The sequence below is a fragment of the Coffea arabica genome, chromosome 11e (genome assembly GCF_036785885.1).
Source record: "Coffea arabica cultivar ET-39 chromosome 11e, Coffea Arabica ET-39 HiFi, whole genome shotgun sequence".
Classification (NCBI taxonomy): domain Eukaryota; kingdom Viridiplantae; phylum Streptophyta; class Magnoliopsida; order Gentianales; family Rubiaceae; genus Coffea; species Coffea arabica.
In genome coordinates this window covers 20,015,048-20,087,136 of record NC_092331.1, presented here as the reverse complement: position 1 = coordinate 20,087,136, position 72,089 = coordinate 20,015,048, and the positions used below count along the sequence as shown (strand labels likewise).

At 36.1% G+C, this 72,089-nt stretch overlaps 4 protein-coding genes across 4 annotated transcripts; all 4 read right to left on the bottom strand.

Moving 5' to 3' along the window:
• Positions 1 to 58,034: 58,034 nt before the first annotated feature.
• Positions 58,035 to 61,871, bottom strand: LOC140021209 (uncharacterized). Its single transcript, XM_072071974.1, has one exon. The coding sequence runs from the start codon at positions 61,869 to 61,871 to the stop codon at positions 58,035 to 58,037; it is 3,837 nt and encodes a 1,278-aa protein (XP_071928075.1).
• Positions 61,872 to 63,132: 1,261 nt separating this feature from the next.
• LOC140021208 (uncharacterized) lies at positions 63,133 to 63,915 on the bottom strand. Its single transcript, XM_072071973.1, has one exon. It carries the CDS (start codon positions 63,913 to 63,915, stop codon positions 63,133 to 63,135), a length of 783 nt encoding a protein of 260 aa, XP_071928074.1.
• Positions 63,916 to 67,205: 3,290 nt separating this feature from the next.
• On the bottom strand, positions 67,206 to 68,915 carry LOC113691107 (uncharacterized). Its single transcript, XM_027209314.1, has 2 exons — positions 68,678 to 68,915; positions 67,206 to 68,437 (listed from the first exon to the last, which is right to left on the bottom strand). Exons 1-2 carry the CDS (start codon positions 68,913 to 68,915, stop codon positions 67,206 to 67,208), a joined length of 1,470 nt encoding a protein of 489 aa, XP_027065115.1.
• On the bottom strand, positions 68,912 to 69,829 carry LOC140021207 (uncharacterized). Its single transcript, XM_072071972.1, has one exon. The coding sequence runs from the start codon at positions 69,827 to 69,829 to the stop codon at positions 68,912 to 68,914; it is 918 nt and encodes a 305-aa protein (XP_071928073.1).
• Between the last annotated feature and the right edge of the window lie 2,260 nt (positions 69,830 to 72,089).

Here is a 72,089-nt window from a genome sequence, read left to right as displayed (position 1 = left end):
ACCTCCCTTGACCAGTGCCCTAAGGAAACAGAATTTACTTATTTACCCTCCAAAAAATAAAGAAAAGGTCAAGGCATCGGTTTAATTAACAAATAATCATGAAATTGAATCAATTAAATCATGTAAACAACCTACATTTAAGAAATTAAAACAAGCAAGGACTCAATTGCAAATTCGTTTCCAGATTCTTAGTGGATCAAGCCATTGGGCCGTTTTATTCCTTTGTTTGGGCTGAAAACCTCCCGCAGCTCGACCGAAAATCCTAAGGACACAAATAGGCGAGCCTATCTCTTTTTCATTAGGTAAACCCAACAAAAGTGCATGGGCTTTAACCCCAAGCCCAAATTACAAACCCGGGAAATAAACAAACAAAACCCAATCAAAACAGGCAAACCCAACATCAAGACCCAATTAAATTAAACCTAATCCAATTCTCAACTAATATTTATTAGACCCATCAAAATAATAAGATAACTAAAAAAAAAATATTAGAACCTAATCACTCCATAAATCTTAGAATTAATCTACCCAACAACTCACTGAAGATATAAAAGGAGGATTAAGACTTAAAAGGGCCAAATTGATTTCATTACAAAAGCTTTTGGGTCATATTAAAATTAGACAAAACCGAAGGTCAAGATACAGTTTCTAAAAGTTCCATGCAAATCAGAAACGCAGCTTTCTTCCCTAAACGGGCTAAAAATCAAACTACCATCTCGGTCTTCATCGCAGGCGACAAACACCAGAAAAATTCAAGATGAAATTCGGATTTATACAAGGGAAAGGATAAGAGACAGAAAGACAGAAAAGGCGCAAGCACAAGCATTTCGAAATCTCTCAAAACTGTTCATTCTGCCCTAAGAAACATTAAACTTGTTGAATATCCATTTTCCTCATACGTTAAAATGCAGATAAATTGTCTTCAATTGGAATTTTCAACTAGGCATTTCATCGAACATCAACTGGGCATTAAAAACATCATCAATTCTCAGCTCAAATGGGGTTATAATCAACCCCAAAATTGTCAACAACCCAAGGAAATTCAGTCCGATCAGCATACAAGCATATGTGTTCAGAAATTTAGGCTAATTAACAGGAGATTTGCACTAAATAATGCCACGGCAGACCCATTGCAGAAGTTTGAGAAGAACTGAAATTTAAAGAGAATAACTTACAGGGCTCTTAATTTCTGATGTCGAATTGAATCTGGAGGGGGGTGGCGCTGGTGGTGGTCGACGGAGGGAGCGAGTAATCGGCCGGCTGTAGCTGCCATGGTGGCCCCTGCCATTTCCCATCTCCGGAGATTTGAGGGCTTTGTCGGGGTCGTGGACATATCTGAGTTGTGATTTGGCTCTGGAAGTGCTGATGGTAGACGGCTTTGTGGAGATGGCAGTAGAAGCCCCTGCTGCTTCGATGGCTGCGGTGGCAGCGACGGCAGTGGAAGTTGAAAGGTGGTGATGGCGGACAGCAACAGTGGCGGATGAGGACTGGTGGTGGCTTGGGCTGACGGCGTGAGGAAGGGAGGAGATCTGGGGTGGGCGGCGGTGTACGAAAGAAACAGGGGCAGTCTCTTCTTCTCGTTGTTTCCCTCTAGCCGAAACCCTCCCCGTTCTCTCCCGTCCGCCACCTTTCTTGTTCTTTTCCTTTCTTTTTTTTTTGTAGCCTCAAAGCCTCTTTGTTTCTTCTTTTTTTCTTTTTCCCCAGTTTTTTCTTTTCCCAGCCGACTACTCTCTTGTTTTTTTTTTCAAAACCCTTCTATCCCGAAAAACATTTCCTCCCTTCCTTTTGCTCTGTTCTTTATTGTCCTCTATTTTTTTTCTAGCATCAGACGAAGCTCCCCTCTTTTTCTTCTTTTTGCCAAAGATTTCTGTTTTTCCTTCTTCTCCTACTCTCTCCGCCGCCCCTTCCTATCTTTTCTATTTTTCTTCTTGCTTTTTCCTTTCCCTTGTTCTAGTCGGGTAGCTCTCAATTTTGCCGAAGCTCTCTTCAATCTCTCCCAAAAGATCTCTCTTTTGCCTCTTGTCCGCCGCCAACTTCCTTACCCTCTGTTTTTGCTCCGCCCCCCAAAACCTCTCCTGTTTTTTTCTTTTTTTTCCCCCCGTTCTACTCTCAGCTCCCTAATTGCCTCGTCCGCCTCCTTTCTCTAGCCGCCCCTTCCTTTCTTTTTCTTTTTGTTTTTCTTTTCCTTCAAATCGTAGGCCTCCAAGTGTCTAACATCTAATCCCTTAAGTGCTTAGTTGTCCAATACATAAAGGGGACACTTGTTGTGACACCCCGAATATTAGGAAGTTGTTTGTGAAGAAGATACTAAAGTGTATTTCTTTGGGTTTGATTTAAAATCTTATTTTGTTTTAAAAGATTAGAAACCCTAATGTTTTAATCAAAAACCCTAGTTTACTTGTGACAAACCGGTTTTCTTAAATCTCTCATATTTTAATTGAAAACCCTAATTTTAATCACTGGAATTGTAAAATCTCTCACGTTTTTCATAAAAATTTCCTTTTATTTGGAAATTATTCATTTATTAAAGCCCTACCACCCAGTCATTCCACAATAAGTGTAAATGAACCTAGAAAGTAGGGTTTCACTTTTCGATCCGCGCGAACCGACTGGTACCGCGCGTTACCGATTGAACGCACCACTTGACCACCACTTTCTTACCACATGAGCTCATTAATACTTGAGCCAAATATCCCCTCAATTCCAGCTAGCTTTGACCGAATTTATGGACCAAAATAGCAAGGAAAAGAAACAAAAAAATGAGTGGTGGTGGTGGAGGACACATGTCGGCATGCTAAGGGCCTTGACCAAGTTATTTGTCCAACCTTCTTATCCTCCATTTTGCACCTTTCTTCACCATATTTCTGCTGGTTGGCCGAGACACAAGAGGGGAAAGAGAGAGCAAAGAAACACCTTTCTTCATCTTGAATTTGAGCTGCCAAGTGAGAAAGAAAGGAAACTAAACTGATTAAAGTCACCCTTGAGTGTTTGTTTAGTGAAGTGTTGGTGAAATTTTGAAAGGGAAAGCTAGGGTTGCTCTTGGTAGACACTTAAGCAAGGTGAGGATGATGATTTCCCCATTTCTTACTCTTGATCTTGTTCAATTAGCTTAGCATCTCAAATTTGTGGTGAATGATGGTTGTTATCATGTTTTGGGTGTTTTTCCTTTTGGTTACATGAATTAGGGTTTGATGGATTGCTGCCTATACTTGATGTATGGTTAATATATGTTGTATCTAAGATTGTATAGGGGGTTTTGGTAGCAAGTGAAGCAAGAAATGAAGAAAGTTATCATTGAAACCAAAAATTCCAGATTTCTGGAAAAATTTCACCCTGTTCTGTCCGGTTCCAGTTCGTGCAGTTATATGCCGAATTAGGCTTGGCATAAAACATGAAAGTTGTAGAGAATGGTATTTTATAGTTTCCTACAGAATTTCAGCTCAATCGGAGCAACGTAGCCTGTGAAAAGACCAATATACCCTCACTACCCTAGGTTAAATTCCAGTGTTCCGTTTAGACAGTTCAGTCAATTTGGCTGTGTTGATTCACTATAATCCGTGTGGTTTTAGCCAATTTACAAAACATAAAAGTTTTATTACTCTGTCTTAGATTTTCAACGCCTCTAAGAACGCCTTAAACGGACCTTGGTAGCCTGAGATATGACCATTCTAGTGCAGTGCGGTTAATTAGCCGTATAGTTGGAAGTTGGCTCTGTAAATTGGGAATTTGACCAGGTTACACTGGAAATTTGACTAAGTGACCTTCATGAAAGTTGTAGGTTTTCATCTTAGCTTAGAAATGGTATAAGTTTCACACTAATCCGATAAGTGTAGCCTCAGATGTGTTCTTTCCGCAAAAACCCGTTAAAACTGTCTTTTGTAAACTTCATTTCCGCACTCGTTATTAGCTTGATTTCTTGTCCTTGTATTGTCTTGAGCCTATTGAACAGCTATTGAAATGAAATTGTGTTATGGATGACTTTGGGTTGGATTGAGTAAAAGAATGAAGCCATAAATGGCTGGAAAAATAGGTAAATACAAAGGGCGTGCTGCCCAAATTTTCGCTCGAGGGCTAAGTTTCTATTTGAACTTGTATACTTTTGTTTGTCCAATACCATGACCGGCTTTCCATTTTAAAACATGATACCTCTTTAGTTTAACACTTCAAATGCTACTTACTCCTTCCCAAAATATAGAGGTATGATTTAGGGTTTTCTCGGCCACAAGTGAACCACTTTTAAGTGAGGTTTTAAGTGTGACATTTAAGGTAGTATTGTCCTCCTTTTCACATGATTTTATCATGACGTTTAGTCTATACTAGCTGCTTGGGTATGAGTTGATTTTGAACTATCTAAACGATTCCGAAAACAATATTTTTTTTTAGCCTATCTCGTTGGAGTCCGAGTTGTCTTTGGTCCAAGTGTTTTCCGCCAGACATTTTATAACCCGCTTGAATTAGTTTTGTGTTTGGGTTATGAAACCCTAGTTATTTTCGTCCTCCGATCCAAATATTCCCTTTTCACTATAAAGGCGTCTTTATATGTTTTACTTATCAATTGCCGGTTTTTCTTTGATTTCACTTACTTGTTTGTGCTAGATAGACTGTAATATTCTTTCTCATTTACTCTTAGGTTTTCTCGGTGACTGAGGTAATATCCGGAAGGATATTTGCACGTTGTTTTATGTAAATAGGTGAGTGTTCCTTATTTGTTATATCTTCCTTAACTTCATGACTTGTTGTTATTGTTTGATAATGTGTTAAATGTTTCCAATGATTTCCAAAACGAATTTTCTAGGCGAGCGTGTACTTTATCGCACTCGACCTAAATGAAACGTGAAATTTTCAATGATTTAATGATTAATACATTAGTTGCGCATGATGTAAGCCTTTTGGCTGAATTGGGCCCTGCCCTTCGTTACCGATCGACTCGAGCCAGAAGCGGACTCGGTCGGGCGATATGGTGACCCTGGGTATGAACGTCGGTATACTCGAGTATTACCTTGTAGGTTGGTAGAGCCTGGCCAACGTCCAGGAGGGGGTGAATGAAACGAAAGAACGAACGAGGGTTTTAATTACAAAATGCATTTTTCAAAAGAATGGAGGAATAAGGGGAAATGTCAGGAGAACGAACAAACGAACGAATTTATGGCTCCTTGTGAGCCCGTATCCTTTTAATGTATGTGTTAATATCGCTTTCCATGGTAAATATTTCTTGAATTATTGATGCTCTATGTTTAATGTATTGGATTGATTATTTAATTATGTGTTCGGAACCTCACTGAGCTTTTAGCTCATCCCTTTAGTTTTGTTTTCCTTAACAGGGGAAGGCACGCAAGGATGAGAGCTTGGTATAGACTAGCTTGGTCTAACTCTTTGTTTTTGTAATGGTTCTCGCCCTAGTGCTTGGCACGGGCTGGTTGTATGGTGAAGTGAGAACCTTTGTACATTTGATGGTTGTACTTCCTTTTGAGATAGCAATGTATATATAAGTTTCACTTAAATTTTGGATTGTTGTATGTTATCCCTTTGGTTGTATTTCGGATTTGATTAAGGAATGACTGAGTCCCGGCGAGAGCTGGGCAGGTGGTCCGCCAAACCCTTTGGTTCGCCTTAGGGAGAGGTGGGGCTGTCGCACTTGTCCTAATGCATGCCCCCCACTTGCCATATTTATTATTTTTTCCTTTTTCTTTTCTCTTTTTTTTTTCCTTTTTTCGTTTTTCTTCCTTTTTCCTTTTTTTTTCTAAAATTTAGTGTAAAATGCTCTTAAATCGATTAAAATAAAATGAGAGACACGAAACATAAACAAAATAAAATAAAAACCTAAAATTGAATCAAATAAGTCTAAAAAATCAAAATTTGGTGTCTACAACTATTCACGTGAAATATCGATTCGTTCTTTTCCTCACAAATGGAGATCTTAAGTCCTTAACATTGCCCTCAACTCTTAAGTATTCGGGGACAAGAATTCGAAATAAGATAATTCACATCTCGAGCTGGCCAGTCCCAAGAGTAAATCACTATATTTGAGATTCCTACCCAACATACATATCTAGTCTTCCCCAAGTATTACGATAAAAGATTTATACCTATCACATTAATGATTCACAGCTTACGCTCTAAAAGAGTACTTAAGTCTTTACTCATTCATATAATAAGGACCATAACACCATTTGGCCCAAACTCACCCCGCGCAGATACCACGCGAAGCGGCTCTGATTTTTTTTTTTTAATCCCTACAAGTGGTCACTTAACTTTCAAACCAGTCCCACAGACCGGCATCCTAGACTTCAAGCCTAGGATACACTACAAAAATCTGAAACCTAAGCTCTGATACTAACTGTGACGCCTCCACTTCTCTCAAGGGCGAACCTAAGGGTATCCGCGGGACGCCTACCCAACTCTCGCCAGGACTCGAGACAAATCCAATTCAAACCTAGCTAATACTAACAATGAAAGTTAGAATAAAGGTACGAAGTCATTTCCATACATAAATATCCAGTCTTACATTAGAATTTCAAATTTACAGTCACTTTCTAAAAAATATACAACATCCAAAAGTGTCTAGTCGATTACAATCAAAACACTAATACAAAAGTGACTCAAGTCGGCATTTTCTTAACTCCTTCCAATTGGGTTCCTGTTAAGGAAAACAAACTAATGGAATGAGCCAATACTCAGTGAGGCCAAGAAACACACATGCAAACACATAATCCAAGTAGTAACAACAATTACATTATAAGTAAAGCTATCAAGTTTGAATAATTCACATTTCGAATAGGAAAAATAAACTGAAACAATTCAAGGATACTGTAGCTCTCAATAGCTAAATTCCACGTAGTCGTGTCCAACTCTTGATCACATCTCATGTTGACACTCTGTCAACCACATAAGTATCAAATCCGTAGATACATCACTTTTTTCAAATCCCGTCACCGTTACACCCCTTTACCGGGCCCGCTCATCAAAGTTTTGATAATAGTCGAGTATATCATGGCAATACTGCACGAGTAATGCCGAGCAAGATCTCTTCAATAGATCATGCTCTACGAATATCTCATGGTTTGCTAAGCTTATCGAACAAACCCATGCTGGCTCGATTCGCAAAGTTAACCAACGAGTTTGGACGTCCCCCGAATACAAATACGAATACGAATATGAATATAAGTCGATGAGCAGTGCTCGAATCGACGATTTCAAATACGAATCACATCCACATTACTATGTACAAGTCGGATATGAATTCACATAACAAAATACGAATATAATTTCGTTCGAAAGAGAACGAGTGCGATAAAGTACACACTCGTCTCAAAATCTCAAATTCACATAACAGATAAGAAACAGTTAACCACTTAGCAACAAATTCATGCACTTGACACTCACCAATCAAAATAAGAGAGTGAGTGCGTAAACAAGCCTTTAGGTGTTCCCCTCGAGATTCTCGTGAAGGTCTCCTTGAGCACCTGAGCAAACAATAGTTATCTATTACACACTATCACTTGAAAATCCTTTCTTATCGAGAGAGGGATTGTACACTTGTACAATCTAGAAAATACCATGGAATGGGGCTTTACTTGCTCAAAATTCAAGGTTCAAAAGCAGTGTTTATTAACACAAGGAAAAACTGATTTACTTCATGAAAACAAGTCCAAAATGATCAATTAGTATCAAAGGATAGGAAAGAGTTTCAAAAACTCAATTCCCGTCAAGTTTGAAAATTTCCGATTTGAGGTTCAATTTTTGGACAATCGTATCTTACTCTTCGTATGTCCAAAATTAGAAAACTTGATACCGTTAGAAACTACTTCCAAAGCACTAAAAGTTTCTAGAAGACACTTTTCCAAGATTTCAAATGGATAACATTCAAAATTCGGCTCAAAATTGCTGTTTTGGACCATTGTGACAGTTTTGGGGTTGGTTTTTGGCCAACTTTGAAAATTCGGTAAAATTCACACAATGCGAACTAGCCTTTGAAATTTGGAAATCAATTAGAGTTACAAGCAAAGTTCAAAACAAAACAAGTGGAACAAGAATTGAAGTTTTGAGCACCAAGATATGGCGGCTCAAAGTTACTGAATTTCCTCTTTGAACGAAGATTTTCCTCTTTAAGTCGGTTAACAAAATCATTAAAGTCCCACAAGTTTGCAAGGCAAATCTGTCTTTGTTTGCAAATTTTCCTTTTCTAAATATTCGGCTAATGAAAACATCTCAAATCTGGTTCATTTAGGTAGACAATGTCTAAGAAGCATCCAAGATGTGTTTGGTAGGTGATTAACACCAAGAATTTCGAAACAACAAGTCCCAATCAAGGTTAAGGCATCAACTAGCCAAAAGAGGGTTTTCAATCCCTGAATCAGTTTCGAACTTCGGTCACAACTCACTCAGTTCAACTTGGAATTGAGCGTGGTTGGTGGCATTGAAAACTAGGTTCATAAAGCTACAATTTCCCAGAAGAAATCATTTTCAAAATCTATCCGTAACTAGCTCACATTTGAGCATCAATTCGCTGCCCAAAACAGAGCTTCCAGTGAATTAGTGAAACAGGACAGTCACGTTTGAACGATTGGTATGGATTACTCAGGTGGATTCAGAATGTGCATTTTATACCGTTGGAAAGCTAGGAATGTCTAATTTCCAGTGCCGCAAACGGTACTCGATTCTGAGATTGAGCAAAAAGTTATAGCCATTTGAAAAACACTGCGAGAGCAATATGGGAAAAATTCCAGTTTTGAATGAACTTTCGAAATCACCACATTTGGCCAACCAAATCACGTAATTGTTTTGTGGAAACCTTCCACACAACCCATACAACATATATACATCATAAACAAGTCAATAGAACTTAAAAAAAATGCTCTAAATGTCACGGCATTCACGGGGGCAGAAATGAAAAAATTCTCCCCTTCACTTCTTTTGAGCTTTCATCCATAATATCACTCATTCTACTAATTTAAGCACTAATCCAACATTATTACCATCAAAGCTCACAAAATCAGTCCATCAAGCCATAGTGGGAGTTCATAGAGCCCACTCACTAATTTTCCAACAATTTAAAGCTACCTATAAGAAATTATGAACTCATAAGTGCTAAACAACTTCCATAAGTCAAGATTTGCAAGGTTGATCGTCACTTACTTTCTTAGATGATTAAGGCAGAAATTTCGGTCCTCCTTGCTCAAGAAAAACCGTGGATTTGAAGCTCTTTTTTTAGCTTGAATTGCTCTCCAAGTAGATTGCAAAGTGTGGTTAAAGTTTGAGGTGATTTGGTGGAAATTTAGTGATGAAATGGTGCAAGAAAATTGAAGAGCTTTGGTTGTTTTCTTCTCCTTGGTGGCCGGATAGAATGAGAGGGAGTGTGTGTGTGTTTGATGCAAATGAAGCTTCCAAGAGAAGCTAAAATGTGTGGCTCAAAATTGTGCAAAAGTCAACTCTCTCCCCGCGCGAGCACGCGCATTTTTCGTGCTTGATTCTTCTCGAGTTTATTTAATTAGTGCACTAAACCTCTAATGCACTTTCATTCATACTATTATTATTCACTCTTAATAGTCCCAAAATAAAGGTCTTAAGCTCTTCAATTAAATCGTACGCGTAAAAACGCGTACTTCTAATTTGTGCGCGATAAAGTGGAACTTCCAAGAAATTCTTATAACGATAGCATCACTAACTAATAATTGAACATTTAAATACAAAAATACCTATTTCAAGACTAATGTACAAGTCTCCAATTTTTCAAGTTTATTGTATCCTCGATTTGATTATTGTCTCTAAACGAACTTTCAAAAATTAAATTTCGAAACGAGTCATTTTAAAAATATAAGTGAGTCATAGTTCCATGTAATTGGGTCTAAAAAGGTTGAAATAAAATATTCGGGGCAAACGGGCAATTAAATATTTAAATAAGCTAGTAATAGGAGTTTAAAATAGATAATTTTACGAGTCCTCACATTTGCCATATGAAATATCTAGTTTTTTTATGCTAGTTTGGCTTGCCTAAAGAAAATTCCAGCTTGTATGTGAAAATTTCATGTTAGGGTTCCAAAATTCAACTTGATTGTAGTTGGTTTTTGAGCTATAAATTGGCTATATTTGGATGGTTTGTAGCCTTAATTAAGTGTATTTGCTAGCTTATGACTTGTGGTTGTGATTGAGGTTAAATTGAGATGAAATTTGATGTTGGGTTTGGATGGAAAAGTAAGGAAAACAAAAGAAAGTGCTGCTGAAATTTTTCTGCAGGGAACCTTGAGTAGTCTTGGGAAATCTGTCATATCTTGATGTAAAAAAGTTAGAATTGAGTTTTGTTTGTCCTGGAACCGTTCTTACTTTCATTTCCAACTTTAAGTTAGAGTTGTTACACCATTTGGAGCTTGGTTTTATGAGTGAAATTGAGATTTAAATGAAAGAAAATGAGTTTCTTCAAATCATTTTAGGTCGGACAATTTCCAACTTTGTATTTTGAACGTCTTTTCTAATTTTCCAAACATTTGACTATAAGTGATACTCTTGTGCTCTAAATGATTTTTGCAACATTGATTAGTAAGCACATGAGGTTTACTTCTCGATTGGAACAAGCAAATATTATATTTTGATAGGTTATTCGGGTATAAAATTTGTAAATTGATGCATGTTCTAAATAAAGTTTTGGAACCTCAATTTCTTCATATATTTTGGGTTTGTATTGCTAGTCTTTTACTATAGTATATGACCACAGGACTCAAGAGAGTTCAAGAGGAAAAATCAGGGTTAAAGTGAAGGGCTGCAATTGATTGGTGAGTGTTCCAACTGCGTATTACATGCTCATTGTTGTTAGAAGTTGCTAGGTATTTGATTTATCATCTCATAGGCAAGTGTGTACTTTATTGCACTTGACCTAGCTCGATTAAACTTTGATATTCTGTTCAAGCATGTGCGACCATTTAATCATGATCGAAATTTGGGCAGAATCCGGCCACGGCCACTTTCTGGCCCGATTGTCGGCCGGATTTGAAGCAGTGAGTATCAAAAATTTTTAAGCTTTCCCCTGTCAATCTGGCCTTGAATCCGGCCAATATCTGGCCGGATTTGTTGAGAAATTTTCTAATTTCTGCAGCTTTCTTCCAGTGTTCTTGTTTGATCAAGGTTCTTCACCACCCGATTTTCAATTGTTTGGATTTGCAATACTTGAAATTCTTGAAACATGATATGCTGAGTTTATTTGTGACTTGAGTCTGTTTAGGTGAGTGTGCTTTTATGTACACTCAATCGGCCTAACTTGACTAAACACTTGATATCTCATTCATGCATGAACAAGTAACTGGATTTGCATGAGACCTGTATGTTGACTTGAAATACTTGGAATGCTTGAGAATGTAAATTGTTGGACATTACTTTTGATTTGATTCTGACTAGGCGAGTGTGTCCTTAATCGCGCTCGACCTCTATGAACTTGAGTTAATTGATCCTGTGTACGGATTTGCATGTTTATATGCATGGTTATAGACCAGCTACATTTCTCTTATAGTGGTTGAACTGTAGATCGGCTACATTTCTCTTGTAGTGGTTGAATTGTAGATCAGCTACATTTTTCTTGTAGTGGTTGAACTGGGTCTTGGACCTTATCCGAGACTTCAGATAAGTGGAATTTAGGGTTACTCATGCGTCTGCGCGAATGTAAGTCGGTAACGACTGAACTGAGCCCTCGTTGGACCTCTTGCTTTAAACAAGCCTCAGAGCGGTCGGGTAAGTTGGGAAATCTTAGGTAAAGGACATAGTTCTTAACCTGTTTACTCCTGACTAGAATTCATCACCTGAACATTGATATTACTGAATACGGAGCGTTAAGTGACAACTAACGTCTCCAATCATTGCTGCGTGATCGTTGGATAACAGCCAATGACTCCATTCCTGATTACTGAATACTTGGGGTTATAAGCCAAATCTTGAATTACTGAATATCTGGGACTTCTTGATCGAGCTAGCAAGAGCTTGGTCGAGCCAGCAAGAGTTTGGTCGAGGAGATCGACGAACCTTGGGTACTTCTTGGGTGTTTGGGCCCAATAAGGGGTATTTTTGATAAACGAAAATTGGTATAAAGTGGAGATCTACAGATGTTATACTTTCGTGGTTGACAGAGAGTCAACAGACTTGAATCAAGCTACAGTGGAACTTGCTCCTGTGAGCAACCTATATCCTTTACGATGAATAAATTCTTTACTGTACACTTTTGCATGATCTATTTGGCTACTTGCTTAATTATATACTGAGTCATGATCTATTTGAGCTTGACTTGTTTTCTTGATATCCGGTGTATGGTATCTAGCCTATTATTTTACCTGCTTGGTTATTTGGAATTTTACTGGACTTTTAACTCATTCTATGCAATTTGTTTTCCTTATAGGGATGAAAATATGAGAAGTTGAATTGAGGAAGGCCTCGATTTCTTCTAAGTTTGTTAGTTGCTCGAGCGAGTACTTTATAGATGTCTAGCCAGCTTGTTTGGTTTGATATTTTTGCAAGTTTCACTCCTTGGTTGTATTGTAGATTGTGTGGACATTGGAGGTCCATGAGTGTATATGCTAAAGGTTGTAATTAATATCGCTTTTATATTTGAGATTTTTATTTGTAAATTTCCATGATACGTGACTGAGTTCTGGCGAGAGTTAGGCAGGCGGTCCGCCAAACCCTTGCGTATGCCCTAGGGGGAGATAGGGCTGTCACATACAATACGACCGTGAGCAAGTTAGGGTGGTTAAGTCGATTATGCTTGACATGTTGGAGGATCAGGCCATTGATTTTGGGTCAGATGATGAAGCTCCACAGCAACTTTTGATGGGTCGCAAACTACATACCTCTAATTCTTTTGCTGTTTTGGAACATGCTGCAGATGTAGAACTTCAGCTGAAGTTGGATGAATGTGCAAAGTCCACACGGTCATCTCCAGTTGCTTTTCCATAGGTAGGAATTGGTAGGTTGTCTACTGCTCCAGTTACTTCATTACAACACTTTTTGGAGTTCAAGGGTTATTTGGATCGAAAATTGCAAAAGGATACGAGACTAATTGATTTTGAATGTTCGAGAACAATTGTTATTGACGCTAAAGATATTCACTTGCTGAACAAATTAGGTAAATCCAAAGCTGGTCGTCCTATTGTCGCGCCCCATTTTTAATAAAAAAAATAACGAGTTTCTAAAAATGAATTTTTGATTTTTTGTTTGAAAAAAATGAGTTTTTGAGTTTTAGAGAATGAAATAAAGAAATGGGTCAAAATGGGACTTAAAAAATGCGACGATTTTGATCCAAAATAATAGTTTAAAAAGATTTTTTAATAAAAAAAGGAGTCGCCACTTGGTATTGAGTTAAAGTATATCAAGTCACCTAAAATGAATTTTAAATGAAAAAGTAGAGAAAACCCTTTTTAAACGACTCCAAGTCTTCGAAATCAGAAAAAAGTGTTCTGGAGTTACATTTGAAGAAAGAGAAGACAAGGATAAAATCCAAGACACCCTTTCAATCTATCAAAAGCTAGTTGCGTGATTTAATCAAAGATTTTCTTATTTTAACCTAAGAATTTATCACATTTGGACGTACTATATGAATGTACATCTTAGACCTAATGTATCGGGGTCAACATGTCTCTTCGAATTTTAGTTGGTGCAAATCGTATTAATTACGATGCCCAAAACTAATTATTTGAAGAGGTCATGAATGTGCAAAATATGAGACTCTAAGAAAAAAAAAGAAAATAATAATTATACAAATATACATGACCTAAAGGAATGCATCATAACGGGTGTGGGGAACTAAGATTCGTGACTAGATTTCCCTTTTTATAGAGGGAATACAAGCGTGCTAAGGTTAGAAAGCCAAACTCGTCCGTATCCCATAGTCGAGGGGTAATTCCCTAATCTAATCAAGCAAATGATCTAATCTAATTCTAATTTTCTTAAATTAAATGCAAGTCTAATGTCATGTTTTTACACACAGGGGTAAGGGATGTACATATAGGGAAAATATGGGATAAGGGATATACATATAAAGGAAATGTCATGCAAAATGATAAAAACCCTAAAAATAGAAAGACATGTATGAAAATGTAGTGATTATCACACAAACATGATCTAACGCTTGGACGGTCCCTAAGGATTTAGCGTTGGACTAACCCATGTCTATACATTCTCACTAGCATTGGACTAATAAGAAAGCGGGAAAGAGGATCACAACTAGCGTTGGACTAGTGTGGAATCGAAGAAAGGAGCGTTGGACTAGCGTGACGACGTCATGCATTTATCATAATCAAATAAATCATATAAAATTTAATAAAGCAAATAAACACATATAGCACATATAACACATAGCACATAAGCATAATATCTAGATGTAAGACCCTAAGAAAGCGAGTAACACGTAACACACAAGCATGCAAAATACAAAAAGCAAATAAAGCAAATAAAGTCCTAACTATTACATTCGGGTGCCCTAACTACAATCTAAAGAGGGAAAGAATTAAATAAAATGAAATAATAACCTCACTATTACAATTTTGGCATATAATTGACTTCCCAAATAATTACAAATTAAATTGAACTAAATATACAAAATTGAAACAAATAAAGTGACTAAATGAAATAAAAATAAAACTTTCAAAAATCATGCAATTGCACACATAGAATCACATAGGAGCACGTAGGGTTAAATAAAATCAAAATGAAGGATAGAGTATACCTCCCTTGAATTGGTAATCAAAATGAAGTGAAGTTTATCTTATTTACCCTCCAAAAACAAAGAAAAAGGTCAAGGCATCACTTTAATTAACAAATAATCACAAGAAAGGAAGATAAACATGAGATTGAATCAATCAAAGCATTCAAATAAAAGTAAACAACCCATATTCAACAAATTAAAACAAACAAGGACCCAATTGAAAGAATTAAAGAAAATTGAGGGGTCAAAACATTATTATTTACAAATGTTAGGGGTCCAAAAATAAATTAAATTAAGGGTTTAAGATGAAGCATACCAAAACTAAATGCTAAATTCACAAAATGAATGAAAAACCCACTTGCTATAATTAAACAATGAAATTACCCAAAATTTTACTAAAATCCAAATTAAAACTATAAACCCATCAAAGATTATTAAACCTTCAATTTTCATTCCAAAACTCATGAATAAACTATCCAAAAATCACATTAGATCAAATCAAAGGAAATCAACATTTTCAAGGGGCAAAATTGATTAATTTTCCAATTTTCTGAGCCATAATAGCATTAGTAGAGAAATCAGGGGTGAAAATGCAATTTTTGAAAGTATTTCATGCAGCTTTCCTTCACAGCTTCCTGAGCTTTGAATGCAAGCTTTTCTTATTCTAACGCTACAAATGTCTTAATCAACGGTAATTTAGACCAAAACAACACAATCACTAAGCATTCTTATCACTTTTCACCATAAAATCCTTATGTTTAAGCATCAGAAAATCAGACAAAAAGATCATGCAAGCATCAAATAACAAAATTCTGCAATTTTTTCAGCTACAATTCTCTACCATTGCTGTGTTCATAAAATGTAATTTTCCATCCAAATATAGCTAAAATTTCAACCAAACATCAAGCTTCGATCTTAAGCAAGAAAAAACAAAATTCAACGTCCAAACATACAAAATTCAATCGCAAAAATGCAATTTTTCCCTCAGAAGCTTTCTTCTTCAGCGGTATTTCTTTCTGCTGCTATAAACGATAACAATAGCAGTTTCTTGACCAACCCAACATCAAAACGTCATTTGGCTTTATATTAAATGAAGAAATGTAACCCTTTTTCACAAAAATCACAACCCAACACAATATTCTGCGTCCCAGGTTCAAGTCTAAGGAGACAGTGAGGTAATGAAAGAAGAATAATGGAAATCTTGACTCCTTGTTGCCAAGCCATTCTCATAATTTTAATCTCTTTTCCGATCATATCAAAGGATCATAAAAAATGCATCAAGGGACTGAAGCAAAACATCGAGTGTATAGCTAAGGTAATCACCAAATCAATGCGATAGAAAGATGAACACAGTTATTGAATGTCGATAACTGTTGATATTAGTCCCTAACTTTTGATGTTTACAAAACAAATGGATGATACTAATATCTCTTCAAGATATACTTTCAGTTATGAAACAAATCAGATTCAAAGATCAAGTGCAATTGAAAGAAACAAAGGCTGCTGAAAATTATCGGACGCTTGTGAAGACAAGATCAGACGTCCGATAATCATTGCGCAATTTTAGAAGCATGAAAAACACCATCACCGGACGTCCGAAGTAAATAAGACATTCCCCCTATCTCACTGACCTCGATCGGACGCAAGCATCGGATGTCCGATAGGATCCTTCAAATTCAACGAAAGCTGTCTGACGCTCACAAAGACAATACCGGACGTTCGATAGAATTGAGATATTCCTTCTAACTCATTGTCTGCTTTCGGACGCAAGCACCGGACGTCCGATAGAATTGAAGAAGATTTTTCAAACTCACTGCCTGCTGTCGAACGCATGCTTCGGATGTACTAGACGTTCGATACTCCCAATGGCTAGTTGAATCTTCAGCTACTTTCTATCCGTTGGAAGTATTAATAAAGTACTTTCTTGGTCTCCTATAAATAGAGTATGGTTAAAAACTTCAAATAACTTTTGCATACTGAATATTCAAAAGATATAGAATAGTTTTAGTGAGAAAACACTCTCCAAGAAAGATTTGTAGTTTTGATGGTATGAAATTCATTGTAAGCTTTTCGTTTGTGAGTGAATATTTCAATAGTGTAGCTCTGTGAAGGTTGTCCTGAGGGATAGTAAAATTTCCTAACTTGATCAAGTGGAGATTGGGGCAAGGAGGAAGTGAGCCTTCTTTTGTACACAAGATTGGTTGTATTTAATCAATTTGAAAAAACTTGTTTGAATTGATCTACAAGTTCAAGAGGAGCTTGGTAGTCAATTGGTTTGCAATTCTTCCTTTCTTATTTATTTATTGTTATCTTGTGATCTTTAAATTGCTTATATCTTCTACTTCTCTCAAGTGATATTGTTCATTCATTGATTGATTCATTGTGTGATCACTTAGAAAAGAGGGTAAATTTCATATTGAGCAAAAAGTGCCCATAACTTGATTAGTTTTGTAATCAACCTAATTCACCCCCTCTTAGGTTGTTTTCGATTCTTACAATTGGTATCAGAGCTTGGTCTCCTAGAAATTAAACTCAATCGATTTAGAAGTAAAAATGATAACCAATAATACCATATTTTTGAAAGATAATCTGTGATTAGACCTCCTATGTTTAATGGGTCAAATTATGTGAGTTGGAAAGAAAGAATGATTATCTTTTTGCAATCGATTGATATTGAATTGTAGTTTATTGTTAGTGAAGGTCCATATGATGCCTCTATTATAGACGAAAATACTCATAGACCTAGACCAAAAATAAGAAATGAACTGACTGTTGAGGATAGAGCTCATCTCGCCTTAAATGCAAAAGTTATGAATGTGTTGTATAGTGCTTTAGACTCAAATGAATCTATTAGAGTCAAGTGTTATAAGTCAGCTAAAGAAATTTGGGATAAATTTAGAGAAATTCATGAGGGCAGTGAGAATATTAAAGAACAGAAAAAATCTATTTTGATTACTAAATATCAGTCGTTTAAGATGGAAACTCATGAAAATATTGATCAAATATATTGTAGATTCAATGGTCTTATTAAAGATTTAGAGATTCTGAAAAAGGAATATATCTTAGGAGAAAAAAATAGAAAAATCTTGAATGCTCTGTCTAAAAATTGGGAAAGTAAAGTGACTGCTATTGAAGGGGCAAGAGATCTGAATTTTATGTCTATTGAATCTCTTGTAAATTCTCTAGTATCTTATGAGTTTAAGCTTAAGACCAAAGTACAGGAAGAATAAGATGCAAAGGTAAAACGGAGCATTGCTCTAAAAGCACCTCAAGATGAAGATGATTTGGATGTTGATGACAATGATCTTGCTCTCATCACACAAAATTTCAAGAGAATCCTCAACAAAAGGAGATTTAGAAGAGGAGGATGTAACAATTCAGATTCTAATCAATTCAACAATGTAAGAAACAAAGAAAAGCATAAGACCAACAAAAAACAAGGTGACAAATCTATGAATGCGGCCAACTTGGACACTACATGAGTGAGTGTCCAATGAAGAAGAGAAAAGGTGAAAGAAAATCAAGATTCAACAACTTCCAATTCACATGGAATGAGTGCAATTCTGATGGTGAAATTGAAGAGGAAGAAGAATCTACTCAATTAGCTTTCATGGCCATTGGACATGATAAGGTAACAACTTATTATAACTCTCATTTTGAAAGTGATGATGAAATTGATGATGATCTTGAATCTTTCATTAAAAAATTACATGATAACTTGAAAGAATCTTATGCTAGAAATAAGAAATTAAAACACAAAATTAGTTTTTTTCTTCAGCATAATACACGTTTTTTTCAAGAAAACAAGAAGCTAAAAACTGAAAATGGTTTCTTGAAAAAGAATGAGATTGATTTACAAAATAAACTTGATAGAAAAACAAGGATTTGTGAAATGTTCAAAGAGGAATAAGGTGATTTGAAAAGAAGAATGAATAATCTAAATGAATTTCTCCAATATAAAAAACAAAACTGCTTTCAACGAAATGGAACAAAGCCTCATCTTGGCACTTATAAGAAAAAGACAAATTCTGGTGCAAATGATTTTGCTATTTATGAGAGAAGACAAGTGAGATTTATTAAACCTATTTATGCAATTAATTCATTGGTTATGTGTAATTTTTGTTGTCAAAAGAGTCACCTGAAAAGTGATTGTTATGCGAGGAAAAACATGAGAAGAGGCATGAAATGCATGTGAATAGTTAGACATGATGCTAACTCTCAAGAACCCAAAAATTAATGTCATGTAAATGACTTTTGAATAGCTCCTTGAGGGTGAAAACCCTAAGTGTTTTGTTTCAACCACTGGTTGGTTGTAATTGGCTAATTGCACATGTATGAACTTATGGGATATTTTGGTATCCTGCTTTGGCTTGTAAATGTTGAATTTCACTGTATTTATGTCTGGTTAATGTTTGGATGGATTTCGGATCAATTCGGCTTTCAAACGGCAAAAGAAAAATTTTTGACTGAAGGGCACTGGATTGAATCCGGCCAGGAATCCGGCCAGAAACTGGCCGGATTGTCGGCCGGATTGCTTGGGAAAAATTTTGAATCCGGAAGTTAGCCACTGGACAGTATCCGGCCAAGAATCCGGCCGCTAATCCGGCCAGATTCCGGCCGGATTCCACTGTTCCAGGCACACTCTTCGTTTTCTTTTTTTTTAATTTTGTTATTTGGTTACCTGTGGCTTGTTTGAGCGCGCTTTTATTTTTCCGAAACGTTTTAGATCGCGTGTTACTGCTCGTTAGTCCTGGCGAGAGCTGGGCAGGCAGTCCGCTAACCCCTTTGGTTCGCCTTAGGGGAAAGTGGGGCTGTTACAGGTACCATATATTAGTTCTTGAATTCTTGAGTAGGTGAATCTGGTGAATTTTATTAAGGAATCAAAGTGGTTCATAAACTGTAAATGTTCAAGATACATGACCGGTGATCCATCACAATTCATCAAACTCAAGTCAAAATCTAGTGGCATAGTGACATTTGGAGATAACGTGTTTCTACCTCAAGACCATTGGAGCTTTCACATCTTGATTCGTTTGGTCCTACACGAATTTCTAGCTTGGGTGGTAAGAGATATTGTTTAGTCGTTATTGATGATTATTCTAGATACACTTGGGTGATTTTTCTTGCTCACAAAGATGATACTTTCAAAAATTTCGTTTCTCTATTTGTAAAAGTTCAAAATCTGTTTGGTTTGAATTTTGTTAAAATTAGAAATGTCAATTGTACGGAATTTAAATGTTGTGACTTTTTGAAATTTTGTGATTACACTTTAAACTCTCTAGGGTCATTTGCATTTTATATTAGGATGCATCTTTTGTATTTTCTATTTTCATGTTTCAAATACTCTGTACTAATGGATCTTGGTTAACATTGATGGTTTCTTGTTGAATTGCTAATATATTTTGATTGATATTTCTCTATTTGGTACTTCTTTTGGTATTAATTCTCTATTTTTGACTGATGATTGATGTTGGTATGTTGGTGATTGCTGAATTCTGATATCATTTTTCTGTTTTTGATTGGTATTTTGGATTCTCTGTTATGGCAACTACATTATGGATTATGATTGCTGGATTTTACTCTCATCTTATGATGACAAAAAGGGGGAGAGAAATGGATGCTATGTGAAAGGGGGAGTTTTTCTGAGATTATAAATTTGGATCTTAAAATTTTTTATGTAAATTTTTGATGCAATGAGTGAGGGGGAGCTTATGCTCATATGCTCAATCTTTTTCGTTCTTCCATCCATTGTTTTGTCATCATCAAAAAGGGGGAGAATGTTGATTTTAGTCCCTAACTTTTGATGTTTACAAAACAAATGGATGATACTAATATCTCTTCAAGATATACTTTCAGTTATGAAACAAATCAGATTCAAAGATCAAGTGCAATTGAAAGAAACAAAGGTTGTTGAAAACTGTCGGACACTTGTGAAGACAGGATCGGACGTCCGTGCAACTTCCGACGCATAAAGAACTTCATCACCGGACGCCCGAAGGAAATAAAACATTCCCCCTAACTCACTGATCTCGATCGGACGCAAGTATCGGACGTCCGATAGGATTCTTCAAATTCGACGAAAGCTGTCGGACGCTCACAAAGACACTACCGGACGTCTGATAGAATTGAGATATTCCTTCTAACTCATTGTCTGCTTTCGGATGCAAGCACCGGACGTCCGATAGAATTGAAGAAGATTTTTCAAATTCACTGCCTGCTGTCAGACGCATGCTTTGAATGTACCGAACGTCCGATACTCCCAACGGCTAGTTGACTTTTCAGTTACTTTCTATCCGTTGCAAATATTAATGAAGCACTTTCTTGGTCTCCTATAAATAGAGCATGGTTAGAAACTTCAAATAACTTTTGCACACTGAAGATACAAAAGACATAGAGTAGTTTTAGTGAGAAAACACTCTCTAAGGAAGATTTGTAGTCCTGGTGGTGTGAAGTTCATTGTAAGCTTTTCATTTGTGAGTGAATACTTCAATAGTGTAGATTTGTGAGGGTTCTCCTGAGGGATAGTAAAACTTCTTAACTTGACCAAGTGGAGATTGGGGCAAGGAGGAAGTAAACTTTCCTTTGTACACAAGATTGGTTGTATTTCATCAATTTGAAAAAGTTTGTTTGAATTGATCTACAAGTTCAAGAGGAGTTTGGTAGTCAATTGGTTTGCAATTCTTCCCTTCTTATTTATTTATTGTTATCTTGTGATTTTTAAATTGTTTATATTTTCTACTTCTCTCAAGTGATATTGTTCAGTCATTGATTGATTCATTGTGTGATCACTTAGAAAGGAGTGTAAATTTCATATTGAGCAAAAAGTGCCCATAACTTGATTAGTTTTATAATCAACCTAATTCACCCCCTCTTAGGTTGTCTTCGATCCTTACAGTAACCAACAAAAACAACTCAACACCTGCATCTAATCAGCTTGAATCTTCACGAAAGTTACACAAAATGAAGAAAAGGAGAAGCAAAAGGTTACCTCGGAATGTGAAATACTCCAGGAGAGTTACATTGATTCTTGGGATGGAATCAAGAAAATCTGTTGTGGCAGCCTCAGCGATGACTAACTCGTTACTTTGAGACTAGATTCAGCTGTCCTAGAGCAGTTTTCTCCTAGTGATTAGTGAATAAAATCCCTTCTAATGTCTCCCCAGAAGGTACAGAAACCAAAAGCTCCTTCAAAAAGCAAAGATCAAGATAGAAATCTGTTCCCGAAGTAGGCTATCTCGTCAGCCTGGATGGGTTTTTGGCAAAAGAAAATTCTGCACTTTTCCTTTTCGTTTCTCGTTTCCTCCTTCCAATCTTTCTCCCTGATTCAATCTCCTCTTTTTTTCAGTTTTCTTGCTTTTCCTCTCAACCTTAGTTGCTTTCCCGTAGCCTCCTCTCAACCCTATCCCAAAAGGTCTCTCCTTTTCTTGTGTTTTCTTTTTCTCCTCACTTTCCCTTCGCAGCCTCTCTCTCTCAGTTTCCTCTTTCTCTTGCTCCCTCTCTCAGTTCTTCTTTTTCCCTTCTTCCCTTTTCTTTTTCACTTTTTTCCCGCAGCTCCTTTCTTGTTCCTCTTGTCGCGTAGCCCTAAACCTTCTTTTTTCCTTCCCCAGTTTCCTCACCAGCTTAGCCCGTAACCTCTCTCAATCCCTCTACTCAATTTTTTCTTCTCAGTTTTTCCTTGCTCAGCCCACTCACTCTCCTCCTTCCTTTCACGAAACCCTTCTTTCTTTAGTTCCTTTGCACGTAGCTACTTGTTTTTCTTTTCCTCTCAGTCTTGCTCAGTTCTTTTCCCGTTTCTTCCACTAGCCGAAGGCACTTTTTCTTCTCCCCAAAGCTCTCTATTTTTAGCCGAAGCCTTCCTTTGTTTTCCTTTTCAGCCTTTTTCTCTCTTTTTTGCTTGGTTTTTTCCTTTCCCCCTATCAACCCTAGCCGCCAAAGCCTTCTCTTTTTTTTATTTTTGTTTTGTTTTTTTCTAATTTTTCTAAACTTCCCAAGTGTCCTAACATCTCACCTTCTAGGTGTTGTGTTGTCAAAGAAATAAAAGGACATTTGTCCCTATTGCATGTGCTCCACTTGGCTACTATCCCCCTAGTACACTTATCTTCTTTTTTTTTCATTATAAAAATAATCTAGGTAGACAAAATAAATAAATAAATAAAAATGTTAATTCTTATTGCACAATTTTTATTTATCTTAAAAAAGAAATTGAATCTAAAAAAATTAAAGACAAATTTTGAACTTTTGTGAGAATTTTTCCTTTTTTCGAAATTAAATGCAAAAAAATAAAAATAATGAACCTAATTTATAAAAATAAACACTAACTATCATTTGATCAATTAAAATAAAATAAAATAAAATAAAACAAGAATAAAGCTAAAATTGAATAAAATAAATGAAAATTTGGTGTCTACACCTATTAACTATAATAAGAAGTTATCTGCTTTTCTTTCTCAAGCTAAATCCTCACTTCATCAACATGATTGATCCCTTTAATGCATTAGTATGGAATATTAGGGGGTTTCAAAGAAAGACTCAACGTTACCTTAAGGACTTATGTCGTAATAATTTAATTTGTCTTCTTATTTTATTGGAGCCATTGTCTGGAGTTGAACAGGTGGAGAATGTTTGACTTTTTTTGTGTTTTGATAAGGCTCAATCCTTCCTTGAGAGGAAGATTTGGATTTTTTCGATGGCTGAGTTCTCAGTGTCTTGTTGAGAGTATGATGAATAGCTAGTACATATCACACTATCCCTTAGTTCTGGTACGGTGCTCAATGTTTCGACTGTCTACGTAAAATGTACAAAGGTTGGACGGAGGAGTCTTTGGAGTGCTATGGAGGGTATTGGTTCGGCTAGTCAGTATTTGTGGTTAGTAGCGGGGGATTTCAATGTTGTGTCTACTATGGAGGAGAGACTTGGGGGAGAGCCAGCCAATGTTGGGAATATGGAAGAATTCAACACAGCCGTTTTCAATCATCTATTGTTGGAAGTACCTTTTGATGGTCTCCTTTTACATGGACAAATGGTCGGATCTTGCAGAGACTTGATAAGGCTTTCACTAATTCAGAGTGGACTTCTGTTTTTTATTCTACCCATGTTTCACACATGGCATGTGGTCGTTCTGATCATGCGCCTTTACTTATTAAGTGTGGGTCTTATTCTCGACGTTGTTGCTCCTTCCGATTTTTGAATGCATGGACTAAGCATCATACTTTCTTACCAGTGGTAAGTCAAAGCTAGCAACAACAAGTATCTTGCGTGGGAATGGAGAAATTCTTCAGGAAGCTCATGTGCGTTAGGAAATGCTTGCGGCGTTGGAATAAGGAAACATTTGGCCACATTTTTTCAAAGATGAAGAAAGCGGAGGAGTATTTGCTGCAATGTGAACAAACATATGATAACTTGAGAGGTGAAGCATCCCGAATTAAATTAGGAGAGGCTAGAGCTATCCATTCGAAACAGTTATCCATTGAAGGGGATTTTTGGCACCAGAAATCTGCAATGAAATGGATTCAATTAGGTGATGCTAATACAACTTTTGTTCATTCGGTGGTGCGGCAGCAAAGAAACTCAAACTTCATCTCCAGAATTAAACATGACTCGGGGGCTATTTTGGAAGAACCTTCGAGCATTGATTCCTCAGCGGTGGAGTTTTTTAGCACCCTCTTTACCTCGGAACGAGAGGGCAGGTTGCTACCGGCATAGCCTTTTGCGATTCCTCAAATTAGTAGTGGTGATAAAGATTCCTTAGCTGCCTTGCCTTCGTTGGAAGAGATTAAATCAGTGGCGTTCTCTATGTCGTCGGAGAGTGCTCTTGGCTCGAATGGTTTTGGCACAGGGTTCTACCATAGTTGTTAGGATATAATTAAAGAGGATTTGCTTGAAGCAATTCACGATTTTTTTAGAGGGATGGAACCTCCACAGGAGTTTTCCAGTATGCTTATTGTCCTCCCACCAAAGGTGGCTGGAACAAACACTTGGCGGGACTTTCGGCCTATAAGCCTATGTAACATCAGTTCAAAAATCATCTCCAAAGTTTTATCGAACCGGTTAAGTATGTTGTTGCCCCAATTGATCTCCCCTTGGCAAACTGGCTTTGTCCCAGGTAGAGGAATTGATGAGAACATTTTATTAACCCAAGAGCTAGTTGGAGATCTTGATAGATGTTTAAAGAATCCTAATGTGATTTTGAAGCTTGATATGGAGAAAGCATACGATCGAGTTGAAAGGAATTTTTTGTTGTTCATGATGCGGAGTTTTGAATTTTAGGAAAGGGTGGTCGATTTGTTTTTTCACACTTTTAGTAACAATTGGTTTTCTGTGCTTGTTAATAGAGAGCCAACGGGATTTTTTTGATCCTCGCGGGGGGTACGACAAGGGGATCCACTATCACCGAGTTTATTTCTCTTGGTCGCTGAATTTCTTGGTCGAGGAATTCATCATCTTTTCCTACAAGACGAAAGAAGATTTTACATGACATCCGGGGATTGTATTCCTTATCTGGCATTTGTAGATGATACTATCATTTTTGCTCGGTGTTTGCATAATTGTTTAGGTGCTATAAGGGATTTTTTTGGAGGTGTATTAGGCATATTCCGGGCAAAAAGTTAATGCTCGTAAAAGTTTCTTTTATTTATCCTCTAGAGCTACAGATACTCAAGCTAACTTGGTGTCTCTTTCACTGAACTTCCAATGACAAGGTTGCCCCTTCATATATTTAAGGGCACCGATTTCACCTAGCAGGGCAACATGTGGTCTTTTTGATGATATTTTGGATAAGATGCACAAGAGGTTGAGTCATTAGACTACGAGGTAGTTATCTCACAGTGGCAAGGTGGTGCTGATTCGACATATCTTATTGCCAATCCCTATGTATCTGCTGCAAGTATTACGCCCACCACAGGCGGTATTGCGATCACTAAAGAGGTTTTGTAATGCTTTTTGTGGGATCACTCTGTGGAGTTGCAGCATATTCACTGGGCATCATGGGATAAGTTGTGTTTGCCTATTGAGGAAGGGGGATTGGGCTTTCGAAGATTTGAAGTTATGGTAGATGCATTTTCTGCCAAGCTTTGGTGGAAGTTGCGGCTCAAAAACTCGATTTGGGTAAAGTTTATGCATTCGAAGTATATCAAGGGACAACATCCTTCTATAGCACAAGTTACTCGTTCTTCGCCAGTTTGGCATCAGTTGGAACATATTCGAGATTTTGCGGAATCGAAGATTCGTTGGTGTTTGGGCAAAGGTTTGGTAGATTTTTGGTATGACAGGTGGGTTCTTGATGACTGATGGTTCCAAATTGTCCGCATTTCCTCGTAGCAAATTTCTATATGAATTATGGTTGGGATGCAAGTTGCTTGAAGGGCTTTTTGCTGATTGATTTGGTAAATACCATATCAAAGCTACATTTAGATCTTGATCAAGAGGATAAAATTGTTTGGCTACCGTCTTCTATGGGAGAGTTTTCCATCACTTCTGCGTGGAGTGCCTTGCGGCCAAGGAAGGATCCAATCGTGATTCATCAAATTGTTTGCTGTCCAATCCTCTTGCTAAAGCTGTCTTTCTTTGCCTAGTGATTGGTTAGTAATTATCTTCCTGTGGAGTTGAATCTATGAAGGTTTAGGGTACGCTTGGTATCTAAATGTCGGTGTTGCAACTTGGAAGTAGAGGGGTGTTCGCATCTTTTATTGTCCTGCCTTATTGGTCGACCGGTATGGGAGCATTTTGGAAAAATGTTCAGCTTGTATGATTTGAGCTTCAACACTGTCTTTGCTATGTTTCGGGCCTGGTTGTTATTCATTCCAGGGTCTAGTAAAGTTCATATTTAGATGGCAATGCCTGTAATTATTTGTTGGTTCTTGTGAAAGGCTAGGAACCACGTGTATTTTCAAAACATTAAAGTGTTTGTTAGGCAGATTATTATGCAAATTGATAGTTATCTGCATCAGTTAGGCATTGCTGGAATTCTTCTCCAGCAATATTTTCATGGGGAGGCAGATTGTAAGTTCAGAGACTACACTCCCCGAAGACAAAAGAGGGTCTGATGTGCATTAATTTGTTGGACAAAGCCTCCTCTCAACTACGTTAAACTTAATACAGATACTAGTGTGCGTAATGGAAAGGCCTTTGGAGGCAGGATTTTAAGGAGTCATGAAGGTACTTTGATAACTGCTTTTTACAAAGAATTTGGCGAGTTTGATGTCTTGGAAGCGGATGGATTGTCTTTGCTTATGGTCTCCAACTCTGTGTTCAGCGAGAGGTTGGCAACCTGCTAGTCGAAGTGGATTCAAAAACATTGGTGACCTTAGTTAATTCATCTGCTATAGGTCAAAAACATTCGTCAGATCCGTTGGCACCTACTCTCGTTGTCAACGTCACTTACTCGTGTTTCGGGAAGCAAATCCAGTGGCAGATGCACTAGCAAGCTTGCAACTCCTTACAGACAGGGTATTTACTACAATTCGGCAACTTCCAGATAGGGTCTGATCCCTAGTATATATGGACTGTATTTCTTTTCCTTTTGTGTGTAGTAGGGTTATCATGAGGTAGCTCCACTATTTTGTTGTTTTAGGCCAGGTATGGGTCCTTAAAGTTTTGTAATTTTTATACTTTAAATAAATTGGGACTGGCATCCCTCCCCTGCGAATGGGGTTCGCCAAAAAAAAAACTATAGGAAAATACCTAAAAGAAATTGATTGTTTAGGGAGGTAATGTAAAAGAAATGAGAATTTCTCATAACATAGGAGGACAATATAAAGGAAAAGGGTATTTTTAAAATAAAAAAAAAATCAGGGAGTGCAATTATAATAGAAACATAAAAATTTGTAAAAATTTCAAGGCTATACTTTCAATTTTAAAAATTTCTCAACATAATATGGCTACACCACTAGCGCTAGTGGTCCAATTTAAACTTGAAAGATAAATTTACCTTACATAATTATGTGAACTATCAAATTCTGGAAGGCTCTCTTAAACTTTTCACCCACCACTTTGACGACCACTCAAGGTTAGAGAGAACTTATCTTTCTCATCTAGTGTTTTCTAAAATTATTTTCTAAACTTACAGGGATGAACTAATTAAATGCATTGATTAACAATGTGCATGTATTTAAAAATATTTGGTATTTATTTCCAAATATATCCCAAGAAAAAGCGGGCTAAGTTTCCTAGCTTGGATGCTGTAATTTTGATGAAATAGCTATCATGAATATGATGGCAAAAACAATGTGTTTATATGTACAAAGATTTGGTACAAAATTGTTCATTTTTACCTCTGCCTTCTTCTGAGTGTATAATTACTAACGTGTATTTGTCAGAATTTTAGGGATTTTGAGAGAGAGAGAGAGAGAGAGAGAGATTTTGTGTATGCTTGATGGAAAAGAAACAAAAAAAGATGGAACTGTGGATATGTAGATCATGTATTTGTGTATATAAGTTAGGTTTAGAGGAAGAAAGACATTTGACCATTTAACTAAGCTTCTGTTTGATAACCCAATTCAAAATTTAAACTTAATGTGTTCAAATTTTAATATATTCAGAAATGTTTGATAACTAAAACTAGAATATTTGAATTCATTAAGTGGTACTGAATTTTCTAAACAAAATTTGCTCTAAAAAATAAGTGATATACACTCAAATATATTAATTTAATACTTAATAATTCACTAATTTAATGGATTCAGATTTCAAATTTCAGTTTTATCAAATGCACCCTAAATTCAGGGACAATTAACATTTTACTTCGTTGATTCAGTCAGCAGTGAATTGACTTAGAATACATTGCAAAAATTTGATAACTTGAGAGTTTATGGTACTGAAATTAATTCTTTGTTGGGTGCTATACAACCCAAAAAAAGTTCAATTGGGTACTTTGCAATTAATTCAAATAGAAAATGAGTGCATCCAATATTTTAGATGAAAAATTGTGTTTTACGTAACTCTCAAAAAAAAGAAGAAGAAATTAAAAAACGTAAAGTTCAGGCATTTCAACAAGCCAGACACGTAAGAACATAAGTAAATGCCCACAAAAGTTAAACCAAAAAAAAGGCCTCGCAGAACTGCAAGTATTAAAATGCGTTAATTAGTTTATTTATATTGGCTCTTTACTTTTCACGAATTGCAAGAGACGAACTTTTCCCTATTCAATATCTCTATTCTTATGCTACTAAAATAGGGGTTAATTATATTTCTAAATGTAATTAACCTTTTATTTTTTGGAATATACAAGGAGAAACGACACTTCCATTGCCTTTATTTAAACTCCATTATCTTCATGACTAAATTGGCATCAACCTTAACAAGTTTCTGACTATGGGAAGTGTGATTTTCATGCCAATTAGGCCTTAACAATTTTGGAACCTTAACAAGTTTCTAAATAGGTATTTCTAAATGTAATTAACCCTTTATTTTTTGGAATATACAAGTAGAAACGACACTTCCATTGCCTTTATTTAAATTCCATTATCTTCATGACTAAACTGCCATCAACCTTAACAAGTTTCCGACTATGGGAAGTGTGATTTTCATGCCAATTAGGCCTTAACAATTTTGGAACCTTAACAAGTTTCTAAATAGGTATTTCTAAATGTAATTAACCCTTTATTTTTTGGAATATACAAGTAGAAACGACACTTCCATTGCCTTTATTTAAATTCCATTATCTTCATGACTAAATTGCCACCAACCTTAACAAGTTTCTGACTGTGGGAAGTGTGATTTTCATGCCAATTAGGCCTTAACAATTTTGGAACCTTAACAAGTTTCTAAATAGGGGTTAATTATATTTCTAAATGTAATTAAGCCTCTAGTTTTTGGAAAACACAAGGAGAAACGACACTTCCATTGCCTTTATTTAAATTCCGCTATCTTCATGACTAAATTGGCATCAACCTTAACAAGTTTCTGACTATGGAAAGTGTGATTTTCATGCCAATTAGGCCTTCTTCTAAACAAAAGCTAAAATAAAATAATTATGTGACCAAGATGACTTCCCAACAGGAAGAGATTCATGCTTCAACTTAAGTTGGTTAGTCAATATATCGTGATTATTATCAATTATAAGGCAAAAGTAATGTTTTGGTTGGCTTTTTAAATCTCTAACCTTTTGTCAATGGAACCTACTTATAATATTTACTAAATGAGATTCCCCAAAATTACTTACAGTTTTCACTGAATGCACAGATATACTTTCCACCATTACTGTTCTAAATTACAACCAAACTATAAAATTATATTCAAAATCAACGCTGTTAAGGATTTTTTTAGCATAATTAAATTTGGAATAGTTGTATAATGTTGGTTTAAACCGTGATTATCTTGCAGATCTTTTTCTAGATAAATATCATAACTTCATTAAATATCAATGATAGAAATCATATCAAATATACACACATGGACAACAAGTCTAAGGCACAGATACCTCGAGACAAAAATAAAAAATTACACTTGAAACTCCAAACATAATCAAAAGTTAGATAAAATGCTCATAGTAAAAAACATCCATACATGTATTCAACCATCAGATGTGCTAATTATTTATTTAAAAATGGTTATTAGATTGTATTTCTATTATCTTTGAATTTCATATATATTTTTTGGTTTTTAATTTTATTTTTAATTCATTGGGTACCTAGACCCATGAGCATCTAAATCTGCGTTTTCTTTTTCTTTACTAATGAGGTTTTATAGAGTGTTTGATAAAATTGAAATATGAAATCTAAAAATTGAAATTTAAGTACTTAAGTCTGAATTTACTGAGATTCATTCAATCAAATATGTTTAATAACTTGTTAAATTTGAGAATTGAATTATAAAATTTCATTATATGTATATTATATAGTTTAATACCAATACTATGTTTTACTATTGAATCGAATTAATTCTTTAAATATCACTTGTTAATGTTGCTAAAATGAAATCCCAATATGATGAAAAGAGAATTTGCATGTGTATTTATGTATGCAAATGTGTCCCTGAAAAGAAATATGTGTGTTTTTATGTGTATAATAAACAAATTATGTTTGAAAATGTGTTTGACAAAATAACGTGCATATGTGCATGATTATGTGTGTGTGTGATAAGGGTTTATTTTACGTATTTTTAAGTGCATCTTATTAGTTGATTTTGGTTTGATTATTTAGTTTTATAACTAAAATAAATAGGTTTTGGTAAAAATATACATTGTTTGGTAAAAGTGGCTATTATTGCATTTCTATTGATTTTAATGGTAAAAACTTCATTTTCTTGCAGGTTAATGATCCAATCACCAAAGGATGTCAAATGAGGTGAAAAGTAGATAATTGCTGACAAATTCAAGTGGTAAAAAAGAGAAATGAAGTGAAAAACGTTTAAGTGAAGAAGTGTGATTCAAGACAGTTTTGAACACTCTTTGGTATTTCGACTATATCTGGAGCTACACTTATCGGATTGAGGTGATCTTTATACCATTTTTAAAGCTAAGAAAGAGACCTACAATTGTTGTGAAGACATCGAAATCCAATTCTGCTGTTTTCATGGACAAAAAGTTAGAATACAGAAGCTGCATTCTGTGGTTGAAAATTGAAACAGGGGTCTGACCAGGTGATAGTATTTTGATCATATATCAGGTTACAAAGCTCAGATTTGGATGATTCTTGAAGCATTGTAAAGATAACTCAAAGGGCTATAACTTTTGTGTTTTGCACAAAAGGTAGTTCGGCCTTCATCATAGAGAAAATTGCAGTTGAAACAAGGCCAAGTTGAAAACGCGAGTTGACAAAAATGCGAGTTAATGCCGCGCTTTGTGTAGGCGCGTTTTGTTGCCGAAATTCTACAATTTGCTCAGCCATTTCTCTGTGTTCAGACTACTTTCCAGTTATAAGTTGCAAGGGAATTCGGTGCACATGCTTCAGAAGACAAAATGGCAGATAATATGGCTTATTTTCAAGTCAAAAACCTTGGTTATTGACTATCTTAACAAATCTAAGATTTGGGAATCAAAAGGTGGAATTTGACTTGGAAAAATGGAGCTCTTGAGTAGTTTTTATGTAGAGACATTGGGAGAGGTCTGTACATCCAGACGTAGCTAGATTTTCTGATAGCAAATTCTCTCTAGCTAGAAAATATTAAGAATAGAGAGACATACGGGAGAAAGCTTGGACTGCAAAAATGTAGCTTTGCCATTTTTCTTAGTGTAGGATAGTTTAGTTAATAGTTCATCCATTCTTGTTTATTAGCTAGGCAAAGATAAAGATGGAGGATGAAGAAGGCAAGGAGATGAACTCATGTGAACAAGGGTTACATTCCTTCCAAATTCTTTATCTTTTGTACTTGATTCCAAGTTTAGTTAATATACAAGTTCTAGATTTTATGTTTAATATTTGTCTCTGAAGTTTAAGCCTTGGGTTTGGTTGAACTTTCTATAATTGTTAGTGTTTATTATTTGGTTATTTGATTGCTATGATTTGAGCAAGTTATTTAGCATTTTGGCTCTTTAAATCATGATTAATCTGGTACCATTGATTGTGATTGTCTAAGGTGTTGTTTCTGCAATGAAAATTGAGATTTAACACTAGTTCAAGAAGTGCTAAACATAGGGAGTACACTCACGAAAGTAGAGGTGCACCTATGTGGTTTTTAGTGATTCATTTCATGTAATTTCACTGAAGAAATGAACTTGTAGCTAATTTCATAACCATGAGAATAGGTATAGATTAGTTATAAGTATAATTGATTCACTACGAAAGTAGGATTCAAATGCATAAGCAAATTACACCATAACTAGCCTAGATGTAGTACTCAATGATCCAAATATAGCACTTGCATGAGTAGTTAGGGATACCACAACTTAAGGAGCTTTTATTTGTTATTTTGTATAATTTCAGTAAGTTAAATTTGTTATAATTCATTGATAGTCTAAATAATAGAGAAGCTTTAGTAATACCGGTAATTGTTCACTCTTCCCTGTGGGATCGATCCGATATATATCCTAAACTACTAGTTGACCTGTATACTTGTAGTGAACGGGTGTAATTAGATTTTTTTTAACTTGCACGTATGTAAAATACCCGTCAGTGTGTGAGTGAATATGTATATGTATGAAAGTGTGTGAGGAGAAAGATTGTGTGTGTGTGTGTGTGAGAGAGAGAGAGAGAGAGAGTGTGTGTGTGTATGTGTGTGTGTGAGAGAGAGTGCATATGTATATTTATGAAAGTGTGCGAGGAGAAAGAGAGTATGGGTGTGTGCATGAAAATATATCATTATGTGAAATTAAAATAATTTTGAATGAGTAGTATTATCACACTGGTATAAACATTCAGCAAATTAAGCTATCTACCTTTCGGTAAAAATTTTATAAAGAAATTAAGTGGGTCTTAATTATTAGGGATAAGAAATTATCAAACAAACTTAATAGAAAAATCAATTAATGCATTAAATTTAAGTACTTAATGGATTTATCAAAAAATCTGGTCTCAATATTAATAAATTTAAAATTACTGGCCTGAGTTTGGATCATGTGAATCCAACTTAGTCCTTTCCTATTGATATGCTAAGGAAAACCAAGAATGTTTCCCTAAGATTGAGTCTAAAACTAAAGGACAAAAGTTGTCCAAGGAATATAGTTCAAATTCAATAGTATGAAAATGAATAACTAAACAAAATTTTAAAGAAATAACAAAGAAAAAGAAGAAAACTAGGAGGTTGCCTACGTAAAATTCATCCATATGGTGCTTTAGCATTAATAAAAGGGTTAATAGCAAAATGCACCCTCAAACTATTTTTGGATTGTAGGTTGCATCTTAAACTATGAATTGTAGCACTATAATTCCTTCATCTATTTATTTTTAGCACCTTACCTCAATCGATTATAAATCAGTCAAGAAAAACTTTGATGACTATTTTGCCCCATTCTGAGTAACCAAAACCCCTATGATGACCATTTACTATGGTCACATTCTTTTGCCTCTCCCTATGAGATACACTCCACTCTCCAATCTCTGGAACAACCCCAATCCATTTCCATTTCCTTTTCTTCACTGATTATTTGTCCTCAAACAAATCCCTTATCCATTTTTTAAACTCCCTCACCCCTCTGATTCTTTGTTCTCAAGCAAGTCTCAAATTCTCCTTTCCACTCTTGGAAAACATATGAATCAATTGCAGTTCCTCTAAAACCCCAATAACCTTCGTCTTTCTATCCTAATCTCAAAGATGATGCCTATCTATTATCTCAATTCCTCCATCCCAAATGAATTAGGTTACGAGTTGTTTTTAGGTCTATGGTTTTGGTTTCATTAATGATGGGTTTATCTTGGTCGCTTGTTTTGGTTTTTCTAATTTGGTTAGTTTGCCATGTGTTTGCTGTGGTTATGAGTTTGGTGATAATTAGTTTTGATCTATGGTGCTGATAGGGAATCTGAAGTGGAATTTGATGGAAACTAATTTTGGATTAGTAAATAAGAGATTAAACATTCTAATTACCCAGACAAAAGCATAGGTGAAGAGATTTTTCTTTGCTTTTGCTGTGAAAAAATGGAAAAATAATAGATAAGAAGAGAAAATAAAATCCTTGCATGTGAGCTTCTAAAATTGCTTGTGATGCCATTAATTATTTGTAAATATGATTGTGGCCGCAATTGTGGGAGTAGTAAAAGATCAAATTAGGCACAGTATATTTTGCAAGGTTGTTGAAGTCTTTTCACTAGCCTGTATGCCACCAAATTAATGATAATTGAGTAATGTGCTAAAAATTCAAAGATAAAGGTAGTATATTGCTACAATTCATAGTTAGGGGTGCAATGTACAAACCGGTAATAGTTTAAGGGTGCACTTTGCAATTAAGCCTTAATAAAAGTAATACAATTAAAGGGAAAAGATTTTAGATCCCAAGGTTGTAGACAAAATAAAAATTGATGAGTAGAGGCAATATCTGTACGAATTTTAGGAGTAAAAAAGAAGTGCAATATGAAAATGTCCAAAGATGAGGACAACCCCTATGGAAAAGTATTAAATTAAAAATAATAAGTTGCAGAAGGAGACGCAAGACTGTAGGAGTTGGTGGATATTAACATATTTGTTTCTTGCACCCTACCATCGCCCGCCCCGCCCCGCCCGCGGCGCCCATTTTCCTTAGATTAGAAGCCATGACAGAAAAACCTTTGAAAGAATGTAAGGGGCAAAAAATTAAAAGATGATTGCAGGCCAAGAAAATAAGGAGCACATTGATGTCGTAATAACACTTTTTCTTTTAATTTTCTGGGGTCCACTTTTAGCCCAATTCGCGGGACAGGTGGGATGAAAATCCATAAGAGAGGAGTCTAGAAAATGTAAAAGGAGAAAGAATTTTGATTGATTAGGAGTGATATATTATCGGAGTTGAAGTGAAATAGGGAAATAAAAAAAGATCAAACAATATGTCAAATTTACGCTTTCTTGCTCTTTGGTAGCAGAATCAGTGCCAAAATTTTAGGAGGATACAACTTTATACTGTAATCTAAATTTATTTCGAGAATCAAGAATCATGGCTAATATTTTGTCAAGAGGGAAGACAAGAAAATGGGCCAAGACTAGCATTGGACCAATACACCTACAATGTTTCTGTTTTTCTCTCTCTTTCCCTTGGAGATTGATTTATGTTGTCTTTCTTACTTTCATTGCTGTTAAATAGCTATTTGCAGAAATGATTGTTGCCCCAGTTTCTTTTCCGTGAAATTAATTCATTAGCAAAGTTGAGATACAGATATATAGAAATTGACCATAATTAGATTGTGTAAATATTCTATTACAGCACAAGCCTAAGATTTGGTTCACTATTTATATACATGGATTACCGCAGCCTACATTCTCTTGTGCCTCATTCGTAGTCTCCCTAGAGCCCTTGAAAACTCTTCTTTCAAGGGTTCTTCCAGAACTTCCGGGCATCCCACCATGAAGTACTCCTTCAAACTTCTTCGTAAGGTAAATAAATAGGATTCAATCTTCTACGTGACTTTATGTTGGTTAAGCATGGTTTTAAATGGATGTGCTCGTTATTGAATCGATGCTTTTTTTTTCCCTGTTCACAGAAATTTCTTAGTTTTCAAAAAGATGAAGTTTGTCTTTTTTGTTTGCTTCTTGAATTGCCATCACCCAATATATTTATAAGCAGTATATAATATTTTGTATTCAACTTGAAATTATGCTGAACTTTATAATTAGAAACTTTAGCACAATAACTATAGTTTCGTCATAAATCCACCCGTCTTTGTTTTTCCTTTTTTTTCCTTGTCTGAAATCCACCCTTGTCATCTATGAATAAAGTTGGATCTATAATAAATTGTGGTAGTTGGCTTGGTTAATCAGAAAAATCAATTTTCTTGTTCAAAGTTCCGAGTTTTTCTTTTTACTTTCCAATAACAAATTAAATTATAAATTTTTTCCAGTTGCAATAGTCTATAATATTGTTGATCCGTTCCAAAATCTCTGATCATCATTTTTTCCCCTTTTGTTGTATCATGATCCCCGATTGAAGTGTGCAAAGAAGTTCTTGAGCAAAATAAGGATGGCCAAGTCTTGCGCAAGCAAGAACCATAAGGCAAAAGCAGCACCGCCATTGCCTCCGCCCACACCTCGGGCTGCTCCACCGTCTCCACCACATGAAGAAGGGGTTCACGTTCAGGTTCAGGTTCACAATGGAGAACATGAAGTGTGCAGGGGCGGAGACTGCAATTGCCTTGGTGAATTTGTTGGCAAACTGTGGACAATCCCGGGAATGAAAAGTGTTGGTGTTGTCAACATGGCAAAGCCAGGAGATCGTATTGATGTGGAAGAATTCTTTGACAAAATAGAGAAAATTCCAGAACTGGAAAGTATTGAAGTGATCAGCATGGGGAATTCGGGAGCTCATATGGATGATGAACAGATTCTGCTGCCACTGTCCATGCCTCTAGTTGCTCCACCATCTCTGGTACCGGCTCCACCAAGTAAAGAAGACGATCATCCAGAGGATGGACCGGTCGACTGTGATCGCCTCGGAGAATTTATTGACAAACTGTGGACAATTCCTGGGATGCACAACATCGAAGCTTTCAATCTGGATAAATCGGGTTTCCAGATTCCTGGTTAATGACCTATGTGTGGTGTTTACTTATGAGAACCCTATTTTCTTTATTGATTGGTTTTTCGCATTCTTTTGGTAATAATTTTACTGGTGGATGATTTCTTCGTGGGAAGTTGATTTGCTTTCTTAGGTACTACGTATCACGTTATTGTTTTCTTGGATGAGAATGCAATAAGAGTTTTTACTCACTTTCTTTGGATTTCCTGATGGAGATTTGCTTAAAGTAAATTGATTACTACTTACCTTAATTTTTTCTTGCTTGAAAATGCAATTAGGGTTTTTATCTACTTTATTTGGATTGTAATGTTTGTTGTTTTATAGCACTTATTGTTGCCATATTAGAATGTTATGGGTCTTTGTTTTCACACATTATGTTTGGTTTCGTATAACGATTATACCGATTAGCGCTTTCAAAATGATTTAAAATATGTCAGAAAAAAAAAGATGATTGTAAATACATATCTTGCCTCCACCAAACATCACCAAGAAAAAAAAACCACTGTCTTGTTTTTTAATCAATAAAATAACATAAGTAAGCTAAGAATTCTTTTGGGTTCATTTTTGGCTAGGAATATCTTTTCCTTATGAAGGCCAATTTTACCTCATTTTGTCGTTTGTCCATGTTTTTTTAATCGTATACTGAGATTTGTAGCGTAGAATGTAAGGATGGGAAGTGTCTAGGAAATGTCTTATTAGTATTTTTCCTTTGACTAGCTGCTGGCTAATTAAACATCTTTTTTTCTGATTTTAAATTGTAAATCTTGTCCCTTGCTAAAGTTAACTTTTGTTAGTTAAATTATTTCCCATTTCAATTTCGGTCTCAGTTCCTTCGCCTCATAGACGTTATATCATCATGGTGAATTCTTTTTCATGATATATGGTATATTGTTTCCTTCACTGGGACAACACACCTTGGGAATGAAAAAATGACACAAGTAGACTAGTTATACGTATATTTTACACAAATCCTACTTGGGTTATTCAAACTTGATTATAATCGTATTTAAAGGTGGTAATTTTTGACACGTGCAAATAGGACACAAACATGATCTAAAAAATTGAACAAAATATGGTAAAGAACAATTTGTATAAAAAATAGGTCAAAACAAACACGATACACAAATAAAATGAGTTGTAATGGATCAATCCATGTGTTGACATGACTAATTTGTTACTAACATGTTAAAATATTTTTTAAAAAAATGATACTCGTATTTCCTTCTAAAACTACACCAAAAAAATTAGATAGTTTCACTTGTAAATTTAAAGTTTAAGAACTAAAATAATAAAATTAACCAGGTTTATATAGTATTTTTATAGCATTATTGAAAATCCAAACTCCACAAATCCACGTATACAACTTTTGTGATTTTAATTTTTTGCTTTTTGCTTTCATTCTTCTTTTGTCAAATTCATGAATATACACAATCTCTATGATTTTAAATATTTAATTCCCGCCTTCATCCTTCATCCTTCATCCTCAAATTGCCGAGAACTTTCCTTTAGATCAATTATTTCTTATCTATTCTTCTTTCTTTTGTGATTAAAAATTCTTTTCTAAGCTAATTTTGTACTCTCAACTCATTTTTTTGGACATATTCTTACATATACTATTCTTCCCTTGCATGATTTTGCGTATTCAATTCTTTGAAAGTTTTTCTTTCTTTGTGAAATTAAAACAAAATTAACTCTTTTTTTTTGTATTTTTAATGAGGTGATAATGCATTCAAAACTCATATAGGTAATATTTAATGAAAAGTTACAACTGAAAAGATTAAAAGAAGAACATATATTTTTTTAAAAGAGACTCATGTTTTACTCTTTACATATAGTGATTTCTATGCAAAATATTAAATGGGTCAAACTGGCTTAAAACACAAAATGACACTCCAATAAGCAGATTTTAATATGAATATGACATGAAAGTCAAATATGGCATATATATATATATATATATATATATATATATATATATACACATATATGCATATATATAAAAGTTTGGACTCGTTTAACATGAACATGGTTATGACATGACGTGAACAAGACACAACATGAGTCTGAGTAACTTGGTTCATTTAAACCTCTACTCCTACTATTATACACTAGGAGCCAAGAGCAAGCGTGTGCCAAAGAAATTAGATATTTTTTATTATACAGCTTCCTAAAAAGTTGTAGCCTAAAAAAATAAAAGGTTTTTTGTCTAACAGGTGTCCATAAGACACTCATTAATATACCTAGCATTCACCTAATCAATTATGTATATACATATACTAACAATTATTATCTTCACCTGTTTTTATCTACTTTCTCTCTTTAATCTTATCTACCCTTTCTTGCATTTATTTACTTTTTTAAATTAATCTTATATTTTAAAAAATATGATGTCTGAAAATATATCTTAACAATTGCCCATGGGGCACCCGTTGGACAAACCCAAAATGAGATGAAATCCTCAAAAATTGTAAAATGTTAAAAACACGTGGGTTCAAAGTACGAGCTTCAAATTTTCTGTTTGAACTGCTTATCTACATGGATGTCATATTAGTTGTATAATAGTACACACATAAAATATTATTCTACTATTATACAAGCTTATAGTGCAGTTTTAGATAAACCTCTAGTTATCACAATTACTACTCCCCATGTTGGCACTGTAATTGTTGAATTGACACCCAAGAGATTTTGGACTTGATAATGCTCTACAAAATTAAATAAACGTCCCTACATGAAGAATAAGTTTACAGCTCCTAGTTGTGTCGCCAATTAAGTTCCAGCAATCAATAAGAAAATTTAACTAATTTCTATGTCCTGAGGAATTAAAAATGGAAAGGTATACTGTTGGAATGTATGCCCTAAAACAATGTATTTGTTTTTATCTTATACATTCCTTATTAAATGTTTTGTATTTTAATAACTTCTTATTTATCTGTTAAATATTAGATACAACCGATAAAGTCCTTATAATATTACTAATGTGATGATAGTCACAAGAGTTGGTGACTATGAGATATCAATCACATTTATAGTAATATTATTAAAATGCCCTAGTTTTTGTACTAATGAAATAGGACATCTTTAGTACGATAAAACTAGTACACAGTTAGCCTCTAATTAATGTAATTAGTGGTTGTTCTCATCAACTATGGTATGAAGATACTTAGGCTAATGTGTAGATGATTTGAAAAGTACAAATGCATTGGATGATCCGTTTAGAGATCCCGTTAGGATATCTATCTAGTGCCAATGGTGTATCTCTAGTGAAAATTGTGTAAGTGATCCTACGACTTGAGATCACCATAGTATCTTGAGTGTGAATCGCTACATGACGTGCGCGGAGTATACATATACAATTAAGCTCATCCTAATCAAGTTTTACATTTATAAACTCCTAAACACCCCACACGCGATTTATCGCAAGTATACGAATCGTGAGCGAGTATAGGGTATTAAGGGTCGATCCCACAAGGAAGATTGCAATTACCGGTACTACTAAAGCTTCTCTATTATTTAGACTATCAATGAATTATAACAAATTTTACCTACTCAAATTATACAAAATAACAAATGAAAGCTCCTTGGGTTGTGGTATCCCTAACTACTCATGCAAGTGCTATATTTGGATCATTGAATACTACATCTAGGCTAATTATGGTGTAATTTCCTTATGCATTTGAATCCTACTTTCGTAGTGAATCAATTATACTCATAACTAATCCATACCTATTTTCATAGTTATGAAATTAGCTACAAGTTCATTTCTTCAATGAAATTACATGAAATGAATCACTAAAAACCACATAAGTGCACCTCTACTTTCGTGAGTGTACTCCCTATGTTTAGCACTTCTTGAACTAGTGTTAAATCTCAATTTTCATTGCAGAAACAACACCTTAGATAAACACAATTAATGGTACCAGATTAATCATGATTTCAAGAGCTAAAGTGCTAAATAACTTGCTCAAATCATACCAGTCAAATAACCAAATAATAAACACTAACAATTATAGAAAGTTCAACCAAACCCAAGGTATAAACTTTAGAAACACATAATGAACACAAAATCCAGAACTTGTATATTAACTAAACTTGGAATCAAATACAAAAGATAAAGAGTTTGGAAGGAATACAACCCTTGTCACATGAGCTTTCTTCCTTGCCTTCTTCATCCTCCATCTTCATCCTAATCTAGATAATAAACAAGAATGGAAAAGCTACACTACTCTATACTAAGCTAAACTAACACTAGGGAGATGAAAGAGCTACATTTCTGCAGCTTCAAGCTTTCTCCCGTAGCTCTCTCTATTTTTCTGCTATGAACTCCCCCCTCTATTTTTGCAATGCATTTTGGCTCTTTTATGATGAAAGGTGGTCAAGAAATGAGGATTACATCTCCCTTTTACAGCTGGGAATGTTTCTCACATGTCTAGCATCCAATGTGAGTTGGTGGAGGTGAAATTGATTTTTTACGCGTACAGAGCAGCCTTTTCTGACCAGTGATCCGAGCTGCTACAGTACCTCGGATCCGTATGGATCCGAGCTCGGATCCACTAACCCAGAAACAACCGAGGGTTCGGATGAATAGTGGATCCGAGTGTGGATCACTTGCTCTGTTTTTGGCCCAACTTCAACCAATCTTTTCTTGATGTTAGAGGCTGAACCAGCTCTTGACCAAAACATAAAACTTGTAGCCCTTTGAGTTAGCTTTCCAATGCATCAAGAATCACCTCATTTGGATCTGTGTAGGCTGAGAAATGACCGAAATACCCTTGCCTGCTCATTGCCCTGTTCCAGTTTCGACCAGTAGAAATTTGCTATTGTAATTCGGCATTTTGACCTGGAAAACCTTCAAACTGGATTTAGATGTCTTCACCAAAGTTGTAGATCTATCTCTTATCTTCAAATGGGTTCAAGAAGCATCCCAATCCGATCATTGTAACTCAAGTTATAGCCGAAATACGAAAATGTGTCAAAACTGTCAAAATACACAAAATCCAAGTAAAAAGTGATAAAAACCTCATTTAATCACTTAAAAGCATTTTTCACCAATTATAGCCAAAATGATTCATATTCTTCCAATAATATAACCAAAGTGACTAAAAATAATATAAAATGTCATACAATTATTACGTAAATTAGTCACTTATCACTACATTTTGACTCTATTTACTTGTTACTCTTCGTGAGTACCTTAAAATGTAGAAGTTGGATGTAGTGTGAAGCACGTAAAGAAAATGGGTGATCAAGACAGGATTTACCACTCTGATAGAAGGAGTTGATATCCGGATGGCCACTAGTGAGAAATTAACCCTAAAGTCGACTACTAGGTAAATTGAAGAATGTCTTCAATTTAACCTAATTAAGGGTAAATTTCGGGAACTAGAAAATTTAATTAGTCATCAGGGAATTGGCACTTATTCCTTATTCCTGACTAATTGGATATCTTTGGTGAAAGGATAATAATTACACGGTAATTTTTCACGGAAAGGTTAGGTCAAATTCCCTTGACTAATTCCGAATAATTGGGCAATCATGATGTGTTGCTAGACACCGCTCGTGATTTATAATTATGGGTTAATTATTTATTATAAGTTATGATAAAATAAAGTCGTTTATTTTATCTAATTATTAAACCATAATTATTACCAATACATTCGGGACCTATTGGGTCACACGCAATAGAGATTTAATCCTGGATTGAAACTATGTGAATTATCGGGGTTTAATTTTAAAAGAAAATTAATCCCAGGCCTATTTGAGCAGATAAGAGTAAAAGGTTATCTCTTATCTATCAGATGATGATAGATAGAGTCTTGAGTGAAGAGAAGTCTTAGGCTTTTGATTTTGAATCAGACAAGGAGACTTATCATCATATATTATCAGGTATCCCTCTCTCTCTCGGTTGAATAGTTTTTTGGCTGAGATACGAGAGGGTGAAGGTAACAAATAGAAAAAGGGAGAATCTGTGAGTGTCACATTTTTTTCGAATAAGAGCAAGAAGGGCTAGCAACTTTTTCTTGCTCTTCAATACATAGTTCGTGAGACGACTCAGGGTTGCTCTAGCGTGGATATCAGTAGAGGCAGGACGATTGGACTGCTCAAGGGCTGACCATCCTCAAACAACGCTGCAGGGAGACGCTGCTTGGATTAAGGTAATCCTATAACCCTACTTTTTGTACATCATACGTAAAATCTAGGGTGATTCCTGGATGGTTTTAGGGAAAATTTTTTATTTTTCCGCTGCGTAGTGTCCCTAAAACCCAACAGTGGTATCAGAGCCATCCCTAAGAATTTTACGTATGATTTTAAGCAATTTTGGATTCATGGATTAATATTACTGGTTGGATTTAATTGATATGCGGAATTATGGAAGAATTGTTTTTGGGTTTTTCAAAAAAAAAAAAAAAAAAAAAAAAAAGGGTTTTTCATGAAAGCTTTTGAAAGCTGCGTTATGCGCACGAAGCTTAGGAAGCTGCGGACATCATAAGCACCTGGGCTTTTCTTTCTTTCGTGGATTTGAGTCACCCATGGTCATAGTTGATCATCTGCAAAAGTTGCAGGATGATCATTGAACAAAAAAAAAAAAAAAAAAAAAACCAAGTGCGTAGTTGCGTTGCAGGCAAACCTGCGTTGCCGCGTAGTTGCGGCCGCAAGGGCTGCCGCCAGCTGCTGCTGCCATGTGAGGCCATGGTGGTTTTCCTTGGTGGCAGTGGGAGGTTGTGCGCCTGGTGGTGGTTGCTGGGTAAAAGAGCTATGAGCTCTTTGGAAAAAAAAAAAAAAAAAAAACCGCAGCAAATTTGCTGCAGGCATCAGCATGGGCGCAGCAGCCTCCTCCTCATGGTTGCTGCCCATGACCTGCGGTGGCTGCTACCAGGAGCCGCTGCCACTGGTGGTCAGTACAGACTCCAGTGGTGGTGGCTGTTGCGGTGGTAGCTCCGCAAACCAGCAAACAGGCGCGACAGCAGCAATCAAGCACGGGAAAACTTTGCACTTTGAGGATGCAGCCGAATGGTTGTTTCCAGTGAACGCCCTGGTGACTGCCGCTGGGAGTTGCTGCCGTTGATGGTCAGTGGAGACCTCAGCGGTGGTGGCTGAAGTCCAATGGTAGCTGCCGGTGGTGTCCAGTGGTTCAAGAAAAAAAAAAAATTTTTTTTCTCCCCTTAAAGCTTGAAGTTTTGAACTTTTGGAAATCTTCTGAATTAAATCCCATTTTAATTGTTAAAATGTATTATGGAATCATTTATTTCATATATTATTAGGTTGGGAATTAATTTAGAACTAATTTGATTAATTTGAATTATTTTCCCATTCTTTCCTCAAATTAGTTGAGGATAAAGTTGACCTAATAAAATTTAATTTTACCAATATTTCTTGCGTATGCATGGACCCAAAATTTGTTTGGGACCTTAGGAATTAAATCCAATTAATCCATGAATTGAGATTGCTTATTTTACATGCTTTTCTTTTATTTAAAGTTGTTTAAATTGTGAAAATGCATGGTGGATGGTTGTGGATATAGTACGCAATATGATTGTGGTATTTTGGATGGTTACAATCATTCTAAGATTGAATGGTTGTAATTAATTTTAAAATAGGGCCTGCGTGTCCTGCCTTTCTTATTTTCTAATTGTAAATTCTTTTCTCATCTAAATTCCCCTCGAATGTAACTCGGGGTTTCTTCTATACTATTTGTAATGTACAATAGATAGGAATAGATGATAGGAATTTATATTATTTATATAGAAATTGTTACTTTGAAAAGAAGAAAGGAGGCATACTACAACGAAGGGGTTCGTCGCGGTATTAAAGGTTTTAGTCTCATGCTAATTTTCCTAATGGCCGGGGAAATTAGTCTAGGAATATCCACAACCATCCACGATTTAAATTCATGTGTATAAGTTTGATATGGTTATATGCATGTTGATTGATGAGACCAAATGAGCATTTTTTCCAAATTTTTTAATTATAAAATACTTTTGGAAAAAGAGACAAATCCCTCAATGATAATATTAAATCAATAAAATGCCTTCCATCATTATAGTAAGAAATTAGAGTAGTTATTAAGTGCTAGCTTGTTGGGATTTACCCAAGGCTGCCTTACTTACAACGTGTTTTTACTATGAGAAATGTTCTCAAGAATGATGGGTTTGATTTAACTAAAATTATGATTTGTTGGGATTCACTCAAAATCATTAATTTTAGAGGCAAGTGTTGGGTTGATCCATAGAGATTTAACGTCAAGAGTTGACACCCAACTGATCTAGGAATTACAATAAGTTGTAATTGGTAAAAGTACCTACCTTTCATAATTATTTTCGATTTGTTGGGACACACTCAAGGTCGAAATAAATTTAAGATAGGATCCTAGCCACTATGGAATTTTAGAAATTCCTGATTCAATTTTAGAGGGTAATTGATTTGAAAAATTAGTGGAAATAAAATCATAATTTTGAAGTTTTATGATTTTATTAAACAAAACATTTTTCTAACAAATTCTATCTTTCATTTTGTTGTAGAATGAGTAACAATTTGAGCCTTCGCACTATTCTTACTGATTGCAAACTCAACGACACGAACTTTCTTGATTGGCATCGTAACGTCCTTATCGTTCTCACTCATGAGAAAATTGAGTATGTACTTGATGGTCCAATGCCTCAAGAGCCTGAACCTAGTGCACCTGCTGCTGTTAGAAATACTTATAAGAAACATAAGGATGACAATAGGGAAGCTTCATGTATCATGATAGCTTCCATGACTCCTCAGCTTCAGCAGCAGCACATGAACATGGGGGCGTATGATATTGTACAACACCTGAGAGAGTTGTTTGAACAACAATCAAGAACGGTTAGATATGATACCTCTAAAGAATTGTTCAGGTGCAAGATGGCAGAGGGAGCACCTGTTGCTCCGCATGTCTTAAAAATAATTGGGCTAATTGAAAAATTGGCCGAATTAGGTTTTAAGATGGATCAGGAGCTGAATGTTGATTTAGTGCTCCAATCTCTGCCAGATTCTTTCTCACAGTTTGTTATGAACTATCAGATGAACAATCTGCAGCACACTTTGCCTCAATTGTTGAATGTGCTGAAAACTGCTGAGAAAGAAGTCAAAAAGGGAAAAGGCTCTAATGGTGTGCTTGTCGTTACTTCATCTAAGAAGAGGAAGAGGCAAGAAAAGGGATTTAAGAAATCCAAGAACAAGCCCACCCAAAAGCCCAAAAAGGCAAAGGCGGACCAGTCCAAAGCAACCTGCTTCCATTGTAATCAAACTGGACATTGGAAAAGGAACTGCAAGTCATACTTGGAGAGCCTGAAGCAAAAGAAGCTTGCTGAAGCTTCATCATCAGGTACATATATGATTGAGATTAATGTGTCTACTTCCAAATCAGACTCTTGGGTATTAGATACCGGATGTGGTTCTCATATTTGCACATCTATGCAGGGTCTAAGGGACAGTAGAAAGCTGGGAAAAGGAGAAGTCACCCTACGTGTGGGCAATGGAGCAAAAGTTGTTGCTTTAGCTGTAGGGACTTATTATATCACTTTACCCAGTGGATTGATTTTAGAATTATTAAATTGTTATTGTGTTCCAGCACTTACTACAAACATCATTTCTATTTCCTGTTTGGATTTAAATGGGTTTCGGATAACCCAGGAGAATAAATGTTGTTCTTTTTCTAAAAATGGTGTGTTTTATGGTTCTGGAAGTTGGAATAACGGTTTATATATTCTAGACCTTGATCATCAAATTCTCAATGTGAGTGAAAAAAGAATGAGAACAGATAAACTAAATAAAACCTACCTCTGGCACTGTAGGCTTGGTCATGTAAATGAAAAACGCATCTCCAAGTTATACCAACATGGATACTTGGATTCATTTGATTATGAATCGTATGATACATGCGAAGCTTGTTTACTTGGCAAAATGACCAAAATGCCCTTTACTGGAAAAGGGGAACGAGCCAGTGATTTACTTGGGCTAATACATACTGATGTATGCGGTCCAATGTCGATCACTGCTAGAGGTGGTTTTTCATACTTCATCACCTTCACAGATGACCATTCGAGATATGGTTACGTGTATTTAATGAAATACAAATCTGAATCCTTTGAAAAGTTTAAGGAATTCAAGAATGAAGTAGAAAAACAAACCAATAAAAGTATTAAGACACTACGATCTGATCGTGGTGGAGAATACTTAAATGACGAGTTTGGAGTTTATTTAAAGGATAATGGAATAGTTCCACAATGGACTCCTCCAGGTACACCACAGTTAAATGGTGTATCTGAAAGGAGAAACCGAACCTTATTGGATATGGTTCGTTCTATGATGAGCCACTCAAGTGCCCCAAAATCGTTTTGGGGATTTGCATTAGATGCAGCCTCTTATACTCTTAATAGAGTACCCACTAAAGTTGTCGACTCCACACCATATGAGATATGGAAAGGAAAAAAACCAAATCTGTCTTACATGAAGGTTTGGGGCTGCCCAGCTTATGTGAAGAGGGCAGAGTCAGACAAGCTTGAAGCTAGATCTGACAAATGTTTGTTTGTAGGGTATCCAAGAGAGTCTATAGGATACTATTTCTACAATCCAATTGAGCAAAAGGTGTTTGTCTCAAAACATGCTATTTTTCTAGAGAAAGAATATATTCTAGAAAGAAGCAGTGGGAGTAGAATAGATCTTGAAGAAATTCAGGATCATCCAACAAACATTGAGCGACCTGATGAAGAACAGCTTCAACCACATAATGATGGGGCAGATATTGAAGCTGTTGATACACAAGGGCTTCGTAGGTCAGTAAGAACACGCTCAACTCCCAAGAGATACCAATTTCTTGTGAGTCATAGCAATGATGTTCTAGTCATTCAAGATGACGAACCTACTACCTACCAAGAGGCAATAAGCAATCCAGACTCCTCTAAATGGTTAGAAGCCATGAATTCCGAAATGAATTCCATGTATGACAATAAGGTGTGGACCTTAGTTGATCCACCTGAAGGGATAAAACCTGTAGGGTGTAAATGGATCTTCAAGAAGAAGACTGACATGGATGGTAATGTGGTTACCTATAAAGCTAGACTGGTAGCCAAAGGCTACAAGCAGAAAGAGGGAATCGATTATGATGAGACTTTCTCACCAGTAGCTATGCTTAAATCCATTCGGATATTGCTTGCCATAGCAGCATATCATGACTATGAGATTTGGCAGATGGATGTAAAGACCGCGTTCCTTAACGGGACATTGCATGAGGATGTGTATATGACACAACCTGAAGGCTTTACATCTACAAATCCTAGTCAAATATGTAAGCTACAAAAGTCCATTTATGGACTTAAGCAGGCATCTAGGAGTTGGAACATCCGATTCGATGAGACGATCAAAGAGTTTGGATTTCTCAAGAATCCGGATGAATCTTGTGTGTATAAGAAAGTTAGTGGGAGTTCAATTGTTTTCCTTATTTTATATGTAGATGACATATTAATAATGGGAAACAATATACCGATGTTACAATCGGTAAAGGGTTGGTTGTCGAAGAACTTTTCCATGAAAGATTTAGGAGAAGCGGCCTATATATTAGGCATTAAGATCTATAGGGATAGATCTAAAAGGCTACTGGGTCTTTCACAATCTACATACATAGAGAAAGTGCTAAAAAGGTTTAGCATGGATCAGTCTAAGAGGGGTAATTTACCTATGACTCATGGTATAAGCCTTTCTAAAAACATGTGTCCAAAGACACAAGTTGAGACTGACAAGATGCACAATGTTCCATATGCTTCAGCAATTGGATCAATTATGTATGCTATGTTATGTACAAGACCTGATGTCTCCTATGCTCTGAGTGTCACAAGCAGATTTCAAGCTAATCCAGGTGAGGGTCATTGGATAGCCGTTAAGAACATTCTTAAGTACTTAAGAAGGACCAAAGATTTGTTCTTAATATATGGAAAGGGTGAGTTAGAGCTCAAAGGCTATACTGATGCGAGTTTTCAATCAGATAAGGATGATTGTAAATCACAGTCAGGCTTCATTTTTACTCTTAATGGAGGTGCTGTCTGTTGGAAGAGTTCCAAACAAGACACCACAGCAGATTCTACAACAGAGGCTGAATACATTGCGGCCGCGGAAGCAGCTAAGGAAGCAGTTTGGATCAAAAAGTTCGTAACTGAACTTGGTGTGGTTCCAACCATTGTTGATCCGGTCACTTTGTACTGTGATAACAATGGAGCTATAGCTCAAGCCAAGGAACCTAGGTCTCATCAGCGATCCAAACATGTGCTTAGGAGATTTCACTTGATTAGAGAAATTGTTGCTAGGAATGATGTAAAGATAGAGAGAGTCTCCACAGAGGATAACATAGCTGATCCTCTTACTAAAGTTCTTCCTCAAAAGAAGCATGATAGTCATGTATTATCTTATGGGATGAAAAACATGGATAATGTGTTTTAGTGCAAGTGGGAGATTGTTGGAATGTATGCCCTAAAACAATGTATTTGTTTTTATCTTATACATTCCTTATTATATGTTTTGTATTTTAATAACTTCTTATTTATCTGTTAAATATTAGATACAACCGATAAAGTCCTTATAATATTACTAATGTGATGATAGTCACAAGAGTTGGTGACTATGAGATATCAATCACATTTATAGTAATATTATTAAAATGCCCTAGTTTTTGTACTAATGAAATAGGACATCTTTAGTACGATAAAACTAGTACACAGTTAGCCTCTAATTAATGTAATTAGTGGTTGTTCTCATCAACTATGGTATGAAGATACTTAGGCTAATGTGTAGATGATTTGAAAAGTACAAATGCATTGGATGATCCGTTTAGAGATCCCGTTAGGATATCTATCTAGTGCCAATGGTGTATCTCTAGTGAAAATTGTGTAAGTGATCCTACGACTTGAGATCACCATAGTATCTTGAGTGTGAATCGCTACATTTTGACTCTATTTACTTGTTACTCTTCGTGAGTACCTTAAAATGTAGAAGTTGGATGTAGTGTGAAGCACGTAAAGAAAATGGGTGATCAAGACAGGATTTACCACTCTGATAGAAGGAGTTGATATCCGGATGGCCACTAGTGAGAAATTAACCCTAAAGTCGACTACTAGGTAAATTGAAGAATGTCTTCAATTTAACCTAATTAAGGGTAAATTTCGGGAACTAGAAAATTTAATTAGTCATCAGGGAATTGGCACTTATTCCTTATTCCTGACTAATTGGATATCTTTGGTGAAAGGATAATAATTACACGGTAATTTTTCACGGAAAGGTTAGGTCAAATTCCCTTGACTAATTCCGAATAATTGGGCAATCATGATGTGTTGCTAGACACCGTTCGTGATTTATAATTATGGGTTAATTATTTATTATAAGTTATGATAAAATAAAGTCATTTATTTTATCTAATTATTAAACCATAATTATTACCAATACATTCGGGACCTATTGGGTCACACGCAATAGAGATTTAATCCTGGATTGAAACTATGTGAATTATCGGGGTTTAATTTTAAAAGAAAATTAATCCCAGGCCTATTTGAGCAGATAAGAGTAAAAGGTTATCTCTTATCTATCAGATGATGATAGATAGAGTCTTGAGTGAAGAGAAGTCTTAGGCTTTTGATTTTGAATCAGACAAGGAGACTTATCATCAAATATTATCAGGTATCCCTCTCTCTCTCGGTTGAATAGTTTTTTGGCTGAGATACGAGAGGGTGAAGGTAACAAATAGAAAAAGGGAGAATCTGTGAGTGTCACATTTTTTTCGAATAAGAGCAAGAAGGGCTAGCAACTTTTTCTTGCTCTTCAATACATAGTTCGTGAGACGACTCAGGGTTGCTCTAGCGTGGATATCAGTAGAGGCAGGACGATTGGACTGCTCAAGGGCTGACCATCCTCAAACAACGCTGCAGGGAGACGCTGCTTGGATTAAGGTAATCCTATAACCCTACTTTTTGTACATCATACGTAAAATCTAGGGTGATTCCTGGATGGTTTTAGGGAAAATTTTTTATTTTTCCGCTGCGTAGTGTCACTAAAACCCAACATATACACCTCAAAATTGAATTTAATTTTGGTGTACTGCCAAATGGGCTTGAACATAATGAATGAAAAAAATGCAGGTTTGAGTTCCAACTATTTGCGTTAGGCTTCTCGAGAAGAACGATTTCCCCTTGTTCTTTATTCTTGTTACAGTCTCTCAAAGGCGAGTATAGTTACCATTCCCTCATTTTTTCCAGCATCATGAAGTCTTAATATTTTTGGTAGAAATGTTTACGAAAAAGCCCTTGCATGAGGCACTGCTCTCTTTGTGTTTTTTAGTGTTTATAATAATTTCTATATTTGCTCTATTGTATAAGTACAACTTTTTACCCGTAAGTACAACCATTTTTTCCCCTACGTACAACATTTTTTTTTTCTTGTTTTTGGAAAAATTCCAAATAGATTGTAGCACTTAAAATGACACTAGAAAAGCCCTGGTTCCTTGGTTGCTTCATAAGTATGGGCTCCTGGGGAGTTTCTTTTAGTTTAGCATAAATGCATAATTGGAGAAAAAATAAATAAGCAATACAAATAAGTAGAAAAAGAATCTAGAACAAAAGATTGTAAAGGAAGAACTGGACTATAGAGGCAATATCTTGACAAGTTTTAGGGGAGAACCCCAAAAAAAAAAAAAAAATTACATTTGCTCACCCTATTTACTGGTAGCTTTTTAACTTGTGCTTTCCCCCATCGTTGCGTTTGTCCTTTTCTTTTAAACTTCATTTTATTTTTCATTATTTTTATTTTGTGCTTTTTTTTTCTTTAGTTCTAAAATATTTAATTGGGAATCAACAAATTTTATTCTTAATGATAACATGTCTGTCTGATGGTGTATATGAGATTCAGCATAATATGTAACTGGGTTCAGGTACCATAACTTTCATTACTGAATCAATTTTCTACTGTAATTACTTTCGGTTGTTCCTGGCAACATTCAACTGTGCATTTACCGATCTAGTCTACATAATACTGCAAGATTAAATGCAGCCATCAAAGCAAGTTCCATCAAATCTCTAGCTCAAAAAAAAAAAAAATGCAACAGCCATGAATTTATTTACTGGTTTTTACTGACTAAACAGCATTAACGAGTTTCCAATAAAAAAATAAAGCATTGACATGTTGAGATCCGAGATATTAAAGTCTTAGGTTCAAATTCCCTCTCTACTTCTTGTCTCCAAACCATCCCCTTTTGAAAACAAAAAACAAAAAAAAAAGGTTTTTTTAAGCACTGAAAAAGAATGCTTAAGCATAATTGTTCTGTCTATGAAACATTGTCCTGCAGATTTGACTTCCAATTTTCAGCCTTTGCATTTTTTCGGATGAGGAATTTCTTCTTGCTCTTCTACTCTCATATTGAGTTCAACATTGTCGGTGCTAAGTTTAGTTATCATCAAGAGTTAACCTTATGTTCTCCAAACCGGTTCCTAAATTTTAGTGGCGGATCTAGAAAATTTCTTAAGTGGGGAACTTTTTAACTCATGTCTAAAATCTTTTTTGATCAAAATGAAATTTTCAAACACTGTTTTGTACGCTTCAGACTGCATAAGAATCCTTGCAAAAGCATTCCCAAGTGTACTATTCCAAAATTCAAAACTTTAAATTGATTTTAGCAATAAATCAACTTTTTACACGCGTAGGAGCAAAACAATAGTAAAAACTGACAATATAAATAAAAGAGCTCAATTTTTTTTAGATATTGACTTGGTAAATGAGTTTTTAGATTTAGGCTATGTTTTGTAAAATTAAAATTTAAAATCTAAAATTTGAATCCATTAAGTTATTGAGTTGTCAAATACTAAATCTGATACATTTGAATATATATCACAATAAGTGACAAACGAACAGCTAATCATTTATTTTTTAGAACAAGTTTCATCTAAAAAATTTAGTGCAATTTAATTAATTTAAATATTCAATTTTTGTCTATCAAACACATCTAAACATATTAAAAGGTGAATCTATTAAGTTTAGGTATTGAATTAAATTATTAAATAGGGACTTAATGTTGAGATAATAAACATGAACCACTGGGTTACTAAAAGAGAATAAAGAATTTACTCTAAGGTTTCTACACTATAATATCATCCAATTACAGCATAATAGATGTATAGGTTAATATCTGCTAACTACATGCACAAATATAATTGATATGGAAAGGCCGTGAATACATTATTGAGAAGTTTGAAACGTTAAATAAGATATGCATGAGCATACCTATTCAACGATTTTATTTATTTTTCCTTTTCTTTTCTTTCTTTTCCTTTCCTTTCTCTCAATCTACGAAGGTTTCCTTTACTTGAAGAATTTTTTTGCTTGAGCGAAAGGAAAGGAGGGAAAAGAAAAAGAAAGATTGATATTCCTCCTTTTATCTTTTTCCTCCTTTCCTTTCTCTCAATCTATGAAAGTTTCCTTTTCTCTTATATAGAAGAATTTCCTTTTCAATTTGTCATGTTGGCCGAAAGAGTGATTAACGAATGAATGGTGTTGAAGAATTCCTTAAAAGCTTGCACAATTACACTTGAAGCAAACCTCTTAGTTTCCATTTTAGCCCTAAGACTTGCATTCATGGAAATAAAAACTAGAAAGTATGAAAGAAACCAGATGAATAAAAATATTCTTCGAATATGGCAATTCCCAAAGACTTGACAATAAATAAAGAAAGAACCATAATATGTCGTGGAAAATTAATAACACAATAAATTAGAGATTCAGTTTACTAAAATACAAACTTAAAACACTTATCTCTTACCCTTTTCTTGCAACCTTTTTTCTTTCCTTGTTCAAAAAAGATCCCAAACTTCCATTTTCTTTCCCCAGTTGCTCCTCAACTTCAGTATAAACATACATCAATGATCATACATATCATTAATAGCTTTTCTTTCTGAATATTTTCTTTTATTTTGCAATTGCTATTGCAATGGACAAGCCATCTAATTCTAGCCCTTACTCGCCTGGCTATAGATTTGATCCAGATGATCAAATATGATTGTATTACTTGAAGCAGAAAATTTTCAACGAAAGTGTGGCAGACATAATTCCAAACGCCCGAGTCTATGATGTCAACCCTTAGGACCTCCCATTTGGTAATGTGTCTAATTGAACAAATATTCATATATGCTTCATTGCTAGTCGATTAGCATCCAGTTTGTTTGGGTTGGTTCTTCTGATAATAATTAAAAACAAAAAAAAAAACATACATGCATTAACTTCGTATAGGACTTGTTCTCAACTGATTTTTTGGACATGTTTTTAATTTGTAATTTAAGAAAATCATTATTGATGTGATATTCTCAACTGCTTTCTCTAAAATCTTTTTACTTCTCAATTGCTTTTTTGGATACAAATTTTGGCATTTTACAAAATAAGATTTTGCCAAAAAAATTAAAAACCATTAAAAACATGCCTGTTTGATTTGATTGGCTTTTCTCATGAAAATTAAAGAAATAAATAAACACTTGCATCAACTTGGTATATGCATGGATAATAGTTTTAATTCATAAAGTTGATGGACTCTGTACTATGTGCATCAAAATTTGTATCTTTTATAAAGTGCAGGATCATAAAGTTATCGTTAACGGCCAAATACTAAATAAGGCCTAATTACCAAATTATGCTGTCATGCATGTTTGGTTTTATCTTTGGCATGTGAAGAGGAATGTTTTAGGTACTAATTTTTAGAGCTTTTATTCTGTGAATTTATACTTGTATCTTCTGGATTAAAAGAACAAGAATTTTAAGAAAACATGGACATTCTAATGTCATCAGCGTACTTGATTAATTCATTGCTTAGTCTTCTCTAGAATTCATACTTATTTAATTCCAACCATTATAAGAGAATTTCTTAGACGCAAAGACAATGTAATATAGCTTGTTACTGTTAACTTATGTTTACCATTCATATGAATGATAGTACATTTGTAAGGGCAAAATTCACTAATTTTATGCATTTATTGATGGGTATTTTACATACGTACAAGTTAAAAAAAAAAACCGAATTACACCCGTTCACTGCAAGTTTACAGGTCAACTAGTAGTTTAGGGTATATATCGGGTCGATCCCACAGGGAAGAGTGAACAATTATCGGTATTACTAAAGCTTCTCTATTATTTAGACTATCAATGAATTATAACAAATTTAACCTACTGAAATTATACAAAATAACAAATAAAAGCTCCTTAGGTTGTGGTATTCCTAACAACTCATGCAAGTGCTATATTTGGATCATTGAGTACTACATCTAGGCTAGTTATGGTGTAATTTCCTTATGCATTTGAATCCTACTTTCGTAGTGAATCAATTATACTTATAACTAATCCATACCTATTCTCATGGTTATGAAATTAGCTACAAGTTCATTTCTTTAGTGAAACTATATGAAATGAATCACTAAAAACCATATAGGTGCACCTCTACTTTCGTAAGTGTACTTCCTATGTTTAGCACTTCTTGAACTAGTGTTAAATCTCAATTTTCATTGCAGAAACAACACTTTAGATAATCACAATCAATGGTACCAGATTAATCATGATTTAAAGAGCCAAAGTGCTAAATAACTTGCTCAAATCATAGCAATCAAATAACCAAATAATAAACACTAACAATTATAGAAAGTTCAACCAAACTCAAGGCATAAACTTTAGAGACACATATTGAACACAAAATCCAGAACTTGTATATTAACTAAACTTGGAATCAAGTACAAAAGATAAAGAGTTTGGAAGGAATGTAACCCTTGTCACATGAGTTCATCTCCTTGCCTTCTTCATCCTCCATCTTCATCTTTGCCTAGCTAATAAACAAGAATGGATGAACTACTAGCTAAACTATCCTACACTAAGAAGAATGGCAGAGCTACATTTTTGTAGTCCAAGCTTTCTCTCGTATGATGATCTATTTTCAATATTTGCTAGCTAGAGAGAATTTGCTATCAGAAAATCTGGCTACGTATGGATGTCCAGACATCTCCCAATGTCTCTGCATAAAAACTTCTCAAGAGCTCCATTTTTCCAAGTCAAATTCCACCTTTTGATTCCCAAATCTTAGATTTGTTAAGATAGTCAATAACCAAGGTCTTTGACTTGAAAATAAGCCATATTGTCTGCCCTTTTGTCTGCTGAAGCATGTGCACCGAATTCCCTTGCAACTTATAGCTGGAAAGTAGTCTGAACACAAGAGAAATGGCTGAGCAAATTGCAGAATTTCGGCTACAAAACACGCCTACAAAAAACGCGGCTTCAACCTACGTTTTGTCAACTCGCGTTTTCAACTCTGTGAAATTGGCCTCACTTCAACTGCAATTTTCTATATGATGGAGGCCGAACTAACTTTTGTACAAAACACAAAAGTTGTAGCCCTTTGAGTTAGCTTTACAATGCTTCAAGAATCATCCAAATCGGAGCTTTGTAGCCTGAGATATGATCGAAATACTATCACCTAGTCAAACCCCTGTTTCGATTTTCGACCACAGAATGCAGCTTCTGTATTCTGACGTTTTGTCCATGAAAACAGTAGAATTGGATTTCGATGTCTTCATAACAATTGTAGAATTGTATGTCTTCATAACAATGGTATAAAGATCACCTCAACCCGATAAGTGTAGCTCCAGATATAGTCGAAATACCGAAGAGTGTCAAAACTGTCTTGAACCGCACTTCTTCACTTAAACGTTTTTCACTTCATTTCTCTTTTTTGACCACTTGAATTCATCACCAATTATCTACTTTTCACCTCATTTGACTTCCTTTGGTGATTGGATCATTAACCTGCAAGAAAATGAAGTTTTTACCATTAAAACCAATAGCAATGTCATATTAGCCACTTTTACAAAAGTTGTATATTTTTACCAAAACCTAGTTATTTTAGTTATAAAACTAAATAATCAAACCAAAATTAACTAATAAAATGTACTTAAAAATACATAAACTAAACTCTTATCATTTATCTCTCTATTCGAGTTCTTAAAATTTTTCTCTGAAATTTATAACTTTTGCCAAATTGAAAGGTATTGTGATTTTTGGTGTTAAAAGAATTTGTTATGACTGAATTGGTTTTGTTATTAATTTTTTTCGTTCTGTGCTTTATTCAGTGGTTGCTGATAAGTGACTAATTTACGTTTTAGTTGTATGACATTTTATATGACTTTTAGTCACTTTGGTTATATTACTGGAAGAAAATGAATCATTTTGGCTATAATTGGTGAAAAATGCTTTTAAGTAATTAAATGAGGTTTTTATCACTTTTTACTTGAATTTTGTGCATTTTGATAGTTTTGACATATTTTCATATTTTGGCTATAACTTGAGCTACAATGATCGGATTGAGATGATTCTTAAACCAATTTGAAGATAAGAGATAGATCTACAACTTTGGTGAAGACATCTGAATCCAGTTTGAAGGTTTTCAAGGTCAAAAAGCCGAATTACAATAGCTAATTTCTATTGGTCGAAGCTGAAACAGGGCAGTGAGCAGTCAATGGTATTTCGATCATTTCTCACCCTACACAGATCCCAATGAGGTGATTCTTGATGTATTGGAAAGCTAACTCAAAGGGTTACGAGTTTTATGTTTGGTCAAGAACTAAATCAGCTTTTATCATCAAGAAAAGTTTAGTTGAAGTTGATGCAAAATCAGAGCAGAGCTGGAAATTGAACAAAAGTGCACCAAAATGTCACTGTAGCAATCCGGCCGGAACTTGGCCGGATTTGTGGCCGGATTGTGGTCAGAGAAGGTTGCTCTTTACGCGGAAAACTCAATTTCACCTCCACTAAGTCACATGTAATGCTAGACATATGAGAAACATTACTAGCTGTAAAAGGGAGGTGTAAGCCTCATTTCTTGACCACCTTTCATCTTTATATAGCCAAAACTTGCAAGATTGAAGTGAGAATAGAGGGACATACGGAAGAAAGCTTGGAGTGCAGAAATGTAGCTCTTGCAATTTCTGAGTGTTAGGTTAGTTTAGTATAGAGTAAGTGTAGTTCATCCATTCTTGTATATTGGCTAGATTAGGATGAAGATGTAGATGAAGAAGGAGGAATTGAAGCTCAAGAGACATGGGTTTTTTTTTTTTTTTTTTTTTTTTTTTTTAGAGTAGATTAATAAGCTTTCCATCACCATAGAGCATATATGATAAGAATATGTGAAGAATCAATAAGCATTCTTTTTTTTTTTTTTTTTAGAAGAACATGATACTTCTTTTTTATTTAGGTAAAGAAAACAAACTATTACACAAGCCTAATTTTTCGAATTGAAGGCATTCCTAGCTTATCCAGACGAATTGCTCCACGAGCCATAGGTGGAAATGTATTAAATGTCTCATATATCTTGAGTTGCTGCTGTGGATGAGGTACGCCCTCGTTGGACAACACATTAGCCACTGTGTTTGCTTCCCTGTAGCAATGGGAAAATCGATCTGGATCTTCCATGATCTGCCAAATCTGCCTAATAACCCGTCTAATGTGCCAAGGACAATGAATGCGATGCTGGAGAATTCCAATTAATATCAACGAATCAGATTGCACATAGAGATTCAAATAACCCCTATGTGCACTGATTTGGAGACCAATAAGGAGGGCACGAGCTTCTGCATGGAGACATGTTGTTTCCCCAAAATATACCGAGAAACCAATCAAAGGTAGGCCATTTGAATCCCGAAGAACTCCACCGCCTCCACCCACTCCTGAATTACCTTTAGAACATCCATCCGTATTAAGTGTGAGGCGACCAGATTCCTTTGTTTCCCATCGTACAAGTTTATATGTAAACCTAACCTCCGATGAATTAGGCCAGTCATACAAATGATAAAATGATGGTACTCGGAGAGGTTTTTCGAAAAAAATTCCCACCATGGATTGGATTTCGGAAAAAATGGCATGACAAATGGCAATCGACCTCATCTGGACATCGTCAAACATTGCTTTATTTCTTGCCTGCCAAATATGCCAACACACAACACTGGGAAGAACCCGTCCAATGAACCGACGTATCTCAGAATCGTATGAATTCAACCACCAACCCACTATGCGGAGTCTCAAAGATGACCCTGATAAATCAAATCCACATGCAGCTCCAAAATAATTCCAAATTGTTGATGCTATATTGCCATTTGAAAATAAATGTTCGATTGATTCCTCAGATGCCAATGGACAGCAAAAACACTTTGATGGAAGATGAAAACCAATGTTACGTAACCTGTCGGGTATTGGCAGTCTCCCCAGCAACAGTCTTAACATGAAGAAAGAAACTTTCAAAGGAAGACAAGGATGCCAAATTCTATCAAACACCATTGACGTGTTACGGGCTTGCCTAATATCCCGAAAAGCTGAAGCAAGAGAGAAATTTCCAGAAGAAGTAGGCATCCATATGACTTCCGCTTCACCCCCTTCTTCGGGGACCGGGTGGTTTAAAATGGAGGTCACCATTTGACTTGGCAGTGACTGACATAACCGACTCGTATCCCAATGTCCATTACTGATAAAGTTACTAAAAGATAAGTTTGGGATAACCGTGGCTTGGAGGAATAATGCACCATTACCCAACCAATTGTCGTACCAAAAATGACAAGCTCCATCTTTGACCACCCATAGCATAGAAAGTTCCACTTGTCGACTCACATTCACCATCCTTTTCCAGAGTGCCGAGTCCGTTGTTTTGATTTCTACCTGGCAGGGATGTTGTTGTCTACAGTACTTTGCTTTCATAAATTGAGCCCATAACGATATCCCCTTTCTGAAATTCCACCAAAGCTTGAATGAAAATGCTCTGTAGACGTCCTGAAGTCTTCTAAAGCCAACTCCTCCCTCGTCTACTGGATAACACATCAGAGACCACCGTATCCAGTGATACTTGGACATCTCGGGTGATGACCTCCAAAGGAAGGTCGACAAAGCATTTTCTATAGTTCTAAATACTTTAGCTGGGATAATCGATGCTGAGAGCAGATGCAATGGCATCGATGCTAAAACATGTTTGATTAGAACTATCTTACCTCCAAATGAAAGCAACCTTGATTTCCATGTCATAATCCTCCCTAGGATAGACTGACATACTTCCCCAAAATAAGATGATTTACACCTTCCGAAATAGAGAGGAAAGCCTAAATAACATATCGGAAATGAATGCCAGGTAAAACTGGTGATACGTTCAATCACCCTTCTTCTAGCCAGTGACAAGGATGGATGAACCAAGTAACAACTTTTTTGCACATTTATCAACTGCCCCGAACACCTTTGATACATCTGTAGTACCTGCATGATGGCCTTTAAAGAATGTGAAGATCCATTTGCAAATATGAGGACATCGTCCGCAAATGCCAAATGTGTTATAGAAGGGCATGTGTATGGAGTTTTGAAGCCCACAAATCCCGATTGCAAGGCAAGATTATTCAAACCTCTAGACAAAACCTCAGCTCCTATAATGAATAAAGCAGGCGATAAAGGGTCACCCTGACGTAATCCTTTTGAAGATTTAAAGAAACCATGGGTAGACCCATTTATAATGACCGAAAACCAAACATTAGAAATCAATCGCCATACAAGATCAATGAATCTTTCCCCAAAACCAAATCTTCTTAGAACACCAGTAATATGATCCCATGCCACCCGATCATATGCCTTAGACATGTCCAGCTTCATTGCCACATTTCCAGCTCTTTTCTTTTTTCCAATGCCCGATACTATCTCTTGAGCTAAAAGAAAATTGTCTGTTATATTACGTCCCTTCACAAATCCTGTTTGCTGGGGAGAAATAATTTTTGGCAATATAGAAGCCACTCTATCTGCTAAAATCCGGGATATTAGCTTGTTGAAGAAATTACACAGACTGATTGGCCTATATTGAGAGAAATCTTGAGGATTTGTCGTCTTGGGAATTAATACAATAGAGGTAGAAGTGATGAATCGAGGTAACTCTGCCCCACAGAAAAAGCTGAGAATTGCATTATGAACATCTTGGGCGACAACTTCCCATGCAAATGTAAAGAATTTGCCAGTGAATCCATCTGGGCCCGCAGCACTATCTCCATCCATTGATCTCACAACTCGATAGACCTCCTCAATCGAGGGTAATTTTTCCAATTTGTCATTGTCATTTTCCGAGATCATAGGCGGGATTAAATGCAGCAAATCAGTAGAAGACTGTAAAGAGGCCGTTGTGAAAATATCTGAGAAGTATGTTATTGCTTCAGATACTATTTCAGCCTTCGACTCCACCCAAATACCATTGGAATTTTTGATACGATGTATCCTTCCTTGAGCTCGTCTCTGCTTTACAATCGCATGAAAATACCTTGAATTACGATCTCCCTTTGCAAGCCATTTTATTCTGGCCTTTTGACTCCAGAATTGTTCTTCAATTGATAGTGCATGCCGTAATTCCGCCTGAGCCTTGCTAAGCTGAACATGAAATTCCTCGGAGACATTTTGATCCACAACTTGTTCTGCCCGTTGGACTGCCATTTCCGCAGATCGCACAACATCAAATATATTTCCAAAGTGTTGTTTATTCCATACTTGAATAGCCCTCCTCGTTGCCAATAATTTGGAGCATAGTACTCGTAACGGAGAGCCAACCACATCTTGATTCCAAGCTTGCCGAATAACCTCCAAGAGTTCGGGTTTGGTAGTCCATATATTCAAGAAACGGAAAGGCCGCGGCTTATTGTCTGATTGATCCACAAAAGAAATCTTCAACGGTGCATGATCTGAAGGATGTCTTGCCAAGTGAATCACAGAAATTACATCTGAAATTTCCAAGCATGACCCATTAATTAGAAACCTGTCCAACCTCTTTGAAACCCTGGCTCTACCTCTCCGATTATTAGACCAGGTGAAACTAGCTCCAGAGAAGCCTATATCAAAAACCCCCGCCTCCTCCATGAAAGACATGAAATCCACCCCCTCCGCTATTGTGAATGGACGACCACCGCTTTTTTCATGAGCAGCTAAGATGACATTAAAGTCACCCCCAATACACCAAGGAAGAGAGATTGGTTTGTCATTTAATAAATTGCACCATAATTCTCGACGCTCCTCGACTGAACACTTGGCATGGACAAACGACATGATAATTGGACTAGATATGAATAAATTCTGAACATGAATGGAAATGTGTTGATCCGAATTACCCACAATGGAACATGCAAAAGGGTTTCTATAAAATACCCAAATATCACTAGAAAGATTAACAAAGGCATGATCAAAAGATAACCTTAGTCGGATGGACTCTAATTTAGACACATCTAATTTTGGTTCACAAATCACAGCAAATTGAACACGATGAAATCGTACCAATTTAATCAGTCTTCTTAAATTAGGGGCTTTAGCTACCCCTCTAATATTCCAAAAGATACCACTAATCATTAGAAAGAACCTGTAATGAGTTTTGGAAAGATGTTGTGGACCGTAATTGTCTATCAGATGGCACAATAATCCGCACACCTTTGCCTCTCGTTTGTCGGCCATTCTTCTCGTCAACAACAGATTGGTCAATGTTTAACGGATTTATTGATGGATCCAAGGACTTGTCACGAGCTTCAACCAGGCGTGGAGATAAGTCGCCAACACCAGTTGGCAATATGACTACATTCGTCATATTTGAAGTGAAGTTGTCCGGCTCGGCCCCACACAAATCAACATAAAGATTGTTAAGTGCATTAGTGTCGGCCTTGTGATGTTGAGCAGCTTCGTAATATTGCTTTGCAATTGATTTGGACCCCTCACAATCATGGCTGTTGAAATTATAAGTTATTTGAGTGTCGGCCATTTCATTTGTTTCGGCACTTTGCTGCTGTAAATCTGTCAAAGTAGCATCCATTACCATCTGGGACCCTTCACAATCATGGTCTTGGGTAATGTTCTTCAAACCATCATCCGAAATGGGTTGTGCTTGTCCAACAGCATCCAATGTTTGTTTTTGTAATCCCTCATCAGTATCTCCATGTTCGGTCACTAGTGTTTCTGGATCAATGGCTCGTTGAACAGATAGAGGAGGCATCATTGTAACCGCTGTTGTGTTTCCTTCATTGTCATCCACACCTGTTAATGTCAAATTCTCAGAATTTTTCTCATTAGAAATTGTATTGTGCTCATGTGAACGATCAGAACATTCTGGCAAAAAATCATTGTTCCCATTTTGTGTTTTTAAACCCACATCAGTATCCATTAATTTTCTTTCGTTTTCGAGCTGGACAGATCCTCCATTCTTCACCCTTGCATCGGCTGATGTCCCTTCATCCTCAATCATACCAGGAATTGGCACTTCATCAGTAACTTTCCCATTAGTAAAATGCATTTGTTTAGTAACTAGCATTGAATCCTTGTGGATTTATGAATTTAAACCATGTTGCAGCCGCTTGGATTGAGGCTTAGTCAAATTCTTCTTGCAGTCGACAGACAAATGACCCAATCTCCAGCAATAAGAACAGTATGACGGCAGATTCTCCGGTACTATCTTTTGCCAAAAACCTGATTCTCCTTCAACAGCTATCCAGACCCTTGGTACAACTTGCTTCGATACATCAATTTCCACACAGACCCTGGCCACACTAGGTCGTGTCCCAGCAGCCGTTGCCGAATCCAAAAACAAAGGTCTTCCTACTGGAGAAAGTATGGAGAACAAAGAATGTTTATCAAAATAATGAATAGGTAAGTTAGGAAGATCTACCCAAACTGGAGCCAGAGATGACTCTTTATGAACATGAAACTCCCTGGTCCATCGGAATACACGCATCGGATATTTACCCAATTGCCAAATCCCTCTCATCCAAATCCTGATGAAATCTACTTCAGCGGTGCACTTAATCAAAACATGTCTATAATCCATCAAACCAATGGAAACTTGGTCTTTCAGATTTAGTGAAGAAAAGAATTTGCGAGTATCCTCCAATGAAGGTCTTCCATGAGAAAATTTTCCAACCAAAGTCCATCTAAACGGTGCCGCAAGTTTGTCCACATCTTCTCTGGAGAAAATAACCGCAGCTTCACCCTTGTAAACAGACACATGCTGAATTTTGATAGGTGATGTAGCAGGCTGTGAGAAAAGTTGAGAAAAGGATTTTTTTTCTGAAGGAGACCTTTGCCCCTCAGCCGATGGCTGAAGGGCAGCCATGCCAACTAAGTGATTTCACGAAGAAACTAGGCTTTTTAGAGAGAAGGTTTTTTAGAGAGAAGGCAGAGAGAAGGTTCCCAGTCAAGTGACATGGGTTATCTTTTCTCCAACTCTTTATCTTTTGTATCAGATTCTTAAGTATAGTTAATATGCAAGTTCTGGATTTTGTGTTTAATATGTGTCTTTAAAGTTTATGCCTTGGGATTGGTTGAACTTTCTATGATTGTTAGTGTTTATTATTTGGCTATTTGATTGCTATGATTTGAGCAAGTTATTTAGCACTTTAGCTCTTTAAAATCATGATTAATCTGGTACCATTAGTTGTGATTATCTAAGGTGTTGTTTCTGCAATGAAAATTGAGATTTAATACTGGTTCAAGAAGTGCTAAACATAGGAAGTACACTCACGAGAGTAGAGGTGCACCTATGTGGTTTTAGTGATTAATTTCATGTAATTTCATTGAAGAAATGAACTTGTAACTAATTTCATAACCATGAGAATAGGTATGGATTAGTTATGAGTATAGTTGATTCACTACGAAAGTAGGTTTCACATGTTTAAAGAAATTACACCATAACTAGCCTAGATAGTAGTACTCAATGATCCAAAAATGGCAATTGCATGAGTAGTTAGGGATACCATAACCTAAGGAGCTTTCATTTGTTATTTTGCATAAGTTCAATAGGTTTCATTTCTTATAATACATTGATAGTCTAAATAATAGAGAAGCTTTAGTAGTGCCGGTAATTGCAATCTTTCTTGTGGGATCAACCCTTAATACCCTATACTCGCTCACGATTCGTATACTTGTGATAAATCGCATGTGGGGTATTTAGGTGTTTATAAATGTAAAACTTGATTAGGATGAGCTTAATGTTATATGTATACCCTACGCCCGTCAATTGCATATGGGGTACATTTATTTGTTTCCCTGACAAAAACTAAAAGTTTAAATATTTTTTGAAGTCTTGAAACTTTATCCTAAATTCTGTTTGCTCCAAGACTTTTTAAATTTCTTTGAACTACACACACCATCACAACCCCAGGCATATGAGATGTCCTGCATTTGGTATTCAAGATTTTTTTGGCTTAACCTTGTATTTCTATTTGAAATTCTGTTACGTGTCCCAAAAATTTGTATTAATACGTAAAATAACAGAATAAATTGCATAACAAAGAATTAAAAGAATGAAAACTGAAATTTAATTAGTCTCAAAAAATCTGAGGATTTAATATGGATAGTTACGGGTCTAGATCATAGATTCTCTTTTAAAAAGTTTAATAAGCAACCCTAATCTAGAATTCTTCCGACTTTTTTTTTTCTTTATTCTTCTTTTCTCATTCATGCTGAAAAATTACTGGAAAAACCTCGTGAATATTGATAAGAATATATTTTACGTATTTTTAGTATGTTCTATTAGTTAATTTTGGTTTGATTATTTAGTTTTATAACTAAAATAACTAAGGTTTTGGTAAAAATCTACATTTTATGTTAAAGTGGCTAAACATTGCATTTTATGGATTTTTATGGTAAAAACTTCATATTTTGTAGGTTTAATGATTCAATCATCAAATGAAGTACATTAAGAAGATATTTGTATGATTGAAGATGGATTAAAGTGGTGAAAATAAAATATGAAGTGTAAAAGGAGAAATGCAATTTGAATCAAGAAAAGTCAGCTTTGACAACTCTGACACATTTTCGTATTTTGACTATATCTGGAGCTAAACTTATCAGATTGAGGTAACCTTTATACCATTTTAAAGCTAAGAAAGAGACCTACAATTATTATGAAGACATTTAAATCCAATTCTGCTGTTTTCATGGACAAAAAGTTGGAATACAGAAGCTACATTCTGTGGTCGAAAATTGAAACAGGGGTCTAACCAGGTGATAGTATTGTGATCATATCTCAGTCTACAAAACTCCGATTTGGATGATTCTTGAAGCATTGTAAAGCTAACTCAAAGGGCTACAATGTTTGTGTTTTGTACAAAAGCTAGTTCGGCCTTCATCATAGAGAAAATCAAAGTTAAAACAAGGCCAAGTTGAAAACGCGAGTTGACAAAACGCGACTACAAGCCACATGTTGTGTAGGCGCATTTTGAAGCCTAAATTCTGCAATTTGCTCAGCCATTTCTCTTGTGTTCAGACTACGTTCCAGCTATAAGTTGCAAGGGAATTCGGTGCACATGCTTCAGAAGATAAAAGGGCAAGAAAGGTGGCTTATTTTCAAGTCAAAAACATTTGTTATTGACTATCTTAACAATTTCAGATTTGGGAATCAAGTGTGGAAAGTTTGACCAGTGAAAAATGAGCTTTGGAGTAGTTTATATGCAAAGACATTTGGGAGGTCTAAGAGGATATACGGGAGAAGCTTGGAGTCTGCAAAAATGTAGCTTTTCCATTCTCTTAGTGTTAGATTAGTTTAGTATAGAGTAGTAATTCATCCTTCTTGTTTATTAGCTAGGCAAAGATGAAGAAGGAGATGAAGAAGGCAAGGAAAGAGCTCATGTCGACACAAGACTTGCATTAGAAAACATTTGATTAAAAACTATTTACAAACTTGAAAGACAAAAGATAAGCAATGTGAACGATTTGTCTCATGTCGACCAAAGGCAATCCCCTAATTTACCGAAATTCCCTGCAGGAGGGAAGGAGATCACTAGTCCAGTTCGTCATTGCTTCAATAGGCACCTCTGGAAATCCTGGGTCCTCCAATGGCTTCCCCTCAGCAGCAACCCCCACAAATAGCTCAGATAATCCAATATCCACTGCCTCAATCGGGTCCACTTCAGGTCTAATCACCTCCGATGGATAAGGAAAAGTGCAGTACAATGGTGGGATGCTCATGATAAGTTGCTTCCCTTCCTTCTCTGCCCTCTTACGATTCATCATTTCTTTCTTATCCTTGGCAGTAGGTTGAAACCCTAATCCGAAGGTATCCTTCTTTCCTTGAAGCTTTATTAGCTCCAAGACCCCTTGTAGGTTACGCCCAAGGCCCTTGCCTATTTCATAACCTCCTCGAATAAGCTCTTTAGCCATCATAACGCTGGCTTCAGGTAAATTCATTTCCATTGCCGCCTTATCCTTGGATGCCCTACCCACCGAAACAATCTCAGCTACATGGTGAGGGGAAACCAGAGCTTTTCTATCGCCATCATCTTCCAATGTAGGATTAACGATCATAGTGCAATCTTCCTCAGCAAATATCGTAATCAACTGGCCGTTCACCACAAATCTCAACATTTGATGGAGTGAAGAAGGTACAGCGCCTGAAGTATGAATCTAAGGTCGTCCGAGAAGAACATTATAAACACTCGAGAAGTCCATGACTTGGCACATAACTTGAAACTGGGCAGGTCCGATTTCCAGCACTAAATCCACTTCCCCCATTGATTCCCTTTTTGAGCCATCAAATCCTCTCACCACAGTGGCAGACAGCTGAAGTTTAGCTTCCTGAAATCCCAACTTAACCAAAGTGCTCCAAGGACAGATATTAAGAACAGATCCATTGTCTATCAAGACCCTTGGCAATAACTTCCCATTACAACGGACCGAGATATACAATGCTTTATTGTGTCCAATCCCATCCAAAGTCAAATCTTCATCAGAAAAAGAAATTTGATTTGAAGCCAAAACATGTTTGACTACATGAGTGAATTTATCCACAGGAATATTCTTAGGCACTTGAGCCTCAGTTAAAACCTTGAGCAAAGCTTCTCGATGAAGTTCCGAGGTTAGAAGCAAATTCAATATAGAAACTTGAGCGGGCATCTTGTCCAATTGCTCGACCACCTTATACTCATTTTTCTTCAACATCTTAAGGAAATTAAAGGCCTCTTCATTAGTCACAGTTGGTTTTGTCAGAACATCATTTTCTTTCGCTTTTGAGGGCTCATCAACTGCGGGTTCCCCTATGATTGTTCCAGATCTAATAATGGCATCCACTTCCTTCTTGGGCACCTTTTCTCCTCCAATTAACAGTGTAGGCTCGCTATAATTCCATGGGACCTCTTGCAAATTAAGAATAGGAGCTTGCTCAGGCAATTCAAGTACCACCAGCTCCGAAGGCTCACATTCGAAAGGCACCATTTCCAGAATAAATGGACCCGTATTTTTCTTGACTTCATAAGCTCCTTCCTCTAATATGAACGGTTCTTCAATGACCCTTACTGTCTCAACTTCGTCTATAATAAATTGTGTAGGTTCCTCAATCTCTTCATCAATAGTAATAACTCCCACGGTGTCCTTGTGTGTAGGAAGAGGATTTTTGCTAACATTTGGACCTTGTTCCTCCCTCCTCCTCAGGACTATGTCTCCGACCTCGACCATGTCTTGAATTTTATGCTTAGGCGCCCAACAATTAGCAGTTGAATGTCCAGGGGCTCCCGAATGGTAGGCACAGAACGACTGAGGATCATAACCCACAGGAAACCCTTTAGGATAGGTTTTCGGAGGTATTGTACCAATTTTTCCAGCAGCTTTCAATTGTCCATATAGTTGATCAACAGGCTGACCTAAATTGGTAAAGGTTCAGTATGTGGGTGGATTTTGGGTGTCACTGGTTTGTGGGTAGTGGTAGTTCGGGTTGGGGGATGGGACAGGTCTTGGGTTATAAGGAGGGCGAGGTCTAATTTGAAAGTTAGGCGGAGGAATGTGAAATGGTGTTGAGGATGTATTCGGGTAATTTGATCGAGGTCGGGGGTGGTTAATAGTGGTATTGTAAATAGGGCGAGGACGTGGTTGGTATAAGTAACGAGGTGAATAGGCAGGGTTTTGTTGGTATCTAGGCTGGGAAGAAGAGCCTTGGTTCCAGACAAAGGAGGCTTCCTCGTCTTTCTTCTTAAACTGAGCCTTCTTACTACTGCTACTCTGACTCTGCATAGCTTCCAACTGTGACTTTAAAGCGGAAACATTAACAATTTTTCCTGCCCTCATAAACTCGTCGTATTCTTCCAATTTATTGACAATCTTCGCAAAGGAGCACCCAGTCATTCGAAAAATCTCCTCAAAGTAAGGGGGTCATGGGTTTTGATAAACGTACGAACAATTTCATTTTCAGTCATGGGAGGCTCCACCTTGGCGGCCAATTTCTTCCATCTCTTTGCATACGTCTTGTGGTTCTCCGATGGTTTTCTCTTAGTTCCCTCCAATGTGGTCCTCGTTGGAGCAAGCTCACAATTGTATTCGTGCTGTCTTACAAAAGCAGTTGATAAATCCATCCAAGACCTCATATTCTCAGGCTTCAAATTTGAATACCAATCCAACGCGTCGCCTTCTAGACTCTCGGGAAATAAATGCACAGGTAGATTCTCATCATCTATCGGCTTTCCTAGTTTGTTTGCAAACATCCGAAGGTGTGTTTTGGGATTGCTAGTTCCGTCGTACTTGGTAAATTTGGGTGCTTTAAAACCCATTGGCAATTGCATATCCGGAAATAGGCATAGCTCGTTGTAGTCCAGACTTCCTTGTTTGCTCAGACCTTGGCTTTTCCTTATAAACTCCTCAAACCGATCCAATCTCTTTAGCAAATTCTTATCCACCGGCGTGGATGACTCCCCAGCTTCAGCTTTCCCTTGGGCGGCGGTATCTAAGGTGAATGGCTCAGCGGTGGAATAATAATGTGGTCCCTGAGATTCAAATGGCATGCTCATAGTGATTGGCGGATAATTCTGGGGAATTTGGGCATGAGAAGGGTTAATTTGGATGTTAGGTGCATAAGTAAGTGGTAGGCCATGAGTGGGATAGGTAAAGGCTTCTTCAGGTGAATTTATAACTTGTGAAGTAATAGAGGTTTGAGTATAAGGTAAGAGTATTGGTTCAGATTGGCCAGGGGGTAAGGGTTCATGTTGTTGCTCATCGCTAGTACCACCAGTGACCAATTGATCGATCACGCGCCGTTGGGCCATCATTTCAACGCTTAGCTCATTAAATCAGTTTAGAACTTCGCTCAGCTGAGCTCCCAGATTCGCCAAGTCAGTTGCTGATGTTGTTGCAGGCCTATCAGATGATTCGGGATGTGTACTCATGTTTACACGATTTCTCGAAACTTGATTATGTGATCGTGTAATGATGAGGCTTCTTTTTGTAACTATGTTTGCAATTATGTGAAAATTTAGAAAAACCCTTCTTAGATTCCCCTTTGATTAACTGCTGCCAAAAAGAAAAGGAAGAAAAAGAAAAAGACACGAGTTAGTATATATTGAGGGAATTCGGATGCATGTCCTATTGGGGGGGCCTTTTTTGTGCCAAGGGTAGGCCTAACATGATGTAATTCTCTAAGGTAGGCACTATACCATACCTGATGAATCCGACCAACTTATTGAGTGAAAAATAATTTTAACAAATTTGGTCAATTGGAGTGAGAAGAGACATTTGTCCTAAAAATGAGGACAAAGTCTGAATTGCTTGCTTTGATCAACACATAAATGATGTGTAAAAGAGTCTACTCTTGAAAGGATTACAATGTCTCGACTAATTTATTCAGTGAACCTTATACTTAAACTCTAAAGGGAATAAGCGGGTCAAATGAATAGGATGAAATTGATAATTTATTCAAAATTGACTAGATTGTCTTAAAAATGAATAAATTGACAAAATGAATTTGATGATTTATTCAAAATTGGTTAGATCATCCTAAAAATGGGCAAACTGGCCAAACAGATAATTTATTCAAAATTGACCGGATTGATCAAAAAATGAATAAATTGATAAAATGGATGAGATTAATGACTTATTTCAAAATTGACTAAATCGTCCTAAAACTAAGTGAATGGATTGAGTTAATGATTTATCCAAAAATGACTAAATTATTCTAAGAGTGAATGAATTAATCAAATAGATGAAATGGAGTTAATGATTTATCCAAAAATGAGCAATTTGTTCAAATATGACTGGATGTCCTAAAAATGAATGAATTAAAAAATGGATTGGATGAAATTGATGAATAAAATGGTCCAATGGATTGAATGGAATTGATGATTTATTCAAAAATTGATTGAATTGTCTACGCATTGGTAGTTTCAAAAAATTCATTGCAATGCATTAGTCTATGAGCCTTCCAAAATCAAGATTTGGCCTCAATATATTTATCGTCCCAATCAACGAGGAATTATTTGTGAATCTCTTCAATTTAATGTCCTTTACGCAAGGGGTTCTTTACCAATTTTGATAAAATGGCCAAAAAATGATTATTAGATGTTCATATTCTAACGTGCAAAAAATTGCTCTATTATCTTCAAAAAGATCGGATCCTTACCTTACCTTGTGCACTACCCCTTCGGACAATACAAGAAATATAAACGTGCAAGTCTCCTTGGATTAAATATCCGAGACACGAGGTAGCTTTATTCCTAAAACGGGATTCCCTACGTGGCATTCCCTCTCTAGGGTTTATGCATGATGCCATTTTATCAAATCAAGTAAATATGAAATGTAACCTAAAGGGATCCCCTTTTAATTGCCGGAGTAAGCCTAAAATGATATGTTATTACGCTACAAATGCAATGCATTTAAACGTGTTATAACAGGGTGGCTCTTAGAGAGTACCATGCCAGGACTCTTATTTTCTAGGGCTTATGAATGCAATGGAGACAAAACCCAAGAAAAGTTAGTTTAATCTGATAAATACACATAACACATTGCAGCAAAGTAATACAAAGAGATAAAGCAATAAAAGAAAAAGAGGGGTTAGATCCCTCCCCTCGTTAATAGTGTCCCTAATAGGGTAAGGCAGACTCTACCCTAGGTCAACTATCATGGATGCATGAGGTATTGGCTCACTAATGCATCTAGACTCGATAGGTTTTAGGTCCCGGAGCCTTCAGACTTGGAAACCAAAGGTCATCAATCCCAAGGTACTTTGTTGGTGGCTCAAGCGATTCCCCAAACACTACTACACACACATCGTGTCATGGCTACATGTCTGAGTGAATCTATAAAAAATCCTCAACCTTCAACAAAAAGCTAAAGGCTATCAACCCAAATCTTAGAATGGAAGATTGAGTGACCCCTCGGATCATACTACGCACACATCGTGTCGCGAGCACACATCCAAGTGGGTCGCCTAATCCTAATAGGAAAGAGTGGCGTGACAAGCCACTAAAAGAAAAATAAATGAGGGATAAAAAAATAAATCGTATGCACGTATGCTAGTGCTCCGTTTGGAGA

Excerpts from the sequence above, each read along its gene's own strand:
- LOC113691107 (XM_027209314.1), bottom strand. The coding sequence starts at position 68,915 with ATGACTGGGTGCTCCTTTGCGAAGATTGTCAATAAATTGGAAGAATAC. Across the intron at positions 68,438-68,677 it reads AAACCCTGCCTATTCACCTC|GTCAGCCTGTTGATCAACTA; the intron begins GTTACTTATACC and ends TTACCAATTTAG.
- LOC140021207 (XM_072071972.1), bottom strand. The coding sequence starts at position 69,829 with ATGGCCCAACGGCGCGTGATCGATCAATTGGTCACTGGTGGTACTAGC.
- LOC140021209 (XM_072071974.1), bottom strand. The coding sequence starts at position 61,871 with ATGTCGTTTGTCCATGCCAAGTGTTCAGTCGAGGAGCGTCGAGAATTA.
- LOC140021208 (XM_072071973.1), bottom strand. The coding sequence starts at position 63,915 with ATGGCTGCCCTTCAGCCATCGGCTGAGGGGCAAAGGTCTCCTTCAGAA.